The sequence below is a fragment of the Ranitomeya variabilis genome, chromosome 2 (genome assembly GCF_051348905.1).
Source record: "Ranitomeya variabilis isolate aRanVar5 chromosome 2, aRanVar5.hap1, whole genome shotgun sequence".
Taxonomy (NCBI): Eukaryota; Metazoa; Chordata; class Amphibia; order Anura; family Dendrobatidae; genus Ranitomeya; species Ranitomeya variabilis.
Genome location: NC_135233.1, coordinates 471,494,754 through 471,566,842, shown reverse-complemented (window position 1 = coordinate 471,566,842; position 72,089 = coordinate 471,494,754). Strand labels below are relative to the sequence as shown.

General features: G+C 41.9%; 2 protein-coding genes across 3 annotated transcripts; both read left to right on the top strand.

The window, feature by feature from the left end:
• Positions 1–17,911: 17,911 nt before the first annotated feature.
• BATF2 (basic leucine zipper ATF-like transcription factor 2) lies at positions 17,912–31,795 on the top strand. The gene is made up of 3 exons (XM_077287751.1): positions 17,912–18,325; positions 23,348–23,455; positions 30,846–31,795. Exons 1-3 carry the CDS (start codon positions 18,257–18,259, stop codon positions 31,044–31,046), a joined length of 378 nt encoding a protein of 125 aa, XP_077143866.1. The 5' UTR covers positions 17,912–18,256; the 3' UTR covers positions 31,047–31,795.
• Positions 31,796–43,245: 11,450 nt separating this feature from the next.
• Positions 43,246–67,113, top strand: MAJIN (membrane anchored junction protein). Of its 2 annotated transcripts, XM_077292661.1 has the most exons (11): positions 43,254–43,580; positions 51,353–51,477; positions 52,303–52,416; positions 53,167–53,212; positions 53,432–53,507; positions 54,622–54,735; positions 55,313–55,353; positions 62,013–62,042; positions 63,320–63,365; positions 63,462–63,573; positions 66,931–67,113. In XM_077292661.1, the coding sequence occupies exons 1-11, from the start codon at positions 43,281–43,283 to the stop codon at positions 66,974–66,976; spliced, it is 1,050 nt and encodes a 349-aa protein (XP_077148776.1). In that variant the 5' UTR covers positions 43,254–43,280; the 3' UTR covers positions 66,977–67,113. The 2 variants fall into 2 exon arrangements, with proteins under 2 accessions (XP_077148777.1, XP_077148776.1); XM_077292662.1 differs by lacking the exon at positions 51,353–51,477 and having other exon boundaries at positions 43,246–43,580.
• The last annotated feature ends 4,976 nt before the right edge of the window (positions 67,114–72,089 follow it).

Here is a 72,089-nt window from a genome sequence, read left to right as displayed (position 1 = left end):
CATTAACTAGTTAAATGCCGCCGTCAAACGCTGACAGCGGCATTTAACTAGTGCTCCAGGCCGCGCGGCCGGTAGTGCTCGCACCGCTGACCCCCGTCACATGATCGGGGGTCATCGGTGCATTGCCATAACAACAAGAGGTCTCCTTGAGACCTCTGGTTGTTGATGGCCGATTGCTTTGAGCACCACCCTGTGGTCGGCGTGCAAAGCACACCTGCATTTCTGCTAAATAGAGGTGATCTGTGCTCACCTCTATGTAGCAGAGCCGATCATGCAGTGCATGCTTCTAGCCTCCTATGGAGGCTATTGAAGCATGCCAAAAAATTTTAAAAAAAAGTGTTTAAAAATATAAAAAAAAAAAAAAATTATATAAAAGTTCAAATCACCCCCCTTTCGCCCCAATCAAAATAAAACAAAAAAAATCAAACCTACACATATTTGATATTGCCGCATTCAGAATTGCTAAATGGCGTAGCGAGAAAAAAATCAAAACGCGAAAATTACGTTTTTTTTGGTCGCCGCGACATTGCATTAATATGCAATAACGGGCGATCAAAAGAACGTATGCACCAAAATGGTATCATTAAAAACGTCAGCTTGGCACGCGCAAAAAATAAGCCATCACCCGACCCCAGATCACGAAAATTGGAGACGCTACGGGTATCAGAAAATGGCGCTTTTTTTTTTTTTTGCAAAATGTGGAAAAATTTTTTACCACATAGATAAAAGAGAACCTAGACATGTTTGGTGTCTATGAACTCGTAATGACCTGGAGAATCATAGTGGCAGGTCAGTTTCAGCATTTAGTGAACCTAGCAAAAAAGCCAAACAAAAAAAAAGTGTGAGATTGCACTTTTTTTGCAATTTCATTGCACTTGGAATTTTTTTCCCGTTTTCTGTTACACGCCATGGTAAAACCAATGGTATTGTTCAAAAGTACAACTCGTCCCGCAAAAATAAGCCCTCACATGGCCATATTGACGGAAAAATAAAAAAGTTATGGCTCTTGGAAGGAGGGGAGCGAAAAACGAAAACGAAAAAAGCTCCGGGGGTGAAGGGGTTAAATGAGAAGGTGTGTCCAAACTTTTGGTCTGTACTGTACATCATGCTATTGTCAGATAAGGATGCTTTTCTAAGTGACCTACAGATAAAGCGAGTGAAATAAATATTGAATACTTCACCAATTTTCTAAAAAAATATATATTTCTATAAAGGTGCTGTTAACATGAAATTCTCAACAGATGTTGGTAACAACCCATCCAATCCACACAGGCAAAGAAATCAACCTTAGATGTTCATAAATTATGTGTAATGCTTTTTCCTTGCGTCATTTCTCAGTATTGAACATGCTTACTGAAATATAATTAATACTTCGTACAAAAACCTTTATTGGTGATGACAGCTTCAAGATGCCTCCTGTGTGGCTAAACTAATTGCGGGCATTGCTCAGTTGTGATTTTAGCCCATTCTTCCACACAATCACTATTCACATCCTGAAGGTGCTGTGGTCTCCTTCTACGAACTCTGAGCTTTAGTTCCTTCCATAAATTTTCTATTGGATCAAGGTCAGGTGATTGGCTCGGCCATTCTAGCAGCTTTATTGTCTTTCTCTGGAACCAATTGGGAGTCTCCCTGGACTTGTGTTTGGGATTATTGCCTTTCTGAAATGTCCACCCTCGTTTCATCTTAATCATCTTGGTAAGTTGCAAGGAGCACCTGATCATGGCCGGTTTATGGTGAAATTATTTTCTTTCCACATCCGGATTATAGTCCTCACAGTGCTCACTGGAACCTTCAGTAGTTTAGAAATTCTAATGTAACCAATGCCATCAGTATGTTTTGCAACAATAAGGTTGTGAAGGTCTTGAGACATCTCTCTGGTTTTACGCATCATAAGTTGTTTCTTGTGTGGTACCCTGGTAATGAGACATCTTTTTTACATGCTGTCAGTTGAACCAGCTGATATTATTTTTAGCTAAGTGGCAGGATTGCTTTCTAATTACTGATAGATTTCAGCTGGTGTCATGACTTTCCATGGCTTTATTGCAACTCTCGTCATATGTTCAATATTTTTTCCCTGTGTCACTTCCAATTATTACACATAACTTAATTTATGGACATCTATGGATGATTTCTTTACCTGTGTGGATTGGATGGGTTATTGTCAGAGTCTAGTGAGAAATTCATGTCAATAGCACCTTTAGAAAATTATTTAATTACAAAATTGGTGACGTATTCCATACTTATTTTGCCAGCTGTATATAATGCTAGAGATGATTCCAGCTCAGGCACAGCTGTCCCATAGAGTGTAACTGTGAAATTAATATCTAATATAGTAAAAGGATAAAGAATGAATTTAATGGTGGATCTACACAGGACATAATTTTACAAACCGATGCAATTAATACAGGTAATGAGTGCAGAGTAGGAGGATTCTTAAAGAAAAATGAACAGGTCTGTGTGAGCCAGAATTCTTGCTGATTGGCAGCCATTATATATACACACTGCTCAAAAAATAAAGGGACCACTCAAATAACACATCCTAGATCTGAATGAATGAAATATTCTCATTGAATACTTTGTTCTGTACAAAGTTAAATGTGCTGACAACAAAATTACACAAAAATCTTCAATGGAAATCAAATTTAGTAACCAATGGAGGCCTGGACTTGGAATGATACTCAAAATCAAAGTGGAAATTCAAATTACAAGCTGATCCAACTTAAGTGGAAATGCCTCATGACAAGGAAATTATGCTAAGTAGTGTGTGTGGCCTCCACGTGCCTGTATGACCTCCATACAATGCCTGGGCGTGCTCCTGATGAGGCGGCGGATGGTCTCCTGAGATATCTCCTCCCAGACCTGGACTAATCCGCCAACTCCTGGACAGTCTGTGATATAACGTGATGTTAGTGGATGGTGCGAGACATGATGTCCCAGATGTGTTCAATCGGATTCAGGTCTGGGGAACGGGCGGGCCAGTCCATAGCTTCAATGCCTTCATCTTGCAGGAACTGCTGACACACTCCAGCCACATGAGGTCTGGCATTGTCCTACATTAGGAGGAACCCAGGGCCAACCGCACCAGCATATGGTCTCACACGGGGTCTGAGGATCTCATCTCGGTACCTAATGGCAGTCAGGCTACCTCTGGCGAGCACATGGAGGGCTGTGTGGTCCTCCAAAGAAATGCCACCCCACACCATTACTGACCCACTGCCAAACCCGTCATGCTGAAGGATGTTGCAGGCAGCAGATCGCTCTCCACGGCGTCTCCAGACTTTGTCACGTCTGTCATGTGCTCAGTGTGAACCTGCTCTCATCTGTTAAGAGCACAGGGCGCCAGTGGTGAATTTGCCAATCCTGGTGTTCTGTGGCACATGCCAAGCGTCCTGCACGGTGTTGGGCTGTGAGCACAACCCCCATCTGTCGGGCACAGACAGCAAACCTTCTTGCCACAGCTCGCATTGATGTGCCATCCTGGATGAGCTGCACTACCTGAGCCACTTGTGTGGGTTGTAGAGTCCGTCTCATGCTACCACGAGTGTGAAAGCACAACCAACATTCAAAAGTGACCAAACCATCAGCCAGAAAAGCATTGGTACTGAGATGTGGTCAGTGGTCCCCACCTGCAGATCCACTCCTTTATTGAGTGTGTCTTGATAATTTCCATCTGTTGTCTATTCCATTTGCACCACAGCATGTGAAATTGGTTGTCAATCAGTGTTGCTTCCTAAGTGGACAGTTTGATTTCACAGAAGCTTGTTTTACTTGGAGTTATATTCTGCTGTTTAAGTGCTCCCTTTATTTTTTTGAGCAGTGTATATGTGTGTATATATATATATATATATATATATATATATATATATATATATATATATATATATGCGTGTATGTATATATATATATATATATATATATATATATAATTTCTGTCCACATAGTCGTATGAGGGCTTGTTTTTCACGGAATGAGTTGTGCTTTTGAATGACACCATTCATTTTAGCACACACTATTAAAAAATTTCCAAGTGTGGTGAAATTGCGAAAAAAACAAAACGCAATTCTGATTTTGTATTTTTGGGCATTGCTTTTACATCTTCCATTATGTGGTAAAAATAACATGGCAGTTTCTCTGTGTCAGTACATTTACGGTGATAGGAAACTTGTCAAATTTTTACATTATTTTAGTAATGACAAAAATAAATATATATTTACTTTTTTTGTGTCGCCATTTTCCTAGATCCATATACGGTAATTTTCGGTTAATGGAGCTGTGTTAGGGCTTTTTTTTTGTGGGACAAGACAGTTTTTAGTGATATCACTTTGGCATAACTATCAGGAGAATGTAGTCGATTCACAGTGGTTTTATTCAACGCGTTTCAGGGGTCTCATGCCCCCTTCATCAGGAAATACCGCACAGTATATACAGGCATATATAGTTTTGAAAGGACGCTAAGTTACAAAAAATGAGCGCCAACAGATCAGATGACCCAGTGTCAAAGTTCAATGACATCACACAATTAACAATATCAAAAAGTTATATTACAGAGATATGTATAGTGAAAACTTATTGACTTCTTTTATATTTCTAGGTAACGATTACAGATTGCAGCATTTAAGAAGAAATAAAAAGAAAAAAAAGGAAAGAAACCGGATCTCTACTCAAATGGACAAGAACCTGTAGAAAAAAAGTTAGTCTAGTTCAAGAGGGAATGCTTTACAGATACACTGCCATGTGCAATCAGCAAGCTACGTTTTCTCAGAGAAAATCCGTTGGAATCTTTACAATGAATGTGAAATAACATCATTTTTATTATTATTTTCTATTAAAAATATATAGAATGATTTGTGGTGGTTAGTGGTGATTTAAAAAGAATTATTATGAATATAATAGGTGGGTTTAATATCATGTTATAAAGAGATCTTATGTACAGCAATAAAAAAAAAAACATTTTAGCTGCAAGCTGGCGCTCAAGTAAGCGCAAAACAGCAGGACAACGCGAATATACCGCTACACATTTTCAAGGAAAAAAGATAGATCTCATAGGCAACAAGAGACATTTTAGCCTTACCATTTTTGCGCTTACTTGAGCGCCAGCTTGCTGCTAAAATGTTTTTTTATCTGTTGGCGCTCATTTTTTGTAACTTAGCGTCCTTTCAAGACTATATATGCCTGTGATGCCTGTATATACTGTGCGGTATATCCTGATGAAGGGGGCATGAGACCCCTGAAACGTGTTGAATAAAACCAATGTGAATCGACTACATTCTCCTGAAATTCATCCCAGCAGCAGCGCGGAATTTTGATTACGAATTCCCTTTGAATACAGTACTTCTGGTCGTTGAAGACCTGTGGATCTGCAGCAGCCGCTATCTATATGTTCTTTTCTCGTCCTAGCCAGGTGAGCATATTTGGTGTTTATTCTCTCCTGTGTAACGTGGATAAGACCCTATTGCGCTCTTTGTCTTTCCATTTTTTTTTTAATATTTGGCATAAATATGATCTTTGGATCGCTTTTTACAACAGCATCTTTTAGTAGAGTTATGGCGACCAAAAAAATAGAAATTTAGCATTTTTAATTTTTTTCTGTTTATGGTGTTTTTTGATCGAGTTAATTATCTTTATATTCTGATCGATCAGAGTTTTTCAGATGGGGCGATACCACATAAGTGTATTTTTTATATCTATATTTTTAATGGGGAGAAAAGGGAGTTGATTTCTTTTTAAACCTTTAATTTTACTTTTTACTGTACTTGCCGGTTTCCAAGGAGGACTTGAACCTGTGCCGTCTGATAGCTTGTACTATACACAGCAACACCACTGTGAGGTAATTGCTATACACTTCTGTGCTGTGTAATATATCTTCAGTGCTCATTTAGGCTGAACATTCCTGCTGGCAGAACCTGTTGACTCCGATCATGTGACCGGATGATATCACAAGTCCTTCTGCACTTCTATGTTGCTGCCTGCTTAGGATTGGTCAGCATCATACAGGAGGAAGAAGAACACGCCCTCAGTGAAAGCTATCTAACACCAACTTGGACAAAAGTAAAGTTAATTCATTAAGTAAAAAATATTTGATTGTTAATATCTCTGGAACGGAGAGGCAAAACTAAAAACAAATGAAAACGTATTATTCCACTCTGCAGCCACTTTTACATAGTGTGTCCAGTTCTACATGAAAAATGTAATGAAAGGTAATTGCAGAGGGTAGAAGATATACAGTACATATGTTGTGACAGGTAAAATTGGAAATGAACAAAAAGCAGTACCTAATATGTGTACTTTTATTGTTTGTTTTTTACATAAAAAAAAGTATTTATTGGAGTAATATATATATATTTGGGCATTGCCGCATGGTGTCAGCTGTCACATAGAGCTGACACCCGCACGTGATTGCAGCGGCGCTCAGCATGAGCCCCTGCGATTGCGGCGCCGTATACGGTGCTTTGTGGGAACTCAGCTACCTGAAGGGGTTAAGGGCATAAAAATTAAAGGTTTAAAAATTGTGAGATTTTCAAAAAATTTCCTCAAAATTCCAATATTTTCTCAAACACCAAAAATATCGGCCTAAATTTACCACTACCATGAAATACAATGTGCTGAGAAAAAAAACAATCTTACAATCAGTGAGAATCGTTGAAGCGTTCCAGAGTTATCACCCCATAAAGTGACACTGGTCAGAATTGCAAACTTTGGCCTGGTCAGGAAGATGAAAACAGGCTAAGGGGGGGGGAAGGAATTAAAAAAAACTAAATGTAATTTTTTTATTTTTTTTTTACATGCATTTTTTCTTCCCACAGAAGACCAAGGCTGTGTGCACACGTTCTGGATTTTTCCAGAAGCATCCTATTTAAAAGAATGCAATCCGCATTTTGTATGCACATGCTGCGTTTTTTTCCTGAGCGGAAACGCATTCCGGAAAAAAACGCAGCATGTTCATTAATTTGCGGAATTGCGGGGATTCCGCACACCTAGGAATGCAATGATCCACTTACTTCCCACATGGGGCTGTGCCCACCATGCAGGAAGTAAGCGGCGGATCATGTGTGGATGGTACCCAGGGTGGAGGAGAGGAGACTCTCCTCCACAGACTGGGCACCATATAATTGTTAAAAAAAAAAAAGAATTAAAATAAAAAATCGTGATATACTCACCTTCTGATGGCCCCCGGAGTCTTCCCGCCTCTCAGCAGTGCAAGCTACCGCTTCCGTTCCTATAGATGGTGTGTGCGAAGGACCTGCGATGATGTCGTGGTCACGTGACCGCATCCTTCATCCCAGGTCCTTTGCACACAGCATCCATGGGAACGGAAGGCGCCGCGTGCACCGCTGAGGAGATCAGGTGACGTCGGATGGTGAGAATAACTATTTTTTTATTATTTTTAACAGATCTTTTTACTATTGATGCTGCATAGGTAGCATCAATAGTAAAAAGTTGGTCACACTTGTCAAACACTATGTTTGACAAGCGTGACCAACCTGTCAATCAGTTTTCCCAGCGATGCTACAGATCACTTGGAAAACGCTAGCATTCTGCAAGCTAATTACGCTTGCAAAACGCTAGTGTTTAGTGGGAATACGCATGCCAATTCCGCATGCGATTTACCCACGGCAGGAGTTGTGGAATTGCCGCGGAAGTTCCGCAATGTGTGCACTTAGCCTAAAGGGAAAAAAACTAAATTCAACAGCATCTGTAAAGAGAGCATGTAATGTAAAACAACACTATTAACCTGCAGATATAGGGTTAATTAGTAGGTTAATACTGTTCTGAAGCTGCCCAGCTCCCGCACTGAGAGCTCCACTGCCAAGAGGAAATTAACTTTTTGCCTTGCGCAGGCGTGTACTACAGAGGACACAGCATGAACTTCAATCCAATATTGCGGCCAGCATGCAGCCAGCGGGTAAGGAAAGGATGAATCAAACAGCCGAAAACCCCGCCCATATGACCCAAAACTGGTCCCGCCAAATTCAGGTGACAGGTTCCCTTTAAACTGTTAATCACAGCAGACATTCTGCACAAAAAAAAAACAGGAAAAGACAGCCTTTAGGGTATGTCAGGATTTCTTCAGGATTTTTTGTGGTTTTTTTTTTGCGGATTTCCCTGATAAAAACGCTATAATTCTGCATAAAAAACGCATACATTATGCATCCTATCTTTTAGAATGCATTCCGCATTTTTTGTGCAAATGTTGCGTTTTTTTCCGCAAAAAAAACGCAATCCGGAAAAAGAATCAACATAGTTACATAGTTATTAAGGTTGAAGGAAGACTTTAAGTCCATCTAGTTCAACCCATTTTTGCGGATTTCCCATGAAATTGGAGTGTCTGGAAAAAAATTCCGCACAAAAAACGCGCAAAGAACGCAAAAAAAAAAAACGCATGTGGATTTCTGGCAGAAATGTCCGGATTTTGTCAGGAAAATTTCTGCAAGAAATCCTGACGTGTGCACATACCCTTAAGGTACCTTCACACGAAGCGACGCTGCAGCGATAGCGACAACGATGCCGATCGCTGCAGCGTCGCTGTTTGATCGCTGGAGAGCTGTCACACAGACCGCTCTCCAGCTACCAACGATGCCGAGGTCCCCGGGTAACCAGGGTAAACATTGGGTTGCTAAGCGCAGGGCCGCGCTTAGTAACCCGATGTTTACCCTGGTTACCAGCGTAAAAGTAAAAAAAACAAACAGTACATGCTCACCTGCGCGTCCCCCAGCGTCTGCTTCCTGACACTGACTGAGCTCCGGCCCTAACAGCACAGCGGTGACGTCACCGCTGTGCTTTCACTTTCACTTTAGGGCCGGCGCTCAGTAAGTGTCAGGAAGCAGACGCTGGGGGACGCGCAGAGGTGAGCATGTACTGTTTGTTTTTTTTACTTTTACGCTGGTAACCAGGGTAAACATCGGGTTACTAAGCGCGGCCCTGCACTTGGTAACCCGATGTTTACCCTGGTTACCAGTGTAAAACATCGCTGGTATCGTTGCTTTTGCTTTCAAACACAACGATACACAGCGATCGGACGACCAAATAAAGTTCTGGACTTTATTCAGCGACCAGCGACATCACAGCAGGATCCTGATCGCTGCTGCGTGTCAAACTAAACGATATCGCTAGCCAGGACGCTGCAACGTCACGGATCGCTAGCGATGTCGTTTCGTGTGAAGGTACCTTTACACTACTTGGGACCATGACCTTGGGGGTTATTCACAGTGTTTTGAGTTTACATCAGACACAAACTCGGATCAGCCATAACATTAAAATAGCTTTGGCTTTAAGGCACGGTGTAAACGAGACCTCTCATAGTGTCCTGTGGCATCCAGAATCATTGAGGGGTGTGCTTGGCCCCCAACTATGTTTAGGCAGCTGATCCATGTCACAGAAACATCCACATGAATACCGTGACCGAATGTTCCTAGCATCACAGTGTCCAGCATATCACCCTGTCTTCTTCCCATACACCAATCCTGTCTCTAACTTTTCCCCACATATGTCCCTTGTTCACACTGCGTTTATGCCACATATCCAGGGATTCCTTCAGCTTCACTGGAAAACATGTTTCAGACGGATCCCTTGACAGAACCGTGGGCTGCAATGACACAAATGTTCTCTATTCGGCCTTTTTTCCCCAGACAGGCAAAAGAACATTATTTAGTGAGTTTTTCTTCTCCTGGTCATCTTCTTCTTATCTTCCAGGCATAGTTTCCTCTTCAAAATTAGAATTGAGTATTTGCTTAATGTATCTGTAATCTGTAGAGAATGCAGAGGTAACCATCATCTTTAGCCCCTGGTACCTGAGCTAGCCCAGATGCCACACTGCCACATAATAGGACTGCAATGAATCTGTCACTAGGATCAACCTTCCTAAGCCATCTATATGGGCAGTTAATTCAAAGTTTTATAAAACGATACTTTGATATCTGTGATCTGATGTCTTATTCCTGAGAAAGCAAGTTTTTTAAATTATGTAAATGAGCTGTTCAGATCTATGGGCCAGACATAGATCTCCCCAAGAATCTGCCTCCAGAGCTTATATTAAATGAAAGGGAGAGTTACCAGTGTGAGACATAGTGACTGACAGTCTGCTCTGTATTGATGTACATGTCTCACACAAGTAACTCCGCCTTTCATATAAAGAAAATTCCTTGGAGGTAGATTCTCGGGGAGATCTATGTACCGCCCATAGATTTTAACAGCTAATTTACATATTAAGAAAAAATATGGATTTCTCTGGAATAAGACATCGGATCACAGATATCAAGGTATCATTTTATTCAGCTTCCTAAGACCTACATGCCCATATAGACGGCTTAGGAGGGTTGATCTTGCTGTTAGATTCCCTTTAACTGGCACATGTTCCTGTTACAGATTTGGACCCAGTAACTTTAAGGTATATTTCTTCAATAGAACGCATAATCAATGTATAATAAAAAATAACTTTATTGTATCACTATTCCATACTACTTTAATGGGGAAACTCCTTATAATGGATTTCTTAGAATTATTAAATCAACTGAATATCAGCATGAAGCATTGTGTTAGACAATTGTATTACTTGTTTCGTGCCTCTCACCTGTCACACTTGTGTCATTTATGTGTAAATATTCTACTAGTGTTATAATAAGGCTTTACATTTCCCACACAGAGCAATCAGTGGAGACAATTCCTGTAAAAGGCTATAAAGATGAATGTGCCGCCCAGGTTATCACACCTGATCAATCTTGTATTATTGCCTTCTTTATGGTCTTATGTCCTAACATGATCTGTTCCATCTGAGGCACACTGGATCACCGCCAGTATGATCGAATGGTCTCTATTCCGAAGAGAGGAAGGAGAACAAGTAAAGGGCTCCCAATGGTAAAGCTTGGGATAAGAGATCATGCACAATGTCTTAGGAAGGTGAAAAAGGAAATCACCAACTCCCCTATGTTTATAACTAGATTTTGGAGAGCTGGAGCAAAACCCATTGCAATGCAGTGATCAATTAAGAAAAAGGAGTTGGGTTTGTGCAGCTCAATCTATGTAGGGTAAACTCCATAGAAGAGTGGTCAGTGGAGACTGATCATCAATGCGTTTTGAACGCTAGATGTGTTCTTAATCATACCGAAAAAAAAACACGTCATGATTAAGAACACACATTCAGAAATTGAACTCCACTTGTGTCATTGTCGTCTATGGCCCCTTTGGGGGATCCTGTTTGTAGGAGAATTCAGACAAAATCACCCAAATGCACTGTAGAAATGCAATGTGAACATAAGGGGTGATTCAAAAATGTTTGCTAGATTTCTGGCAAAAAAAAAAGGCTTGCACAATATTCTTGCCTCAGCGCCAACGAAGTGTACAGGGTGTAGCGACCCCCACTTATCAAAGTCATGACTTCATGATGGACGTGCGGCAGCGTCCGCTATGCCATAGATCATACTCAAGCAGAGACTGGAGTAAGTACAGTATTCTGATAGCGGCATGCACCTTTTAATTAGGAGTCTTCCAAAACGCCCTCTCATCAAGACCAAAGAGAGAATCACTGCTTTTGATGAGTTGCCTCCAATTTCTTAGCGTTTGTCTTCTTTGAACATCTGTGTTGAGGTCTCCAGACACATTAGATGAAATTGGGCCAATGAATGATCAAGTAGTACAGTATGCATGTAAATGATTGTCCGTTTATTGACCCAAATACATCACAGACTGTATCAGCCAGCCTTTGCCCGGTGATGCATCCAGTCCTAATCCACCGGAAAAATCCAATGTGCCAGACCAGTGTTTTAGATGATTATGAATGTTTGGTCGTTGGTCAAACAGCTTGTTCACCTCACTGAGGCATACGATGATCATTCGTTATGGTTGAAATTGGCCATTTCATTCCAGTTTTATCTAATGCTTATGGGCTTCGTTATACACCACCCCCTCAGGGGTCACACTAAACAAAGCACTGTGTAGCACACTGGCACAGATAATGGAACCATTTACACATTTGTTTCTTATGGATCCATGTCTCCGTTTCATTAAACTCAAGCCCTTTTCAAATTCATTTTTTGTTTTCCGGGAAGACGTCCATTTCCAACTGATCCTAAGTGTCAATGGAAAAAACTTCACACATTTTACCTCCTTCAGTTTTTAAAATTCGATGTCAGATGGGAAAAAAATGGATGACACATTGGGGAAGTATAGTTCTTTTTTGAATAGATGTGAAATCTAATATATAAAGCTGAATGTATGTGTGTATGTGTGTGTGTATGTCCGGGATTGGCATCTGCACTGTCGCAGCTACAGCCACAAAATTTTGCACAGTCACACGTCTGGGCCCCGAGAGCGTCACAGGCTATGTTGTGAGGCGAAATTTTAACCCCGCGCTTTCCAATTCACCAAACAATTTTGCCCCTATCTACATAATTGGGAAAAAGTGAAAGGAAAAGTGTTGGAGGCAAATTGACAGCTGCCAAATGTGAACAAGGGGGACTTAAAGAATGAGAGCGATGGCGCCAAAGAGTATATACTGTACAGTTGCTAAGGTGGGGCCCCGACATGGGATAATCACCACACCACCACGGGGATATGAACACACACACAAAATGTGCCACACACTACCACGTGCTTGAACACATATATCACCCTCAGCACACATTTCACCACACATACACCAACCTCGCCACATAAAAGTCAAAACACAAAAGTCGCCTCTCTTAACTCGCCACGCGCAAAACTAGGCTCGCGCAAAACTCGCCACACGTGCAAAACTCATCTCATGGAAAACTCACCACACGCAAAACTTGCACATGCGGAAAAATTGCCACATGCACAAAAGTTGCAACACATGCAAAAGTTGCCTCACACAAAACTTGCACATACTCAAAACGCACCACACATAAAACTCGCCACGCGCAAAACTCGCCATGCTCAAAACTTGCTGCACACAACTTGCTACACTAACCTGTCACATGCAACTCGACACACAAAAAGTTGCTACACGCATGTCGCCACACAACACTCATCTCACAAAAGTCGCTACATGCATGTCGTCACACGCAACTCAACACACACAACTTGACACATGAAACTCGCCCTAAAACACACACAAATCTGGTATTATCCTTCAAAAATAAAAATCTGATTAATAAGCAGACAAACTACAAGAGAAACAAATGTACCATATAGGAAATACGGCAGCTGTCAGTCACATGACCTGTCTATTATGTGTATGTGTGAGCTAATATATACTGCCAGGGGGGAGGGCTTCCTGTAGGCTGGGGATTTATCAGGCTGCCAATTTAGCTTACAAATACTGAGGTAAAAATACTGAACAAATAAAGTGTGAATGAGGTCTAATACAGGAGGACATGACATACAGGTACATACTATATACAGGGGAGATGACACACAGGTATATACTATATACAGGAGCAGATGACAGACAGGTATACACTATATACAGGAGGAGATGACTTACAGGTATATACTATATACAGGAGAAGATGACATACAGGTATATATATGCAGGAGCAGATGACATACAGGTATATACTATATACAGGAGGAGATGACACACATATATACTATATACAGGAGGAGATAACATACAGGTATATGCTATATAAAAGGAGATGACACATAGGTATATAGAGGAGGAGATGACATACAGCAGGTATATACTATATACAGAGGAGATGACATACAGGTATATACTATATACAGGAGATTACATACAGGTATATACTATATATAGGAGGAGATGACATACAGGTATATACTATATACAGGAGGAGATGACACATAGGTATATACAATATACAGGAGGAGATGACATACAGCAGGTATATACTATTTACAGGGGAGATGACATACAGGTATATACTATATACAGGGGAGATAACATACAGGTATATACTATATACAGGACATCACATACAGGTGTATACTATATATAAGGGAGATGACAAACATGTATATACTGAGGGGGAAAATGAGAGGTGTGAGGTGAAAATGAGAGGTGTGAGGTGAAAATGAAAAGGTGTGAGTGCAAAATGAGAGGAGTGAGGGAAAATAGTGGAGTGATCGGAAAATGACAGATGTGAGGTCGAAATGACAAGTGTTAGGGGGGAATGAGAGGAGTGAGGGGGGAATGAGAGGAGTGGGGGAAAATAAGAGGAGTGAGGGGGAAAATGAAAGATGTGAGGGGGAAAATGAGAGGCGTGATGGGAAAATAAGAGAAGTGAGGTGCTATAACTACAGATATTTACTATGCCCAGGCAACGCCAGGCTCTTCAGCTAGTATACAGGTCCTTCTCAAAAAATTAGCATATAGTGTTAAATTTCATTATTTACCATAATGTAATGATTACAATTAAACTTTCATATATTATAGATTCATTATCCACCAACTGAAATTTGTCAGGTCTTTTATTGTTTTAATACTGATGATTTTGGCCTACAACTCCTGATAACCCAAAAAACCTGTCTCAATAAATTAGCATATCAAGAAAAGGTTCTCTAAACGACCTATTACCCTAATCTTCTGAATCAACTAATTAACTCTAAACACATGCAAAAGATACCTGAGGCTTTTAAGAACTCCCTGCCTGGTTCATTACTCAAAACCCCCATCATGGGTAAGACTAGCGACCTGACAGATGTCAAGAAGGCCATCATTGACACCCTCAAGCAAGAGGGTAAGACCCAGAAAGAAATTTCTCAACAAATAGGCTGTTCCCAGAGTGCTGTATCAAGGCACCTCAATGGTAAGTCTGTTGGAAGGAAACAATGTGGCAGAAAACGCTGTACAACGAGAAGAGGTGACCGGACCCTGAGGAAGATTGTGGAGAAGGACCGATTCCAGACCTTGGGGAACCTGAGGAAGCAGTGGACTGAGTCTGGCGTGTGCAGGAAATGGGCTACAGGTGCCTCATTCCCCAGGTAAAGCCACTTTTGAACCATAAACAGCGGCAGAAGCGCCTGACCTGGGCTACAGAGAAGCAGCACTGGACTGTTGCTAAGTGGTCCCAAGTACTTTTTTCTGATGAAAGCAAATTTTGCATGTCATTCGGAAATCAAGGTGCCAGAGTCTGGAGGAAGACTGGGGAGAAGGAAATGCCAAAATGCCTGAAGTCCAGTGTCAAGTACCCACAGTCAGTGATGGTGTGGGGTGCCATGTCAGCTGCTGGTGTTGGTCCACTGTGTTTCATCAAGGGCAGGGTCAATGCAGCTAGCTATCAGGAGATTTTGGAGCACTTCATGCTTCCATCGGCTGAAATGCTTTATGGAGATGAAGATTTCATTTTTCAGCACGACCTGGCACCTGCTCACAGTGCCAAAACCACTGGTAAATGGTTTACTGACCATGGTATTACTGTGCTCAATTGGCCTGCCAACTCTCCTGACCTGAACCCCATAGAGAATCTGTGGGATATTGTGAAGAGAAAGTTGAGAGACGCAAGACCCAACACTCTGGATGAGCTTAAGGCCGCTATTGAAGCATCCTGGGCCTCCATAACATCTCAGCAGTGTCACAGGCTGATTGCCTCCATGCCACGCCGCATTGAAGCAGTCATTTCTGCCAAAGGATTCCCGACCAAGTATTGAGTGCATAACTGAACATTATTATTTGATGGTTTTTTTGTTTGGTATTAAAAAACACTTTTATTTGATTGGTCGGGTGAAATATGCTAATTTATTGAGACAGGTTTTTTGGGTTATCAGGAGTTGTAGGCCAAAATCATCAGTATTAAAACAATAAAAGACCTGACAAATTTCAGTTGGTGGATAATGAATCTATAATATATGAAAGTTTAATTGTAATCATTACATTATGGTAAATAATGAAATTTAACACTATATGCTAATTTTTTGAGAAGGATCTGTAAACTACAGGGTGGGCCATTTATATGGATAGACCTGGGTGGGCCATGTATATGGATACACCTAAATAAAATGGGAATGGTTGTTGATATCAGCTTCCTGTTTGTGGCACATTAATATATGGGAGGGGAAAACTTTTCAAGATGGGTGGTGACCATGGAGGCCATTTTGAAGTCGGCAATTTTGGATCCAACTTTATAAATGGCCCACCCAGGTGTATCCATAGAAATGGCCCACCCTGGAAGTTGACTCCACACTGGACTAGATGAAGGCTGATCCAGGGTGGAGGAACCCAGGACCCCAGTGCTGCAAGGCTGCAGTGTTAACCACTGAACCACTGTGCTGCCCTAGAAGATAATAGGTTCAAGTCCTCTTGGTGAAATGTATAACACAAAATAAATGTTAAGGTATAAATAATTTCACCTCCCCATTCTTCCCCATGTAAAAATAAAAAAAATAGAAAATAAACTTATTATTGCTTTCTCTGTATACTAAATGCCATAACACCAAAGCTGCTGTTTTTCAGTCTCTACAGCTCCCTGAAAAATGCAGTAAAGGTGACCAAAATATCACGAGTGCCCCAAGATGTTTCCAATAAAAACTACAGCTGGACATGCAAAAAATGATAAGAAAACAACACCAATCTTTCTCCATTAGCAGAGAAATAAAAACACTATGGGTCTTGAAAATGGTGATTAAAAAACAAACTTTTATTTATGGATTTTTTTATTTTTTTTTAAACTTCCAATTTTTTTTAAAGCCACTAAAATAATGCAAACAATACAAGTTTGGTACTGCCAAAATTGTACTGACCTGAATCATGTTGCTGGGTCACTTTTACCATACAGCGATCTGAGCACCCACTGATTGCTGCCGTTTATAGACATATGCTGTCAGTGATGAGCGAACGTGCTCGGACAAGGCGTTATTTATCCGACCATGCTCGGGTGCTAACCGAGTGTCTTCTGCATGCTCGAAAAATTTGTTCGAGTCCCCGTGGCTGTTCGACAGCCGCCACACATGTAGAGATTGCCTGCTTGGCCAGCTTCAGTCCCCTTGTGCTTTTCCCATGCTGCAGAGATAAATCTACCTCTGCTTACGGCCTCGGAGAGAGCACATTTCAGATCAGCGGCACAACTATACGGCTTGTCAGCACGGTATCTTCAGGAGCGCACCAACCCCAGCACAGCAGAAAGCCAGGAGCACTGCACTCCTGATGCTGCATCTTGAGGCCAACCCTTTAAAACATTAAAATAGGTCCTCTGTGAGGACTGAAATTGCTTAAAGGGAACCTGTCATGTCCCCAAATGTAAATATAGGGTTAATCTGCCTGTGAATAGCATTTCAATGCTGTCCGGCTGCCTTACTGAAAGTTCGGCTACCAGGAAAATATTAACTTTATATCTGCCAAGTGCTGCCGGCTTTCAGTCATGGAGGCGTTCTCCAGCTACAGTCACCGTTCACAGCACTGTGATCGGCGGCTGTAAACACAACCTAGCACTTTGATTGACAGCTTGCTCTGCAGCACATCTGCACAGATCAAGATGTCAATCAAATTGGCGGAGCGTGATTACAGCCGCTACTCACAATGCTGTGAATGGTGACTGAAAGCCGGCGGCTCCCGGGAAGAATAAAGGTCTAATCATGCTTTCAGTGCAGCCTGTGTAACGCGATTAACCCTGTATCTTCTTGTTAATAGCATTTTGGGAAATTACAGGTTCCCTTTAAATAGGGATGAATAAACCAGTTTTTTTCTGAGTACTGCAGTCTGTGCATTAATGGCTATGTTTACTATACACATAAATGTAAGATTCTTTATATTTAAAATTTTGATCAATTTGTGTGAGCCCATTTGTGCCAACAGTGCACCTAAGTGAGAGCTCAGTGACCGCCATAATCTGAGCATATCACAAATTCCTTCTACAGACACGTCCTGGGTTATTAGTTGACACGTGCTTTAGCGAGCATTCTTAGGAACTTGGCTCCTGATTTTCAGCTTTCGCTTTCACTGTAGATGTCCATTCTTCCAGCCGTGGAATGCTCGGGGGGAGTGGGAATACACATGTGATTTCCTCCAGTCACTAGTGGATTAACGTAAAGCGAAACTATCACCGGTTACACAAGAAGCAGTTACCTGCAGGCTCATCACCTGGATTGACAGGATTTTCTGGCACCTCTCTTAGCTTCTTATATCAGATATTGAGAATTACAATTCTTCTCTGTACAGATTAATTTTTCATTATGAAATACATTTTTTTTAGAATAATGCACATTTTTTATGTTAGATTTGTCTTTTAACCCTTGGTATGAAATACCTCTTATTTATTGGCATCGCCATATATTCGTTACTAATATCAGCCAATGTGCAGATTGAATTCATTTTTGTTTTTTCACAATTTTTAATTGAAATATGAAAATTGAAGAAGAAGACATCCATGGAAAGGCAGAAACTGCGACAGCTTGTGGGACACGGGACTGTGTAAGTGTGAAATTATTCTTTGTTGTGTTAGATTATAAAAGCTTAAAATACCTAAGAGCTTTATAACCAGGGTTTATTGTTGTTACTATTTGTGTTATTAGTTATCCATTATTAGTTGAATATCTGCTTTGATCTTTTATTTCTTCTCCTATGGGCATGTGCAGACGAGCGTATTTTGGTCTGACAAATCATCGGATTGCACCCGGGCCAATGTTAAGTCTATGGAACCGAGCACGTTTCCTCGGGCAGGACAAAAACGCTGCATGCCCACATTTGATCCAATAATCGGATCGCACTTGGCCATGCAAGGCTATGGGTGTGTGGGAAATATTGGACTGCACTCAGATGACATCTGAGTGCAGCCCGATTTCTGCTGCCTCACAGAATGGAGGAGATGGGGATTTTTCTTTCTCCATTTTGTCCTCACTCTGATCAGAGTGTCATTTGCATAATCGACCTATTTTTCTCGGATGAGAGAATACACGCTCGTTTGCACCTCTCCTAACGTTCTCCAATATTATATAGTTGAAGGGGTTGTCTCATATTGATGTCTATTTTATATAAAAAAAAAATGCAATCAGCTAATTGCTGTGTGTCTGGCTTCTGTAGCCATTGTTAATCATCTATTATCTCCAAGAGAAGCTTTCTATAGCCAAATATTTTCCCGCAATGGCTGTTCCATAGAGAATGAAGTATTATTTGGTGGCCATTTAAATGAGCAATGTAATAGATGGAGGGACTGAGCGCACAAGGGCAACTGTTTGGGAATGAGGTGCCATATGGTATCTATATTCTGCAACATGGATAGGGGTCTCCTATCTGGGTCCATAAAAAAACAATTGAGGCGACCATGATTTTATTTTATGATGAAGAAACTTATACAGATTATTATGGTTACAGTGAATGCAGCTGATGTCTACATATCAGAATTCTGGGCTGTAGACATGGATCACTTATGATGATTTATTATGGTTTTTCCAATGTGTCCGTATAAAATATTGTCTATCCGTGATTTTTTGATAAACTGTGCGGAGAAAATAAAAAGTCAAGTTGGCAACTCTGTCTCCTATGCTACCGTAACTGGGCATCCGCATAAACTGACAATCTGTAAGAACAGGGGCTTGCAATAAAAGTATACGTTCACAAACAACAGCTTGACATACCTGCAATACCAGATTTACTTACTGCATTCACATCACAGCATTCTTGTAGCCAAGTACTTATAGTTGTGCCCAAAAATACTGCAAACTGTCACTTGATGCACTGACCACTTTTAAAGGGAATCGGCAGCAGGTTTTTGCTATTTAATCTGAGCATACAGCATAATGTAGGGGCAGAGAGCCTGATTCCAGGGATGTGTCACTTGCTCTGCTGATTGCTGTAGCTTCAATACAGTTCTTTATCAGCAGGAGATTATCACTAGAGGACTAGGTGGTGCCTGCAAGACAGTCAGGCTAATCTGTGTAACCCCGCCCCCCCAACTGATTGGCAGCTTGCTGCAGCCTATTAGGAATCTGCCTATCAGTGGTGTGGGCGGAGTTATACAGAGCTCAGCAACCAGAGCACTGCTAGATCTTCAGCAATGAAAACAGGGATTCTATCAAAACTGCACCAAGCAGTCCAGTAAGTGATACATTGCTGGAATCAGAGTCTCTGTCCCTACATCATACGGATCTCAGATTCCATAGCAAAAAAAACTGCCAACAGTCCCTTTAAGGGTGGTGGCCTTTACCCCACCATGCACTTTAGATAGCTGTTCAGCCAGCAGCTATCTTAGCTGACTCTCCCATACACAATAGCGCTCTCTCAAACTTATATCTTTTAGAGAACCCAAATATTGGCAGTCTGAAATCGGACAGGCTGCATCCATTGCTCCTCCGACATGATCTGTTGGGTGCCCCCTTATAAATTAGACTGCTGGCCGAACCTGTCGTTACGATCAGGAACGTTGGGGCCAATAAAAATGGTAATACAGGTTGTGTAGACAGCCATGGTTCACTAGTTAATAGGTGCGCTGTATTTCAGTTCTATATGGCTATTACTGTTCATGTTCCAGTCCTCTCCAGCTTCTCCTAATCAGCTGCTCCCTACCATGGAACAATAGAGCGAGTCTGTGCTGTGTGTTCTGTTCTGTTAATCTTCTAAAAGCTGCTGCAGAGTAATCAGAGATAACCTGGGAGGAGGCCCAGAGTAGTGGGGCAATTACCATGCTTGGTGAATATTGCTTTTTTATTTTCTTCCCCTTCATAAAAAAAGTCTTAGACATGGCCAACCGTTCAGGTGCTGTGCGCTCTGGTCAGAGGCCATGTATGTATCTCAGGAGCTCTGGAAATGAAACATTCCTAAAAAAATTGCTTAAAAAGTTACATGGCCTCCTGTGCTCCCTGAAACCCAGCACCCTCCAAAACAGCAGTGTACAACCAGCCATACTATTCTTATCACCCATTGGGAACATGCCATTAGCTTTATGTACTTATTGGAATAAATGTCTTCTCCAGATGGCGATTAGCGGCACGTACCGCACTCAAAACACTTAAGAAGAATTCCTCGTTTTTCCTTGTTTTGGATTTTAGCCCATGAAAAGTAAAGTTGCTGCACTTTTTATCCACACAAGAGCCTTACTTCACTTTCTCCTTCCCTATTGAACCCTGTATAACTATACTATTAAAGGGAATCTGTTGCCAGGTTTTTGATACCCCACCTGAGAGTGGCATGACGTATGGGCAGAGACCCTGATTCCAACGATGTGTCACTTTTTGGGCTGCTTGTTGCAGTTTTTATAAAATCCCTGTTTTCTCAGCCATAGATCTAGCAGTTCTATGAATGCTGAGCTCTGAATAACCCCACCCACATCCCTGATTGGCAGCTTTCTGTGTACATTGTCAGCAAGCGGCCAATCAGTGGCGGGGGCGGGCTTACCGCTCATGGCTATGGAGGACTACATGGCAGCAAGTTTACTAGTCCTCTAATGATAATCTCCTGCTAATAAAACAGTGATTTTTATCAAAACTATAACAAGCAGCCCAAGTAAGTAACACATCTCCAGAATCAGGGTATCTGTCTTTACATTATGCTGCTCTCAGATTAGGTGGCAAATAGCTGGTGCCAAATTCCCTTTAAAAATAGAAAAACTGTTAAAGTTGTGGGTTTTTTTGTTTGTTTTTTTATTGTTTAATGTCTTTGTGGGTTTAAAACAAGAAACAGATTTAGTAGACCATAGACATCAGATAACTGACAGGTAGGCGCTCGTTCAGCTGGTAGGTAGCCCTTTCCACAACACACCCTCTTTCCATCTCTCGAGGTTTTTTATTTTGTTTTGTTTTGTCGTCACCAATAAAATGTATATTTTGATTATTTGGTCCTTTTTGAATTTTTGTAGGCATAAAAGCTGTGGTTTGGTCCAGTGGCTTCTATAATTATTGCACATAGTTGCATACTACGCTCTGTTTAGGTGTTCATATTATACTAGATGGTGGCCCGATTCTAACGCATCGGGTATTCTAGAATATGTATGTATAAATGTACGTCGCGCTGTGAGTGGGGGTTAAATTCTGCGACAATATCGCTGATTGGTCGCGCCCGGCTGGCCGATCAGCGAAGCATGGTTCAAATCTGGCGCCAATTCGCAGCCGGACTGCACCTGTTGCTGATTGGTCGCGACCGGCCGGGCACGACCAATGACCGAAGCGGTGTTTAAATACTGCGCTAATATCGCTGATTGGTCTTGGCCGGCCGTGCGCTGCCAATCACTGAAGCGGTGTTTAAATCCCGTGCCAATATCGCTGATTGGTTGCGGCCGGGCGCGACCAATCAGCGAAGCGTGGTTTAAATCCCGCGTCAATTCGTGGCTGGACTGCGTCTGTCGCTGACTGGTCGGGGGTTCGGGGCGCTGGATGACGGGGGTTCGGGGTGCAGGATATAGTACAGCCACGTAGTATAGAACACAGCCACGTAGTATATAGCACAGCAACGTCGTATGTAGTATATAGCACAGCCACGTAGTATATAGCAGTCACGTAGTATATAGCACAGCCACGTAGTATATAGCACAGCCACATAGTATATAGCAGCCACGTAGTATATAGCACAGCCATGTAGTATATAGCACAGCCCGTAGTATATAGCAGAGCCCGCTAAGTCATCTGGGTAATTTTGCAATGCATCTCTGGGAACGGAAGCTGGCGGCAGTGGACGACGGAAGGTGAGAATAGCACCATTTTTTATTTTTTTAATTATTTTTAACATTAGATCTTTTTACTATTGATGCTGCATAGGCAGCATCAATAGTAAAAAGTTGGTCACACAGTGTTAATAGCAACGTTAACAGACTGCATTACACCGCGTTATGCCACAGTGTAACGCAGTTGGTTTAACGGACTGCTAAAACGCTATGTGGGCGGCGGGCGCCTGACTGGGGAGAGTATGGAGGGGGCACTGACTGCAGGGGAGTAGGGAGCGGCCATTTCGCAGCTGGACTGTGCCTGTCGCTGGCCGCGACCAATCAGCGACTTGGGATTTCCGTGACAGACAGACAGACAGACAAACAGACGGAAGTGCCCCTTAGACGTTTATATATATAGATGATTAGTAGTGATGAGCAAACATGCTGGGATAAGGTGTTATCTGAGCATGCTCGGGTGCTAACTTAGTGTCTTCGGTGTGCTCGAATAATATGTTCGAGTCCACGCAGTTGCATGTCTCGCGGCTGTTAGACAACCACAACACATGCAGGGATTACCTAACAAACAGGAAATCCCTACATGTGTTGCGGCTGTTTAACATCAATGAGACATGCACTCAAACATATTATTCGAGAACGCCAAAGACACTTGGCTAGCACCCGAGCATGCTCAGATAACACCTTATCCCAGCACGTTCGCTCATCACTAATGGTTAGGTCTGCTCTGCTTCTGTGTATGGAAGATTCTAGAGTCTATCTGAATACTTACATTAGGGTGTGATAACAGGAAAAAGAACATAAACGTAGACAAAATTATATATTTTTAATGATCTGCTTTACAGCTGGAGGAAAAAACAGAACCTGGAAAACTGAAAAAAAGGTTGAGAAACCGAGCAGCTTCCTGCAAGAGCCGGCAAAAGCAGACGGAGCGAGCCGACACTCTTCACCAGGTATAGATATTGGACCAAGAACACTTGCTATAGCCTAAGAACATTGTCCCAAGTGTGCATTTCCTTAGCTAGCTGGCACTTTTTATTGATAATATGTTGGGGTACATAAGATGGTTTGATCATTGCAGTTTTGGCTTTTAGATTTTTTTGTGCTCACAATTACCGTACGTGTTAAATAAACTAATATTTCAATAAATCAGCCATTATTTTGAACATGGCATTACCAAATATGTTTTTTTCATGTCTTATTTTTAATAGGGGACAAGAAGATGATTCCATTTTTTTAAGTCATCTATTGTACAGACAATAAAGACATTACAGAGTAACACATAGTTCAACAGATACCAAAAGGAGTGACGGCTCTGCTGCTCGCAAGCTGCAACTTAATCTATGAGAATAATCATAATGAGAAAAATTAGCTAAAATAACAATCTCCTATCAGGGCCAGACTTACATAGCGATATAGAATGATAGTAGATAAATCGAATAGATTGACAGATGTAAGTGATATATGTAATCTGTGCGTTGTGTAGTTTTCTATACTTGTTTTAGCTAATAAATAAAAGAAATAAATGGCGTAGGGCTCTCCTTATTTTTAACAACCAGCTAAGAGAAAGCAGAGAGCTGTGAACTGCTCTTAATAGTATGGGACAGGTCCAACATCCATGCATCTTCGCACCCTATTACTATCAGCCCGCAGCTGTCTACTGAGCCTTTACTGGTTATTAAAAAGGGAGAACCCCCCTACAACATGACGTGGGGTCCCCCCAACTTTTAATAACCAGCAGAAGCTAAGCTGACCACAGTGGGCTGATATTAATAGGCTGGGAAGGGGCCATTCCAGACTAATAACCCAAGCCCTGAGCCACCCCGGAAATGGTACATCCATTTGGGCACACGTGGTCAAAATTACTGTTATTGTGAAGAGTTAAGCAAGTTGAAGATGAAATGATCTCTAAAAAGCCTAGGGTTAAAGATGACACCTTTCCATTGTATTTTAGGCAAACAAAATATATTGTAATTTTTTACATTTTAAAAATTACAAAAAGGAAAATGGGCTGATGTAAAAGTTTGGTCACTCTTGGAGATTTGGGTTATCAGATAACTTTGACCAAGGCTTCAGACCTTAATTAGCATGTCAGGTTTATGGCTTGCTGACTGTCATCGTTAGGAAAGGCCAGGTGATGCAGATTTCCCAGCTTTATAAAAACGGAGTCTCTTCTAACCTTGTGTCAGAAAACAGCAGCCATGGGTCTTCTAAGCAGCTTCCTAGCACACTGAAAATGAAATGGTGGAGGCCCACAAAGGAGGAGAAGGCTATAAGAAGATAACAAAGCGTCTTCAAGTTGTCCTTTCCTCAGTTTGAAATGTAATAAAAAATGGCAGATAACAGAACAGTGAAGGTCAAGATAATGTCTGGAAGACCAAGCTAGATTTCAGTGAGATCTGCAGGTAGGATTGCTAGAGAGGCAAATCAGAACCCCCGCTTGACTGCAAAAGACCTTTATAAATATTTAGCAGACTCTGTAATTGTGGTACATTGTTCTACTGTTCAGAGACACCTGCACAAATATGCCCTTCATGGAAGAGTCATCAGAAGAAAATCTCTCCTGCGTCCTCACTATAAAATTCAGCATAAGGAGTATGCAAAAGAACATCTAAATAAGCCTGATGTATGTTGGAAAAAAGTCCTGTGGACCGATGAGGTTAAAATACAACTCGCTGGCCACAATGATCAAAGGTATGTGTGAAGATAAAAGGGCATATAATTTCAGGAAAAGAACATCTCGCCAACCATTGAGCATAGGGGTGGATCAATCATGCTTTGGGGTTGTGCTGCAGCCAATGGCACGGGGAACATTTCACGGGTAGAGGGAAGAATGGATTTGATGAAATTTCAACAAATTATGTAAAAAAGCAGAAGTTGAGAAGAGGATGGCTTCTACAAATGAATAATGATCCTAAGCACAGGTCAAAATCCACAATATACTACCTCAAAGGCTCAAGCTGAAGGTTTTACAATGGCCCTCACAGTCCCCTGATCTGAACATCATTGAAAATCTGAGGCTAGACCTAAAAATAGCAGAGGATGCAAGACGACCCAGGAACCTCACAGAACTGAAATAATTTTCCAAGGAAGATTGGATGAAAATCCCTCAAACAAGAATTGAGACTCTTGGCTGGCTACAAAAAGAGTTACAAGATGTGATATTTGCAAAAGGGGGTGCTACTAGGTACTAACCATGCAGGGTGCCCAAAGTTTTGCACATCCCATTTACCTTTTTGTAATTTTTAAAATTTAAAAAATGACTATTTTTTTTTGCCTGAAATGCAAAGGAAATGTGCCATCTGTAACTTTAGCTCTTGTAGAGATCATTTCATCGTCAACTTGCCTAACAATTCACAATAACAGTAATTTTGATCAGGGGTGCTCAAACTTTTAGATTCCACTGTACGTACAGATCATATTTGACCTCAAAAGCAGAGCACAAAAGACTCACGGGTAAGAAGATAGACAGCGTAAGTGATAATTACCAGAGCTGCATATGGATCATAGTCTCCCACGTATCTATGCATTTACGTTCTTAGCATCTTATATGATTTTTAATAATTTTCATGCTTGCATTTATACTCTACTTATATAACACATGTACCAGTAAGGAAGCTCTTAACTATATCAACATTCCCCAGCATGATAGTCATCAATGGAGCCCTCGGCATAGGAGCTTTGTTATCATAGATGAGCAGTAATGATGTATTCTTCCCCTTTGATTCGTGGTGGTAACATGACGATCCTCTGTATTTTTAATTGGATTTAATCATGTAATCATTTAATTATAATACTATGATAAAGACTGATTATTTGTGTTACATTTTACTCATGGTTGCCATTTTAATATTTTTTATTTTTATATAGCACTTGGTGAGTGCAAAGCACGAGATCTTGTGCTTGGTGGCATCAGTGGTGCCATGGAAAAATACAGGTCCAAATAGCTCTGGTCCTGAACGGGTTAAAATAAAATGCATCCTCAGTATATTTCTGTTTGGTTGGTAGAACTATTTTTACATTAACCACTAGATGTCAGTCGGACTCGTGTCTTTACACAAGAGCAGGAGGGGGACAGTGTATATTGAGCCTTGTGGTTGAATGAATGGTAGAATAGCAATATATATGGGCCAAATAATGATGAAATTATAGCTCTTTCAACTGCAGCTTGCTGATTGTGACCATCTATGACTGACCGCAAACACCCATGATCCAGCAGTGACAGCATTAAAGGGGTTGTTTGGCCTTAAGCTACAAGTCAGCAGTCACTCTATGTGTCCTGCATGCTGTGAGGATTCTCCGTTGCTGGGACCGGCATGCGCCTGTGATTTGCATACATGCGGTCATGTGCCAACTAGACGTGCAACTGTATTGATACAGTCTAGTCGGAATGTGGGCAGAGGTATGCAAATAGCATACTTGCAGTAACATGATCACCCGCTCTCCACTTCAGCGAATCTTCACAGCGCACATTGTGCACATTGTGAAGATTCACAAGTCTGCAGTCACATAGAGTGACTGCAGACTTGGAACTTAAAGCAGAACAACCACTTTAAAGAGGACCTGTTGTCAGGTCAAAAGTGACCAGTTTTTGCTCTTATTTCTCCACTCCACACCCACTTAATTCCTTTTTATATATTGCACTCTATGTAAATTTTTATGGTCTCTACCAAGAGGGCGTTGGTCACAGGATTACGGTAGACTACATCCATCACTGATTGGTAAGAGGGTATGAGAGAGGTCTGGGTTCATGCACTTATCACTATCAGTCTGCTGTATTCTTCCTTTTTGGTTTTTACGCTCATTTTTGTGCCGTTTGGTAAAATAACTAATCGGAACAGTCATGATAAAATGTTGACCTTACAGATCCTTTTATTCATTGTCTTTAAAATGTTTTAAAGTTTCAAAATAGGTCTTTAAAGGAGGCTGTATAGGGTTAGGAAAACATGGTCGCCTTCTTCAAAAAACGGCGTTACACTTGTGTTGATCACAGGTCATATGGTATTGAAGTCCAGGCCCGGTAAAGATTAGCTGGGGTACAACAAACAACCCATGGGACAGGTGTGGCACTGTTTCCGGAAGAAAGTGTACAACCCCTTTAATAGTTTAGTTTCCTGACTGCGTTAATGTTTGTCACTGTTGGAAACATCCAGTCTAAACAATCTGTAGTAAGCTAAATGTGTTTCAGTATTTCAGTGTAAGCAAACTATATGAGCCCCGAGTGCAGATTGCACAGCTCGGAAGGTTGTCTAGACTGGATATACTGTAAGCTTCCCGATGCATCAGGTCAACTGTTTTTTCTTTGTTATATGAATATAGAAAAGTCTCTTTGCCTCAACATAAAATTGGAGGCATACAGAGATACAGTAAGACCCCGTACTAGTATATAGACCAAGGTGGAATGTTCTACAAATTAATTAGGTGTTATTTTTAAGCTTTTTCTATAAATATATGGTACATTTATTCATGTATTTACAGTTGCAATCAAAATTATTCAGCCCGCATTTCCAATTCGTTTTATTAGCAAAACTTACAAAATGTTGGTTGTTTTTAATAATCCAATCAATCAAGAAGAAGTTAAATTGATCTACACAACTAATATAACAAGTGGTTTCTCCAAATTCATCTCAAAACATCACTTTTACTGACTACTCCATTCTCAGAATTACTCACCCCACATGACAAGCATCTTTAGTACTTTTAGCTGTTATGATCGGCTGCAAACATGCTTAGGGCAGTGTTCCTGGTGAATCTCAGCTCATTCGTCAAGGACAATGATTCCAGTTCACTTATATTCTCGGGTTAAGCGTTCTGCAATCACTTTCCTCAAATTTCACCAAAGATCTACTATGGGTTTAAGTTTGTCAATTATAACGGACACTCCAGAACTTTTCAGGACTTCTTCCGAAACTAATAATTAGTGGACTTTGTGGTTACTTGAGATCACTGTCCTGTTATAAGGTCCATTGGTGCCCAAGCTTTGATTTCCTCACAGAATGCACGGCGCTGTCTGCTTAGATTTCCTGACACTTGAACAGATCTATCTTCCCTAAACACGTTGCAAGTTTCCAGCTCCTGAGGAAGCAAAGAAGCACCAGAGCATCACAAAGCCCCCGACATGCTTCACTGTAGGCATCAACAATCACCCACCATGCATCACTGTAGGCATCACCGAGCCTCCACCATGCTTTTCTGTAGGCATCACTGAGCGCCAGCCATGCTTCACTGTGGGAATCTCCAAGCGCCAGCTATGCTTCACTGTGGGAATCACCAAGCACCAGCCATGCACCACTCTAGGCATTTCCAAGCCACCGCTATGCTTTATTGCAGGCATAATCATACCAACGCAATGCTTCACTGTAGGCATCACTGAGCACACATCATGCAATACTGTAGGCATCACCAAGCCACCACTATGGTTCACTGTAGGCATCACTATAACAACGCCACGCTTTACTGTAGGCAGTGTGTTTTCTTCACCTCTTCACCATATGCTTCATTTTTACTCCTTTTTTATCGCTGATCCATAGACCAGAAAAATTTATGTCGTTTTTAGGATGTTGGATAAAACTTTTCTTCTGCTTTTGGGCCATTAGAGGGGAACATCTTGGAGTTTTGGCACAGAGTCTTTCTGCTTTTAGTATGTACTTTATTGAGCAAACTGAAACTTTAGTGCTGCTGCCACCAAATTTTTCTGCAGCTCTTTTACAGTCTCTTAGGAATCTGGTGGCATGTCCTCTTTCAGCGGCATAAATGTAGCATAGCCAGTGTTCCTGTAACTTTGAATTTGTGTTCTTTGATTTCAACTTTATCTCTATGAACATTTAATGCCATTGTATCTTTTGAATCCTTTTCCTTGGTTGTGCAATTCAATCTGTTTGCTTAACTTTTTGGCCCACTCTTTCACAACCCAAGAACACTAGTGAACTGGAAGCCATTGCTGATGACCAATGGACTAGGATTGCTCAGGAATGCCTTTCTATGACTGTGCATCATGTTTGCTACAGCTCATCACAGCCAAAGGTGCTCTACTTAATACTAAAGACGCTTGCCATGATGGGGTGAATAATTCTGAGACTACAGTAGTCAGTAAAAGTGGCATTTTGTGATGGATTTGGAGAAACCACTTGTTATATTATTTGTGTTGAGTTATTCTAATTATTCTTGTTTAGTTATTGTGAACATCATAAAGTTTGTAAATTTTGCTAATAAGCCTAATTTGCTATGGAAGCAGACGCATTTTCTTTGCAACTGATTGTGATCTGAATTCAGTTCAGTAGATGCCCAGATGGTTTGGAGACCTGAGATGGTTCTTCTGCTATTACTCCTGGTCAATTCAAGCCATATGTTAGTTTCTACCAGCAGAATTGTTATTCTATTGTGCTACATTCTGCGTCCATCACACGTTTCTTCTCACCTATGGAACCTATAGCTGGATTTTGTTCCATAGATTTTGCCATGCTTTTACTTTTCAAGATATTTGGCATCTAATGGAATTCATGTGGTTTGGAATATATTAAGCCACAACAAGGCCGGCAAACATTGTCCCGTGATTTACAAGTAGCACGGATTAGTGGAACTCTATTGAAATATACTATCTCTTAGCAACATGGAGAAACACTGTGGGTGGATATTGCATGAGCCATGTTAGCTGTCTCATCTTGTTCTGATACTTTATAACTATCCAACCATCCACCCCATGGAAAAACCAGGAAAACTGATGTCATGGAAACTTTCTCAGGTTTATTATTTGACGGCTCTTACCATCGTAGTTTCAACCTTGGATAAAGTCATATGATATCTAGTAGTTGTTTGTGTCTCTAAGGAACATCTTATTGTAGGGTATAAAAATTTAAAATATGAGAAGTGCTTATATAGATATCTATTATATCTACAGAAAATTGAAGGAGATTTTCTAGTAGATGAACATTTTTTTAAAATTAATAATAGAAGTGACTCCCAACTTCAAAGATCCCTTGTGGGTCCAATTCCAATGATCATGTAAGTCCCTTCTGGTCCTCAACAAGCCAAAATTAGCCAGAAATTCCCTCTCAATCAATCACTGTCCTCAGTGGTGATCGGTCTCATCCAGTAATTGGTTGAGCAGCCATTTCTGGTGTATTGAAAAAAGGACAAGGAAACCCTAACCAGTAAATCAAGATCTGCGATGGATGACTGAGGGTGAGAATCAATACATTTATTTTTTTCTACTTCTCGAAGCCTTTTTAAGAATGATCTTCATCAGCTGGTAAATCCCTTTGACTTTTTAGAACGTTAAACCAAATTATCTTATTGCTGTGTTTGTAGTGACTGACTTATTTTACTTTCAACTTTTCCTTTCAGGAATTTGAAAAATTAGAGAAGGATAATGCTGCCTTGCGTAAGGAGATCCAGAAGCTGCAAGAGGAACAAACATACTGGACTAAAGTCTTACAACAACATGAAGACACCTGCATTCTTCTGTCACCCGATATCATCCGGGAGTTACTCAAACCAGAAGCCCTGTTCCCTTCAAACGATATAGACCAATTTACTGATTTCTAAATATTATTCAGGGACGCTTATTGTTTTTATTATTAAACACCAAATAAAACACTAGATTTATTGCCTACATAATGCCAATGTGCACCTTCCAAATTTTTTATGCATAATCCCTCCCAATGACTTTTCAATTTGAAGGTCTACGGAAAAGTTTTAAACTGATAGATTTGTGTATTCTTGTGAGAAAGAAATGCGAGTGTAAGGAGACTTATAGGCCATGCAACGCTCCTGAACTCTAGCACCACCTATTAAAAGTAACAATCCTGGAACCAATAAAGTTTGTGTTATAAAAAAAAAACGTAGCAATCCTAAAGGTCAGTATCGACCCTTTAACAAGTCTTGCCACATGACTTGGGGTAAAAGCCAAACCAAAATCTCAATTTGCAGACGTGTTTCGGATTGCTGCTCCTCCTCAGTGCAAAGCATCAGATCAGATTAAAACAGATATCCTTAAAGAGTAACTAAACTTTCATTTTTTCAGCATGGAAAGTTATGCAAATCACTTTATTAGGGAATTAGACTTCCTTGCTGAATAAAACCTTGCATGTAAGTGGCATCCAAACTCCTGCTTTTCACCAGTCTATTTTCCTGCCTTCAGCTGCATTGATATTAGAACGTACTCATTTGGAGTACAGATGGATGGCAGTGATGGGTCAGCTCCTGTGTCCTCCACTGAGTGTTCTGTTATCAGAACCATTTCCAGCAGCATCTTATCCCCAGAGATATTGAGACATTGGTGCTGTTCCTTTCACTGTCACCATCTGTACTGCAAATGAGTACATTCTGATACCAATGCATCTAAAAGCAGGAATATACAGGGGCTTCTCACAAAATTAGAATATCATCAAAAGTTTATTTCAGTTCTTCAATACAAAAGTGAAACTCATATATTATATAGAGTCATTACAAACAGAGTGATCTATTTCAAGTGTTTATTTCTGTTAATGTTGATGATTATGGCTTACAGCCAATGAAAACCCAAAAGTTATTATCTCAGTAAATTAGAATAATTAAGAAAAAACACCTGCAAAGCGTCTTAACTGGGCCAAGGAGGAAAAGAACTGGACTGTTGCTCTAATTTCTTCTAATTTAGTGAGAAGCATTTGTAGACTGTGGAAAAGTAGAGGTTTGAAATTCATGTACATGCAATGAATGATCACAAATCCCCTTAGAATGTAATTTGCAAAGTTTCATAACTTTTCACACTGTACAAAATTATAAAAAAAAAAATTCTGTTTCAATAAATAGAGCAGTGCATGTGCAGCCACTTCTCTACTCGCAGCAACTGCAGCACCAAAACATATTTTACAATTAGTTTAGTATAAAATCTCATAGTAAAGTTTAGTAGAAAATCTCAGATCTGCATTTCTTCACACAGCCATATAGGTGTATTATATATGTTTGTCTGTAGCCACAACTAGGTAGAGTTTAGCAGCTTAGTAAAGATGGATTTATTACAGTATAAACTCACATTTATTTTACTCGCGGATGTTGCGCCATTAATTCCACAGCACTTTACAGACATCATCATCACTATCCTGCTTGAAGGTGAAACTACGCCCCAGTCTCAAGTCTTTTGTGGCCTCTTAACAGGTTTTCCTCTGGGATTCCCCTGTATTTATCTCCAATCATCTTCCCATCAACTCTGACCAGCTCCCTTTTCCTGCCTGAAGGAAGTATCCCCAAAGCATGATGCTGCCACCACTACATTTGACGGTGGGGATGATGTTTTCAGGGCTATGTACAGTGTTAGCATTCTTTTTCGCCACACATAGGGTTTTGCATTTAGCGCAAAAAGTTCTACTTTGGCCTCGTCTGACCAGAGGACCTTTTTCCACATAGAGCTGTGTCCCTTACACGGCTTTTATGCAAACTACAAATGGGGCTTCTTTTGACTTGCTTTCAAAAATGGCTTTCTTCTTGCCACTCTTCAATAAAGGCCAGTCTTATGGAGCATACGACTAATAGTTTTCCTGTGGACAGATTCTCCCACCTGAGCTGTGGATCCCTGCAGCTCCTACAGAGTGACCATAGGCCTGTTGACTGCTTCTCTAATTTGTGTGCTCATTGTTTGGGATGTTCGTTTACGTGGACGGCCATGTCTTGGTAGGTTTGCAGTTGTGCCAACCTACTTCCATGGATGATGGATTCAGCAGTTCCCCGTGAGATGTTCAGCTTTTGGGCTATTTTTTTTAGAACCCAACCCAGCTTTACTCATCTCTGCAACTTTATGCCTGACCTGCCTGGCAAAAACTCTTTGTCAAGGATAGCATTAAACCAAAATCCACCACAATCAAAACATTTTCTGCCAATTGTTTTTTCCAGCTGAAGCTAAAATGTAATGGCTTACAAAAAAGTTGTTGAAATTGTGCACTATGATGTCCAGTGGATGAACTTGACCGAAAAATGTTCAAAATTCCTTAACGCTAAAGGGGCCAATTTATGAAATTATGTCAGAAAAATGACAAAAAAGTTTTGAAAAACTGCAAGACTCGCGTAACGTGACCGTGCTCTACGACAGTCTTGATTAATCGACCCCAATTCATCAAAGCTATTTTGCCAGAATTCTGGCTTAAATTGCTTTTAAAAGTAAGAAAATGTTTGCAGAATTTTTGTGACTTGTTGTTTTCACAGTTTCATAGCCTGGTGTAGGCTTTCTTGGTGTGGCACATGGAGGCGCACGCGACTGGTTAGACGCTCCTGATTCATTAGTAAGGGTGCGCCCCTTAATGAATTAGGGGCGTCTGACTCCTACCCACCCCCCATCATAAATCAGGGCCATAGTCCCTTATGCACTGAAGTTGTTCAATGCGTTATTTCACATTGTCAACCTGACATTAACATTCTGGGGATGTTTACATACTGAAGGTTTACAGGGTGTTCTTTTTCTTGATTGAACTTGAATTCAGAGAATTATATGTTGCTGTGAATTAGGATTTAGAAGTGTTAGTAAGCATTAGCCTCATCTCCTGCATCAGCTTTGTTTTTATATGCTGTTAAATTATATTCCTTTATTGGTGTGAAATTTTGCACTTTACAACATATGGCTTTCCTGAAAACACCTAGTTACAAATAAACAATGCAGCAAAATTTACGAGACAACTGTCTTAGTGCTGCTTTTGATGTGTTTTGATTGTTTTAGTATTACCATTTTACATGTCTTATTTATTGTGGGCTGATATATAATTTAAGGTAATCTATCACAAAAAATATATTGATTAACACCAAGTTATTGTCCAGTTACCTGGTAAAAGAACTACGACGGGACCTTATTTTCAAAGTTTTTGTTTTATAAGAAGTAACACAAAAAAATGTCCAGATGAATAAATATAACTGACAATAACTCATATGGATTACATAGAAACTGAGAATAGCAGAACCAAAAAAAGCTCAAAGAGTATAGTCCTAAAATAGCATTTTTATTAGATTTAAATTGAAATTGATAATAAAATACAGAGACTGCTTGGCAGAATACAGGAAAATGCAGACAGAAAAAGTGCATAGTGCAAACCACCATCCACTAGCCAACGTTGTTATAAGACCTTTACCATTATACTTAGCACCTATGGTTTTTTTTGCATAAATAAAAAGATTGTTTGCTGAATCAAATACTTCAATTGCCAAATAGATATCTAACACTTGCTCTATCAAGCTAATAGCAGCAGGAAAACATTCCTAATGATAAACTTTGCAAAGTGGTGTATAAATAGAATCCTATTGAGGCTTTGAGACTAAAGTGCAAAAATGCAGTCCTGAACGGCTCTAAACATGGGATTACTTACATGTGGTTATCTTTTGTCTGCATAAACATGCTGTCCCAACACATGTTTCGTTATTACTTCTTCAGGAAGTTTCTTTATAAGAAGTGTGTAAGTGTTTATAGGGATTGTCTTTTCCAGGCCTTTCAGGGCTTCCGGACAGTTTTGCTCTGTAAATCGAACTCTTGAAGCCATACGCTACCTGTATCGGGTGTCCAATCACCCGATTGGTAACATAGTTATTAAGGTTGAAGGAAGACTTTAAGTCCATCCAGTTCAACCCATAGCCTAACCTAACATGCCCTAACATGTTGATCCAGAGGAAGGCAAAAAAAAAACATGTGGCAAAGAGTAAGCTCCACATTGGGGAAAAAAATTCCTTCCCGACTCCACATACGGCAATCAGACTAGTTCCCTGGATCAACGCCCTACCAAAGAATCTAGTATATACCCTGTAACATTATACTTTTCAAGAAAGGCATCCAGTCCCCTCTAAAATTTTAGTAGGGAATCACTCATTACAACATCATATGGCAGAGAGTTCCATAGTCTCACTGCTCTTACAGTAAAGAATTTGCGTCTGTATCTCAGGGTAGTTGAAGTCCTCCTTCTCCTTGAGTCGCAGCTTCATCTATTTGCTTTACCAAGCAAAGCCAAGGAAGAATGGGCAAGAATTTCAGTCTCTCGATGTACAAAACTGATAGAGACATACCCCAAGTGACTTGCAGCTGTAATCGCAGAAAAAGGTGGCGCAACAAAGTATTAAGTTAAAGGGGCCGAATAACATTGCACGCCCCACTTTTCAGTTTTTTATTTTCCCCAAAAATATAAAATAACCAATACATTTCGTTCAACTTCACAATTGTGTTCCACTTGTTGTTGATTCTTCACCAAAAATTTACATTTGGTATCTTTATGTTTGAAGCATGATATGTGGGAAAAGGTTGAAAAGTTCCAGGGAGTCGAATACTTTCACAAGGCACTGTATATATATATATATATATATATATATATATATATATATATACACACACACACACAGTATATATATATATATATATATATATATATATATATATATATAATAATAATATTCTTTATTTATATAGCGCCAACATATTCCGCAGCGCTTTACAGTTTAACAGTTTCAAACACAACAGTCATAGGTAACAATGTTAACAATACAGCAATAAAGCAAAATAAGACGACCCTGCTCGTGAGAGCTTACAATCTACAATGAGGTGGGGAGATACAAAGTACAGGTGTGTATTTACAATGATGGTCCAGCCATCTTCAGGGGGTGGGGGGTAGATGAGATAGTGAATGGGCTACACACACACAAACATAAAATGACTGATTAGGGAACGTGATAGGCCGCTCTGAACAAATGAGTTTTGAGCGAGCGCCTAAAACTATGCAAGTTGTGGATGGTCTTAATATCTTGGGGTAGAGCATTCCAGAGGATTGGCGCAGCACGGGAGAAGTCTTGGAGTCGGGAGTGGGAGGTACGGATTAGTGCAGAGGTTAGTCGAAAGTCGTTTGCAGAGCGCAGCGGTCGGCTAGGCCGATAGACAGAAATGAGGGAGGAGATGTAAGGGGGTGCCGCACTGTGGAGAGCTTTGTGGGTGAGAACAAGTACTTTGAATTGTATCCTGTAATGAATGGGTGGCCAGTGTAATGACTGGCGAAGAGCGGACACGTCCGAGTAACGATTAGCCAGATGGACGACCCTGGCTGCTGCATTAAGGATAGACTGGAGAGGGGAAAGTCGCGTGAGGGGATATATATATATATATATATACTAGATGGTGGCCCTATTCTAACGCATCGGGTATTCTAGAATATGCATATCCACGTAGTATATTGCCCAGTCACGTAGAATATTGCCCAGTCATGTAGTATATTGCCCAGTCATGTAGTATTTTGCCCAGTCACGTAGTATATTGCCCAGTCACGTAGTATTTTGCCCAGTCACGTAGTATAATGCTCCATGCAGTTATGGCCCCATAGATGCCCCATATAATGCTCCATGCACTTATGGCCCCATAGATGCCCCATATAATGCTCCATGCACTTATGGCCCCATATATGCTCCATATAATGCTCCATGCAGTTCATTACGGCCCCATAGATGTCCCATATAATGCTCCATGCAGTTATGGCCCCATAGATGCTCCATATAATGCTAAATGCAGTTATGGCCCCATAGATGCCCCATATAATGCTCCATGCAGTTATGGCCCCATAGATGCTCCATATAATGCTCCATGCAGTTATGGCCCCATAGATGCCCCATATAATGCTCCATGCAGTTCTTTATGGCCCCATAGACGCTCCATGCAGCATTGTGCCACATGTAATGCTGCTGCTGCTGCAATAAAAAAAAAAAAATCACCTACTCACCTCTTGTCGCTGCTCCTCAGCGTCCCGTCTCTCCGCACTGACTGTTCAGGAAGAGGGCGGCGCGCACACTAATACGTCATCTCGCCCTCTGACCTGCACAGTCACTGCAAGAGGACGGGAAGACGGAGCGGCGCCCGGCGGATGGAACGCGGACAGGTGAATATTAAATACTCACCTGCTCCTGGCGCTCCTGATGCTGTCCCTGGCTGTCCTTCGCGCCTGCACGAGAAGGACCTGCCATAACGTAACGGTCACATGACCGTGACGTCATGGCAGGTCCTCGCGCAGGGCCTGTGATGATGTCGCGGTCATATGACCGTGACGTCATGGCAGGTCCTTCGCGCAAACCATCCTTGCCACCGAAACCTGCCGGCGGAAGGTGAGTATATAATGATTTTTTATTTTTTGTATTATTTTTAGCATTAGATTTATTTACTATTGACGCTGCATAGGGAGCATCAATAGTAAAAACTTGGTCACACAGGGTTAATAGCGGCGGTAACGGAGTGAGTTACCTGCGGCATAACGCGGTCCGTTACCGTGGGCATTAACCCTGTGTGAGCGGTGACTGTGGGGAGTAGGGAGCGGGCGCCGGCCACTGACTGCAGGGGAGTAGGGAGGGACTAATCGGACTGTGGCCGTCGCTGATTGGTCGCGGCAGCTATGACAGGCAGCTGGCGAGACCAATCAGCGACTTGGATTCCATGACAGACAGAGTCCGCGACCAATGAATATCCGTGACAGACAGACGGAAGTGACCCTTAGACAATTATATAGTAGATATATATACTGTATATGTATTCCATGCATTGGAACTGGAGGTGTATTTATCATACATTCACTGTGAGTTCCCCAATAACCCTCCTGGTAGTGGAACAGCCGCAGCCTCGTCCATACCTCGTCAGTCAATTGTGTAATTCTGACAATGGCTTTCTCGTAGAGAACACAGGAGCTCTCAGCCGAGCAGGGAAAGGGAAAGCTAGGTGAAATAGCTGCTGGCTACGTGATCGGCTGAACTATTATTGGTCCGACATCTATCTAAAGTGTATGGGGGGCTTGAGAGGAACATAAAAGCTCAAAGTAAATATTATCTTCAATTTTAAACCATTCAAAGTCCCTGCACTGAATTAGTGCTAATTCCTTTGCCAGCATACAGTTATATAATTTTTCTATTTTACTATTAGTCTAATTTACCTCTTTTACAACAAAACTCAAGTCAATACTTCCGATATTCTGTTCTATCCAACATCTCCACGTGATCTGATGATTTTTATGAAACCTCCCTCTCTTCCCCCTTTCCTTTTTCATTATATATTTTTGGAACATTCTTAATCTTTTTGGAAGTTCCATAATCTAAATAATCCCCTCTCTAGGTTTTTCCATGAGTGCATACTTTCCATGAGTCCAAGGACTAAGACACAAAGCCTACTCCAAAACCACAGCATGTCGCAAACATCATCCACCTGCCACTTACACACCCAGCACCATGATCAGATATTTCCAGCTCCTTAGACCATCAATAAAATAATCTTTGGGCAAAAAATAAGTTGCACAGTTGTGTAATTGCCAGTAATTTTAGGCAAAAATTTTAGACTTCTTGTGTAAATTGCTAAAATGAGCATATCTACATACAAGCAAACCTGGTGCTAAGATCACAAGGATGACCATCTCCATTCTCAATGTTTTAACATGGTGACTCCTTATATTATCATATTTAAAGCCTTTCATGTAGGAACACTTTCATATGGGAAATTCAACACTGCCTAGCAATGAGCAATTTAGAATTGAGAGTCCTCAGTGGTTGATACCTTTTAATGCAGGTGGCGCCATCTTGGTGGAGGACATTTTTTTTCTTCTCCAGCAAGATGGAGGCGCCTGCGCAACAGCAGCTATCGGATCTCTATACAAACCAATAGCTGCTACTGCGCAGGCGCCATTTTCAAACAGATTTTTTTTTAATTTCCTTGCTCAAGTAAATCTGCAAAAGGGAATAAGTGCACAGTAACCATGCGATTATGCTGCAGCGGAGGGGCCATGGCCGACACCTGCCTGCAGAAGGGTTTTTTTTTATTCAGTATGTGATGGTATTCATTGTGCAAACTAGGGGGCGAGTCAGTGAGGGATCAGTGACCAGTCAGCAGTCTGCATTATGAATATCTAATCAGATCACACATACTTCAGCCCCGCCTTAGGGCACGAGCATATCATTAACAAAAAACTGAAAATAAAGATTAAAAAACAGCCACAAGACGGATTTCATCAACCAAGGTATCACTGTAAGGCCGGAGTCACACTACCGTATAGTACGGACGAGTGCTATGTAGTGATGAGCGAGTATTCTCGTTTCTCGGGTTTTCCCGAGCACGCTCAGGTGGTCTCCGAGTATTTGTTAGTGTTCGGAGATTTAGTTTTCATCGCTGCAGCTGAATGATTTACAGCTATTACCCAGCCTACCCAGAGTACCTGTGGGGGTTGCCTGGTTGCTGGCTGGGGAATCCCCACATGTGTTCAAGCTGTCTAGTAGCCGCAAATCATGCTGCTGAGGCAATGAAAACAATCTCCGAGCAGTTACAAATACTCGGGGACCACCCGAGCATGCTCGAGAAAACCCGAGCAACGAGTACACTCGCTTATCACTAGTGCTATGCGATAAAACATCACATAGCACTCAGACCAATGTTAATCCATGGGGCAGCTCCTATCATCCGTTGTTTTCTCAGCCGTATTATAAGTGCGAGAGAAATCGCAGCATGCTGCAATTTGACCTGTATATCAGCCGAGAATTGCCAATGCAAGTCTATGGGTGCGAGAAAAACTTGCACCCCACACGGACCATCAGTGTGACTTGCGAGAAATACGCACTGGTGTCCTTTAGAAAAGCCGGCAATTCAGTGTGGTGTACAGTAAAATGACACTGACAGGTTAGACTAGGATAAAATTAATGTCTACACATAGTATAGGTATATATATACATATATATATATAGATATATATAGATATATATATATATATATATTTTTTTTAATACAATACAGACCAAAAGTTTGGACACACCTTCTCATTTAAATATTTTTCTGTATTTTCACGACTATGAAAATTGTACATTCACACTGAAGGCATCAAAACTATGAATTAACTCATTAAAGGGAACCCGTTACCTGAATTTGGCGGTACAGGTTTGCGGTCATATGGGCGGGGTTTTCGGGTGTTTGATTCACCCTTTCCTTACCCGCTGGCTGCATGCTGGCCGCAATATTGGATTGAAGTTCATGCTGTGTCCTCCGTAGTACACGCCTGCGCAAGGCAAGATTGCCTTGAGTAGGCGTGTACTACGGAGGACACAGCATGAACTTCAATCCAATATTGCGGCCAGCATACAGCCAGCAGGTAAGGAAAGGGTGAATCAAACACCCAAAAACCCCGCCCATATGACCGCAAACCTGTCCCGCCAAATTCAGGTGACAGGTTCCCTTTAACATAAACTCATATGAACTCTAGCGTGGTAATTTTTCTGAATATTTTCCCACGCTAGAGTTCATATGAGTTTATGCCAGCAGGGGGCGCATCACCGCAAGTCTAGGTAGCTACTGTATGTTCCCCTGCATTCCATTCATTCCCCAGTTTTTACAACCAGGAGCAATAGCTGCATCAGCAGGCTCCTGGTTGTAAATTTATTTAACCCCTTCAGAGGGATTTACAGCATGGGACATGACTGTACGGCAGACAGGTATGGGATATTGTTGCTTTTTTATTTTTATTTTTTTTACAGAACGAGGGTCTTCATGTGGATTAAGTGTACAATAAAGTTTTTAAAACCCCATGTGTGTATTTATTTCATTAAAATACTTTATTCATAATATGTGTGTGTGTATTATTAACCCTTTACTACTATTGCATTAATAATGAATAGGTCTCTTATTGACATCTCTCCATTATTAACCAGGCTTAATGCCACCTTACATTAGCAAGGTGACATTAACCCTTTATTACCCCATATCCCACCGCTACTCGGGAGTGGGAAGAGAGAGGCTAAATGCCAGAATAGGCACATCTTAGAGATGAGCCTTTTCTGGGGTGGCTGGGGGCAGATGTTTTTAGCCAGGAGGGGGCCAATAACCATGGTCCCTCTCTAAGCTATTAATATCTGCCCTCAGTCACTGGCTTTCCCACTCTGGCGGAGAAAATTGCACGGGAGGCCACGCCAGTTTTTTCAGTGATTTAACCCTTTATTTTAACACCTAGAGCTCCAAAATTTGCACACAGACACTTTTAACATTAGTAGTGACTTTTAACATTAGTAGTGAGGAATATGTAAAAATATAACGGATATGAAATGGTTTACTGTATGTAAACCATGTCTCTTATCCTGTCGGGTTTGATGAGGAGATAGCAAAAGCCGGCAATTGAATTACCGGCTTTTAAGCTATCTAGCGCTGTATGAAATATAAATATATATATACAGTATATATATATATGTGTGTCTCAATGACACATATATATATATATATATATGTATATATACCTATACTAAGTGTATGCATTTATTTTATCTATTCTATTCTAACCTGTTGGTGTGATTTTACTGTACACAGCACTGAATTGCCGGCTTTTCTATAGAACACCGCTGCGTATTTCTCGCAAGTCACACGCATGGTCCATGTGTAATCCGTATTTTTCTCTCCCCCATAGACTTTCATTGGTGGATTTTTTGCGCAATACGCTGACAATCGCAGCATGCTTTGATTTTCTCAGCCTGTAAAATAGGGCTGCGAAATATACGGCAGATAGGAGCTGCCCCATAGAGAATCATTGGTCAATGTGCAATGCTTTTTTTTTGCGCCTCTCTTACGTCCGTAAAACTCTCTAGTGTGATGCCAGCCTAAGCAGTAAGCACCCTATTCTGACACCATTATACCAAGGCATTTACATTCCATTTCTATTATTCCCCCTGAGGGCAAGACCCACAGTGGGCCTTGCATGTTCCATGTGGTTGTGTAGTGGCATTTGTCTCAGGGTATGTGCTCACCAGGGGTGGACATATATCCGGCGCAGCTGCACTGGGGCCCAGAGGGCTGGGGGCCCATACATGGGCTCTTTGCTCTCAGAGTTCGCCCCTGGTGCGTATAACGTCTTTTTCAGGCGGGTGAAACCGACGAGTTTCAGTAAATATAAGTGTCTTTTTCCTGAACCGTCTTTTTTTTGCATTTTTGGGGGATTGTTTCCTGTGTGCTTTTTCAATGGTTTTGCCCTGCAGTGGGTTTTTCTGTAAAGTATTTATGGCTTATTTTATTGGCATTTTCCGGGCATTTTTTTTAAAAAACTATGCTCAGCATTGAAGAAACTGTAAGGGTATGTGTCCACGGTAAGTAAACGCTGCGTGTTTGACGCTGCAGCGTCAAACACGCAGCGTCCAGATGTTCCAGCATAGTGGAGGGGATTTTTTTAAATCCCGTGTCCACTATGCGTGGAAACACGCACGCGGCGGCCCTGTGACTCCGGACATGCTGCGCGTCTTTTCAGATCGCAGCATGTCCGTGTTCCTTGCGGCGACGCTGCGCTGCCGCAAGGAATATCACAGGGCCCTATGGGAGGGGGGCGATGATCCCGGATGTGTACAGTTAACACATCCGGCATCATCGCGTCCCAGAAGGGGGCGGGGCTTAGCGCCGAGCGGGTTTGCCGCTCCGACGATACCGCCGGCCATCCTGAACGTGGACACGCACCCTTAGCGTTTTTTCAAGGAAAACACTGGCAAAGCGCGTCTTTTGAGCCTTCCCACTGACTGGTATTGTAACATATAGAGCATCTTCAAAGTGGAAAATGCCTGAAGAATGGGCGGCTAACTAATTTTAATCACTAGGCATCTTTGGAAATCTGAAGGGGTTAAAAGACGTTGAAAACACTGAGCATATGAACAGCAAGTCGAGGTGTTGCCGGCAAAATGGCTCCAGCTGCTCTAATATTGCAACCACAGCTGCCCTGACAACTATAGACTGTCGGGGCATGTTGGGGGTTGTAGTTATGCAACTGAAACATATTAGAGATCCACTAAATCTGCTATAGACCCTCACACACAATGAGCTTAAAAGCTGAATGGTTGCTGTGGGCAAGATTTTTTATAAATGAAGTCCCTAGTAACTGGTCACATGACTGTGTTGAGCCAATGGTAATGAACGTCTTCTGGCTAGCTGTTCTCTGCCACGTTACTAGCTGCATTGAATGTACTTTGTGCCGTAGTAGTTTTGGTATCCGTGCCTTCTTCATCCCCTCACTTAAAACACCACAACCAGTCCCTCTGTGTAAAACCCTGGATGTCACCGTCACCCATAACAACCACTCATCCTATCACTCAGGTCTCTTCTCAGAAAAACCTGAGGTAAAAAGTAAATAATATTTTCCTGGTTCTTAATGAAAAGTAGATTTCTGACCTCAAAATTTACTTTTAACCCCATTCTGACCAAGCCATCTTTCATTTTTGCACTTTAAATTTTTTTGTTCTCCACTTTTTATAAGACATCTGTGTAAATCGGACCGACATCAGACTGCAGTGGACGGACTGGCCGCAGGTCTCCTGACAGGAGCATGACAGCTGCATGGAAATACATGGAGTCCCGCTGGCATGTCTGTGCATCGCGGTCCGATCTATATAGATGTCTGAATGCGATCTAAAGCCACATTCACACGTTCAGTATTTGGTCAGTATTTTACATCAGTATTTGTAAGCCAAATCCAAGCGTGGGTTAAAAATACAGAAGTGGTGACGTGTTTCTATTATACGTTTCCTCTGATTGTTCCTTTCCTGGTTTTGGTTTACAAATACTGAGGTAAAATACTGACCAAATACTGAACATGTGAACGTGGTCTAAGAGACATACATTTTTTCCATGAACAGCCACTAAGGCTTTTATTTTGCATCATGAGTTGTAGTTTTGAATGATGCTTTCCATCATATACTGTTCTGAAAAAGGGAAAAGAAGTGTGGTAAAATGATGAAAAAAAACACACTTTTGCTATTGTTTTTTTTTTTTCTAGTGTTTTGTATTTTACGACATTCATCGTACAGTAAAAATGGCCTGGTGTCTTTATTGTTCAGGTCAGCCTGATTATGGCGATACAAAACCTGTATATATATTTATATTTTACTGCATTTACAAAATGTAGAGCCTTATTCTTCATTATGCCAGTTCTTATTTATTTATTTTTTTTGCACAACGAGCTGTCATTTTTATTATTACCTTTTTGGGGTTTGTTTTTGAACGCTTTTTTGCTCTTTTTTTGTTTTGTTTTGTAAGGAAGGATGATGAGGTGACTAAAATAAGGAGATTCTATTTTTTTATGGTGTTTATGGAGCGCCCCCACTGCCGCAGGGCCGAGGGGTACCCGGTACCGGGCCTCTCTGTCTCGGTTCTGGGAGTGTCACGGTGGCTAGACCCGGTCCGTGACCCTGCTGAGGGCCGTCCAGTGAAAGTTGAGAGTGATGATGTGTAGTGCAGGGTGCGAGGAATAACGAGGACACAGGGTTGCAGTCTCTTTACCTTTTTACTGAAGGTTTCGAGGTACTCAATCCAGAGCACTGTTAACAGGGCTGGCTGAGACCGGCCAGTCCAAAGGCACATCCGGAGTTCCCTTAGCAGGTGGGAATCAGTGTCTACCTTCTAGCGCCTGTGTGTTGTAGTCCTTCCCTGCTGAGCACCCCGGGATAGTCCTCACAACTGATTCTGTCTGTCTCTGATGTTCGTTCTCTACGTCCCCCAGATGATATGGCTAGGACCAGTGGCGTAACTACAAAGCTATGGGCCCCGGTGCGAACTTCCAAATGGCCCCCCCCCCCCCACATTCCCCTAGATACGCCTCGGACTGTTGCAGGAACCTCCTGCACTGCAACATGGTGTTGGGTGCCAGCACAGCCCGCACAGTGGTATATCCAGCACAGCCCGCACAGTGGTATATCCAGGACAGCCCGCACAGTGGTATATCCAGCACAGCCCGCACAGTGGTATATCCAGCACAGCCCGCACAGTGGTATATAGAGCACAGCCCGCACAGTGGTATATCCAGGACAGCCCGCACAGTGGTATATCCAGGACAGCCCGCACAGTGGTATATCCAGGACAGCCCGCACAGTGGTATATCCAGCACAGCCCGCACAGTGGTATATCCAGCACAGCCCGCACAGGGGTATATACAGCAGAGCCCGCACAGTGGTATATACAGCACAGTCCGCACAGTGGTATATCCAGCACAGCCCTCACAGTGGTATATCCAGCACAGCCCGCACAGTGGTATATCCAGCACAGCCCGCACAGTGGTATATCCAGCACAGCCTGCACAGTGGTATATAGAGCACAGCCCGCACAGTGGTATATCCAGGACAGCCCGCACAGTGGTATATCCAGGACAGCCCGCACAGTGGTATATCCAGCACAGCCTGCACAGTGGTATATCCAGCACAGCCCGCACAGTGGTATATAGAGCACAGCCCGCACAGGGATGTATACAGCACAGCCCGCCCAGTGGTATATCCAGCACAGCCCGCACAGGGGTATATAGAGCACAGCCCACATCTCATCCTACCACCCCCGATAATGGCCCCACAGTCCGGTTAAAAAGAAAAAAATACAAACACTCTCCTCACCTTTCCTTTTGCCCGCGCTGCTCGTCCCTGCTCCTGTCTCGGTGGCTGCAGTCTGCGCAGGACACAGCAGGTGCGCGATGATATGACGTCATCGCGCACCCGCAGTGTACTGTCAGAGGCAGAGCGGGGAATGATGGGAGAGGGAGCGTCAGGTGACGCTCTCTCCGACATCATTGCATTGAACTATACCGGTGTCATAGACGCCGGTATAGTTAAATGCGGCGGCGGCACTGGCGGGGGGCGGGGGGAAGAGTACAGCGGGCGGCCCACTACTGGCACCGGCTCTTCTGGCATTTGCCAGAAGTGCTCGATGGCCAGTCCGGCCCCGCAGGTCAGGGGCCGACCCTGGGCTAGGACGCACCCGTATGACGGGGTAGGCCTGGAGTTCTTCCGGGACCCTAGAGTCGCCCCTCTCCCACAGCTGCCTCCGTTATCTGCTTAGGTGTTTAAGTGAGACAGCCAACCTATAATTGGCTGTCCTGCCGTGGTTTGAAGTAATGCTTAAAGTCTCTTACTTTCTCGGCGTTCCGGCCACCGACTTTGCGCTTCAGAAGGATGTTGCCTCGATCTTACAGCACGACTCCTTCTGGTCCTATCACCTCTGCGCTGTATTCCTGTTTCTCACTCCTTCACAATACCCCTCGCTTCTTGTCCTTTTCTAGGAGACTGCCGCTGTAAGGCTACGTTCACATTTGCGTTGTGCGCCACAGCGTCGGCGACGCAACGCACAACGCAAACAAAAACGCAGCAAAACGCATGCAAAACGCTGCGTTTTGCGACGCATGCGTCCTTTTTTTGGTTGATTTTGGACGCAGCAAAAATGCAACTTGCTGCGTCCTCTGCGCCCGGACGCGTGCGCCGCAGTGACGCATGCGTCGCAAAACGCAAGTGCAACTCATGTCCATGCGCCCCCATGTTAAATATAGGGGCGCATGACGCATGCGGCGACGCTGCGGCGCCCGACGCTGCGGCGCAGACCGCAAATGTGAACGTAGCCTAAGCACAGGCACGGCTCCGTAACGTTCTTTCTTGTTCACTAGGGCTCTGCCAGGATCCCACCTCTGACAGGTCCTCTCTCGAGCTCTTCCCAGCTCCTTTCTCTCCGACTTCCTGTCCAACCCCCCAGTTTTACCCAAGTGTGAGGAGTGGTCTAATAGATAGAACCACCACCCCCCGGTGGCCGGAGTGTGAAGTGTATTGTGGGTGTGTGTTACCTGGTCAGGTGAACTCCTTTAGTGCAATCAGACGTACCATCACTCCCCTTAGTGGCAGAGCAACAGTACTGCAACGACCAGGACTCTGGGGCGCTGCATTTACTGTACGGATTGAATAATCTTATGTTTTTTAAGAGATATGACTTGATTGATTGGAGAAATTTTTGACAGCGGCATCTGAATGGTTAAACAGAAGCATTTGGAGGTAGCTAACAATATAGCTATCATGCCATGTATGCTCCCTACATGCGCACCGACATCAGAAGGCTAAGGCTACGGTTACACGTTCAGTATTTGGTCAGTTTTTTACCTCAGTATTTGTAAGCCAAAACCAGGAGAGGAACAATCAGAGGAAAAGTATAAAAGAAACCTGTCACCGCTTCTGTATTTATCACCCACTCCTGGTTTTGACTAAAAAATACTGACCAACTACTGAAAGTGTGACCGTAGCCTTAGCCTTCGGATGTCGGGTGCGCATGTAGGGAGCATTCATGGCATGATAGCTATATTGTTAGCTACCTCCAAATGCATCTGTTTAACCATTTAGATGCCACTGTCAATCATTTCTCCAATCAATCAAGTCAGATCTCTAAAAAAAAATAAAATTATTCAACCCGTACTGTAAACATCATAAAAAAATAGAATTACAATGTTGTAGTCACCTGATCACCTTTCCTTCTAGAAAAAAAAAAAGAAGTAAAAAAGCTATTGAAAACTTGTATGTACCACAAAAAGGTAAAAATAAAAATGACGGGTCGATGTGCCACAAAACAACAAGAACTTACATAATTCAGAACAAGGCTCTATATTTTGTAAATGCAGAAAAATATATACAAATATATAGGTTTTGTACCGCCGTAATCAGGCTGACCTGAAGAATAAAGACACCAGGCCATTTTTCCTGTACAGTACGATGAATGCCGTAAAATACAAAACACAAGAGAAAATAAACAATAGCAGAAGCACGGTATGTTTTTTTTATCATTTCACCCCACTTCTTTTCCCTTTTTCAGAACATTATATGGTAAAAAGCATCATTCAAAACAACAACTCATGCCGCAAAATACAAGCCATCATGGCTGTTCATGGAAAAAATGTACAGTGGGGCAAAAAAGTATTTAGTCATTCAGCAATAGTGCAAGTTCCACCACTTAAAAAGATGAGAGGCGTCTGTAATTTACATCATAGGTAGACCTCAACTATGGGAGACAAACTGCGAAAAAAAAATCCAGAAAATCACATTGTTTTTTTATCATTTTATTTGCATATTATGGTGGAAAATAAGTATTTGGTCAGAAACAAAATTTCATCTCAATACTTTGTAATATATCCTTTGTTGGCAATGACAGAGGTCAAACGTTTTCTGTAAGTCTTCACAAGGTTGCCACACACTGTTGTTGGTATGTTGGCTCATTCCTCCATGCAGATCTCTTCTAGAGCAGTGATGTTTTTGGCTTTTCGCTTGGCAACACGGACTTTCAACTCCCTCCAAAGGTTTTCTATAGGGTTGAGATCTGGAGACTGGCTAGGCCACTCCAGGACCTTGAAATGCTTCTTACGAAGCCACTCCTTCGTTGCCCTGGCGGTGTGCTTTGGATCATTGTCATGTTGAAAGACCCAGCCACGTTTCATCTTCAATGCCCTTGCTGATGGAAGGAGGTTTGCACTCAAAATCTCACGATACATGGCCCCATTCATTCTTTCATGTACCCGGATCAGTCGTCCTGGCCCCTTTGCAGAGAAACAGCCCCAAAGCATGATGTTTCCACCACCATGCTTTACAGTAGGTATGGTGTTTGATGGATGCAACTCAGTATTCTTTTTCCTCCAAACACGACAAGTTGTGTTTCTACCAAACAGTCCAGTTTGGTTTCATCAGACCATAGGACATTCTCCCAAAACTCCTCTGGATCATCCAAATGCTCTCTAGCAAACTTCAGACGGGCCCGGACATGTACTGGCTTAAGCAGTGGGACACGTCTGGCACTGCAGGATCTGAGTCCATGGTGGCGTAGTGTGTTACTTATGGTAGGCCTTGTTACATTGGTCCCAGCTCTCTGCAGTTCATTCACTAGGTCCCCCCGCGTGGTTCTGGGATTTTTGCTCACCGTTCTTGTGATCATTCTGACCCCACGGGGTGGGATGTTGCGTGGAGCCCCAGATCGAGGGAGATTATCAGTGGTCTTGAATGTCTTCCATTTTCTAATTATTGCTCCCACTGTTGATTTCTTCACTCCAAGCTGGTTGGCTATTGCAGATTCAGTCTTCCCAGCCTGGTGCAGGGCTACAATTTTGTTTCTGGTGTCCTTTGACAGCTCTTTGGTCTTCACCATAGTGGAGTTTGGAGTCAGACTGTTTGAGGGTGTGCACAGGTGTCTTTTTATACTGATAACAAGTTTAAACAGGTGCCATTACTACAGGTAATGAGTGGAGGAAAGAGGAGACTCTTAAAGAAGAAGTTACAGGTCTGTGAGAGCCAGAAATCTTGATTGTTTGTTTCTGACCAAATACTTATTTTCCACCATAATATGCAAATAAAATGATAAAAAAACAGACAATGTGATTTTCTGGATTTTTTTTTCTCAGTTTGTCTCCCATAGTTGAGGTCTACCTATGATGTAAATTACAGACGCCTCTCATCTTTTTAAGTGGTGGAACTTGCACTATTGCTGAATGACTAAATACTTTTTTGCCCCACTGTATGTCTCTTAGACCACGTTCACACGTTCAGTATTTTACCTCAGTATTTGTAAGCCAAAACCAGAAGTGGAACAATTAGAGGAAAAGTATAATAGAAACTCGTCACCACTTCTGTATTTATCACCCACTCCTGGTTTTGGCTTACAAATACTGGAGGGAAATACTGACCAAATACTCAATCTGTGAACATAGCCTAAAGGTTTTCAGGCCCATAAAAGCATCATGTGGTTTTTACATTCATTTTTGGTCTTTTTCTTACACACAAATGCATTTTTTATGCATTTTTTTTAATAGATAATCCAATCGAAGAGACATGTAAAAAAAAACCCAACACCTAGATCATGTTCACCATGGAAAAAAAGCCTAAGGGCCCAAATAATACACCAAAAAGTGTAATGATAAAAAAACTGTGCACAAAAATAATCTCTGAAGTGTTTAATATTGTTTAAGTTAGAGACAACATTTGAAAACACTATTTTAGGTATCTTCACGCACACAGTTTTTTTTTAGTTTTTAAGCTTTTTATTCTTGTTGTTATCATACAAAACTGTAACGTTCAATGGTTGGGAAGATTTTTGGGCGGTTTGTGGCTTTTCTCTACCATAGATATGCATTTTACATTTTTACATGTCTTTGTGTTTTTTTGGGGGGTGGGGTCATTCCTGATATTACAAATGTGATTCTGGAAGGGATCTATGAATCACCACTTGTAATGGTAAAAGACCCCCCAAAAAAGGCAACAAAAAACACCAAGTACTAATGAGGAAAGAAATTAGTGATATGTGGCTAATAAGCACTTGAAACCAGTTTTTATTCAGACATCAGAGATTTTTTTTTCATAAGAGCACAGCAGAAAAACAAAAAGCCAATTCACGGTTTTGGGCTGCGCTAACCAAATTGATGATCCTTGATCCAATATGTAAAGAAGCGGTTTTGATTCCACGACGCATCTCCATGCTGGACTGGTGTCTTTCTCAAGTGTAAAAGCCAACTGTGAAAATTGGCCTTACAGAGAGCATAATATGTGTTCCTCTTCCCTGCCATGGACGCACATCCATATAGACCTAGGACTCCAATTGCTGAGAGCCCCAGACGGACCTACTGGTCAATTGACTTTCACCCCAGAAAAGTTTAATGGTTCTTAGTGATGAGGGAGTATACTCGTTGCTCGGGTTTTCCCGAGCACTCTCGGGTGGTCTCCGAGTATTTGTAACTGCTCGGAGATTAAGTTTTCATCGCCTCAGCTGCATGATTTGCGGCTACTAGACAGCTTTGTTACATGTGGGGATTCCCTAGAAACCAGGCAACACCCACATGTACTCAGGCTGGCTAATAATTGTAAATCATTCAGCTGCAGAGATGAAACCTAAATCTCCGAACACTAGCAAATACTCGGAGAACACCCGAGCGTGCTCGGGAAAACCCGAGCAACGAGTATACTCGCTCATCACTAATGGTTCTGTAACTTGTTTATGGGGTTTCGCCTTTGTAATGCTATTTCACTCAATCTTTGCTTCTTATTCAAACATGATAGAGTAATATCCTGCCATAAAAACCTAATCTAACGTAGCCACTAACTGTGCTTCATTGTTCTCCTAGAGACCAAACATCTCCAATTGTTGTCTGAATGCTGTAAAATGGGGTGAAGTCAAGCTGGATATTCATACTACCTTGATAAGATTTTATAACTGTTTTGCCTGTAATTTACAGGGCAAGGGAAGCCGGTGAGTTATGACCCATTTAAAGAAGTCAATAATTGGGAAACAAGCTTTCGTATCTGTGCTCACTCTCCACTATCAGCCCATCTAAACAGACCGGCAATCGTTTTGCTCACATGTAGCAGCGGTTGTTTTCTGACCTGGATCTGTACGAGTAAAAGAGGCCTTAGTAAACCGTTTCTTGAACTAATGATTTGTCTAATTTCTAGTTCCAAACTGCTACAAAGGCAGTCTGCCATGTTCTTCAGAAGCAAATGATATTGAAGCAAAGACACAATATGGAATGGGCTATAGCCTGCAAGCGTAATCCTTTCAGGTCTCTATCATTGTCCAAAACTGCCGATATGGGTGGGCTCAGCCAATGGTCTAACCTGGTCTAACCTGGTCTCCCGACATCATCTATCGGGAAAGATAAGAATCCAACATATCCTATTTCAGACTCTTAGTCCCTTTGTTGTCGGCGACATAACCTGGTACCCTACTGGAAGAATCTGGCAGTGGCTCTCTCATAGAGAACACAGGATTTCTCCGTAGAACGAATGGCCCTGTCTATGGAGAGATAGCTGCTGGATGAACAATTGGTGGAACCATCATTCTGCTGACAGATGTCTGTTGTGTATGGTGCCCCTAAGACAGTTGACCTTAGTCTTAGTCTGCATTCGTTGTGGTTGTGAGGTTATCATTTACAAATCCTAAAGATAAGTAGGAAGGGTCTAGGAGAAGCTATCAAGTGTAAACAGTGTTTATGGGTGTCCCTTTACATGTCATCTTGCAGTGTAAATTTCAGTTTTTATACATAGAAATATGTACATTTGCATGTTTCATTTACAGGATTACTGGCAAAATGCCCTTAAAGCCATTCTCCTTTCCTCTCCCGGAAACACGATTTTTCCATACCGCAAAATATGTGTACAAGTTCAAAATCAGATATGGTGTCCATTTTACGTAAGTTTTAGGATTTTATAAATTATACCAAATCTTCTGACATTGGAACAGATTATACGAAGGCACTGGTGGGCATAAATGAGCCGGGATCCCAACAAGCTGTCCGAAATAAAGAAGTTAATGATGCTTAAGAAAGCCAAAAGGGTTGTCTCAACTTCAATAGTGATTAAAATTGACAACTGCTTGTAAAAACAAGCAAGTTTACAATTTTAGGCTATATTCGCACATCCCTGTGACAGGTTTGTGTGCTGTTTGCTTTATTGGGCAGCACATGGACCCATAGAGTTAAGCTGATCCATATACTACACACATCCATTTTGGATGGACTTAACATTTTCTACAGAGTGCTATGATGCCTCTGTGGTTATCTATAGCAGATACATATCAACGTAATAAAAATCTTGAAACATTTCCGTTCTCACAATAAACATTATTCACGATTAGGCACTTGTCAGCTTTACTGTGTAGACTTAGGCATCATGTGCAAAGTCATCTCATAATTAGAGTTTTTTTTATTTATTGGAATTATATATATATATATATATATATATATATATATATATATATATATATATAACTCATGGGAAATCTGTGGATAGCTAATTTGTAAAAGAATATTTATACCTTACTGTCAAGAAATTTGGGGGTTCATTAAAAGAGGTAAACTTGGAATATTTTCAGGAGCAAGTATTTTCACTTTGTACATTATATAGGATATTAGTCTTATAACTTTTTTTTTTACCTCTGTAGCACAGAAGACACTGAAAACAACGAGCAAGTTATGGCCGAATTATTGGTAAGTAAAAAAAAACCTCCTAAAATTTGAATGTGTGTTGAAATGATATTGTCCTTTCTTTTCTAATTCCAGCCTTGAGTTTTTAGGGTTAGCGGATTCAGCTCCTTCACTAAGGAAGGCCTGGTTGATTTCAGCATGGGAGCAGATGAGGAACCACTCCAGAAGACACACCTATCGTAATATTTGCAGTTTTCAATATTTACTTTTTTTTTTCTATAGGATTCTATTAAGGCCATACTTGCCAACCATGATCATTTACAACCTTTTTCAACGAAGCATTTCACAATCTTTCCTTGTATCCTTTGAATGATAATATTATTGTACGTACTTTAATATTTAGACCAACTGAATATCTGCCATCAGACTCGTAAAAGGAAACTCTAACCACTTTGTATTGTCACTGATAGGACCACCTCCAATTTTATGTGGGTCCTTTTTCCTCCTCACCTTCCAATAACTATAACTACGGTATTTTATTTTTCTGTCTTCATAGCTGTATGGGGGCTTATTTTCTGCAGGATAAGTTGAAGTTTTTTTGACGGACACCATTCATTTGACCATATAATATAATGCAAAATATGAAAAAAAAAATGTTTTTTTGGATTTGTTTTTACAAATGTCACTTTACGGTAAGAATGACAAGTTAATCTAGTACTATCGTTCACTATGGTTATGGTGATACCAAATTTCTTTAGCTTTTTGTGTAATACTGCTTATCATATGGGATAATAATTTTGTCATTTTAAAAGATTAGACAATGATACACTCAATGATACCCAATATGTAATTAAAAAAAAATTTTTTTTTTTATTTTATTTACGTTTCTGGAAATAAATGGGGTACTTCTGAACACAAATATCTGTTTTATGTATAGATATATAATATTTTTCAGCTAAAAATTTGGCTTCACAGGTATATACACATGGCAGCCATGGAGCCCCCAGCTGCTATGAAAATTCCATTGTGACCCAACTGTGGGGTCGGGGAGGAGGGAGACGGGCATCAGAAGGGACACAGCCTTCATTTCCAACCTCTTAAATACTGCTGTCAAGATTAACTGTAGCATCTAGTCGTTGCAATCAGAGCTAATGAATCTCAAAAGCCTGTTATATTACACAGCCGGCACCCACACTACAGGGAGCAGGCTCAGGTACTGAGCCTGCTTCACATATGCAGTGTGCACATCCGCTATACATCTATGGGAGATGTCGCTAATGGAAATCTCGGGTGAGTAGCAAATGTATATTTATATAAACTACCAGCATGTGTCGCCTTGGGTTCCAGGGATGGGAACACAGTGACCTGGACCCAGCACTGGATGATTTTGTTTTATCTTTAATTTCTTAATACTGCTGTTGTGGAGGGGATTTTTCCTCGAAGGAGATTTTTCCTTGACTAATAAACTCCAGATAAGAGTAAATGGGACAGTGCTTCTCAGCTTAGGTTTAAACATAGGCAAAAATTCCTCCAACCATTTCCATATGTCTTCACTATATATGTGGAGCCTTACGTGTTAGTTTATGGTAAGAGTTCTTTGTTTCATCCAAATGTAGTATTGTACAATACATATTGTTATACAGTATACATAACTAAACATTAATATGCCCTGGATGGACTGGCCTACAGGAGAACAGGAGAATCCTCCGGTGGGCCACCACCCTCTAATAATGAGCAGCACTTGGCACTATATACTGTACTTGGATCACTATGTACAGACAAAGGCGGCATCTTATTCATGTAACAATTTAACTGATCATTGTTATATACATTTGTGATTGAGGATAATGTCACATTTGCAGGTAGCTGAAAAGTGGGGCCCTGGAGTTGTTACTGGTGGGCTCTTCGCACTCCAGTCCGACACTGTATATGCCTCAACGTACATTTACAAGCAACAGCCTTAGTCACTTTTCCATGACAGACTACTATTATGTCAATGTGCTCAACAATAGAGACATAATACCTTTAATATATCGGAACAATTATTTTATATATTTTTTAACACTATAGGCAAAAATGTTACCCATTTCTTTACTTAAATACAAATATAGCATTTATTATATTATTTGTATTGTTTTATTTCACCTATGTTTACTATTGCAGACTCCAGGGTTGAAACCAGCAGTGAGAAGCAGAGTAGTCAGGTAACACCCAGACCACTTAATACATTTGGTAGAAGCCATTTTCTCCATTAACTAAAGGTACCTTCACACTAAGCGACGCTGCAGCGATACAGATAACGATGCCGATCGCTGCAGCGTCGCTGTTTGGTCGCTGGAGAGCTGTCACACAGACAGCTCTCCAGCGACCAACGATGCCGAGGTAACCAGGATAAACATCGGGTTACTAAGCGCAGGGCCGCGCTTAGTAACCCGATGTTTACCCTGGTTACCAGTGTAAAATGTAAAAAAACAAACACTACATACTCACCTTCGCGTCCCCCGGCGTCCGCTTCCTGCACTGACTGAGCGCCGGCCCTAACAGCAGAGCGGTGACGTCACCGCTGTGATCTGCTTTCACTTTATGGTGGCACTCAGTCAGAGTAGACGGCAAGGGACCTGACGGACACCGGAATGTGAGTATGTACTGTTTGTTTTTTTTAACTTTTACGATGGTAACCAGGGTAAACATCGGGTTACTAAGCGCGGCCCTGCGCTTAGTAACCCGATATTTACCCTGGTTACCATTGTAAAACATCGCTGGTATTGTTGCTTTTGCTGTCAAACACAACGATACACGGCGATCTGACGACCAAATAAAGTTCTGAACTTTAACCAACGACCAGCGATATCACAGCGGGATCCTGATCGCTGCTGCGTGTCAAACACAACGATATCGCTATCCAGGACGCTGCAATGTCACGGATCGCTAGCCATATCGTTTAGTGTGAAGGTACCTTAAGAGTAATTTGTATTCAAAAGTTGTCTCACTGCAATAAATCCTATTAAAACTTTTTTATGGCTCATTCAGACGTCCAGTTTTAAAGTAAATGTTCTATCCATGTAATAGACAGATCACATGCACATCATAGTCTATGGGGCTGTCATATGTGCTGTACATATTTTTTTTGCAAAGGGAGATGTGTGTTTTTGATCCAAGCCAAGGATCAAATTTTCCCATTCAAATCAACAGGTTCATAAACTAGCAGACAGTACATGGATGCCATACAGGAGTCATCCAAGCGCTGTCTGTTTTTTACTGTCTAACCCTTTCGAACTAGAGCATGTTTTCAGCTTCCTGACCAATTTTTCTATTCTAAAAGTGGATAGGATCAGGCTCAACCACTGTTGGGTGCTCAGGGGTAAAACGGTAAGACAATTACAAAAGATCTAACCCCAGCACACTCCAAAAACGTGAAGATAGAACTGTTGCTTTCAAAGTTTTTTAAATATATCTTGCGCAAAAGAGAATAGTTTCCAACGTTTCAGCTGAGGCACGAACCTTTGTCAGGAAGACAATCTTATGGTAGTTTTATTGTATGTCCATTCCATTCTGCTGGCCAATCAAGACCACTTTTGACAGACTTCCATAGGGCAATCTGAAAGCCCAGGACCTACATACGATAAAACTACCATAAGATTGTCTTCCTGACGAAGGTGCAGTGCCCCAGAGTCCTGGTTGTTGCAGTACTGTTGCTCTGCCACTAAGGGGAGTGATGGTACATCTGATGGCACTTAAGGAGTTCACCTGATCAGGTATCACAGTCACACTTTACACTTCACATTCTGGCCACCAGGGGGAGCAAAGGGTTCTATGTATTAGGCCACTCCTCACAATCTGGTAAAACTGGGGGCTGGATAGGAAGTTAGTCAGAAGCTGACTGGGTTGGATCCAGGCAACATCCTGTGGCAGAGGGTGTTGCAGGGGAAGATTCAGGGGGGTCTCTGTCAGGGGTGGGATCCTGACAGTGGCCTAGCGAACAGAACAGAACGTTACGGAGCCGCGTCTGCACTCGAATGCGGTGGCATCCTAAGAAAGGAAAAGAAGCAAGGTTTATTGTGGAGAAGTGAGAAACGAGATCGCAGCAAAAAGGAGATAAAGCCAGTAGGAGTCGTGCCGTAAGATCGAGGCAACATCCTACTGAGGCGCGTAGCCGGTGGCCGGAACGCCGAGGAAGTATTAGGCTCCAAGCAATACTTCAAACAGCGGCAGGACAGTTAATTTTAGGTTGGCTGACTCACCTAAATCACCTAAGCAGACATAGGGGGCAATTGTGGGAGAGGGGCGACGCTAGGGTCCCGGAAGAACTCCAGGCCTACCCGTCATACGGGTGTGTCCTATCCATATCATCTGGGGGACGGAGAAAGAACATCAGAACAGATACGAGTTGTGAGAGAAGAACATCAGAAACAGACACAACAGTTGTGAGGACTATCCCGTAAGCACAGCAGGGAGGTACTACAACACACAGGCGCTAGAAGGTAGGCACTGATTTCCACCTGTAAAGGGAACTCTGGATGTGCCTTCGGACCGGCCGGTCTCAGCCAGCCCGGTTAGCAGTGCTCTGGATTGAGGATCCTGAAGCCTTCAGTAAAGAGGTAAAGAGACTGCAACCCTGTGTCCTCGTTATTCATCGCGACCTGCACCACGCACCATCATCACACCTATCATTGGACGCCCCTTAGCAGGGTCACGGACCGGGTCTAGCCACCGTGACAACCCCAGAACTGAGACCGAGAGGCCCGGTACCGAGTACCCCGCGGCCCTGCTTCTGGGGGCGCTCCAAAGGCTCACGTCTGAGCCGAAACATTGGAAACCATTCTCTTTTGCGCAAGATATATTAAAAAAAATTTGAAAGCAACAGTTCTGTCTTCACGTTTTTGGAGTGTGCCGGGGTTAGATCTTTTGTACAATTTTTCTATTCTGACCAGTGTCACTTTATGTGGTAATAACTTTGGAATGTTTCAGTGCATCCCAGTGATTAAGAAACGTTTTTTTTTCGTGACTCATTATACTTCATGTTAGTGGTAAATTTAGTCCGACATTTTTTGTGTTTTTTCGTGAAAATTTGGGTGAAAATTTTGCAAATTTCAAACTTTTACTTTTTACGTCTTTAAACTAGACAGTTATATCACACAACATAGCTAATAAATAACATTTACCACATGCCCACTTTACATCAGCATCATTTTTGAAACATAAGTTTTGTCTTTGGAAGTTAAAAAGCTTAAAACTTAATTAGCAATTTCTAATTTTTCCAACAAAATTTACAAAACCAATTTTTTTAAGGACCACATCGCATTTGAAGTGACTTTGAGTGGCCTATCTGACAAAAATACCCGAAAGGGACATCATATTAAAAAATACACCCTTCTAAGTGCTCAAAACTATTTGAGAAGTTTATTAACCCTTCATGTGCTTCACAGGAATTAAAGTAATATGTAAGGAAAAAAATACAATTTTTCTTTTTTTCCCACAATAATGTTACTTTAGCCCCAAATTTTGCATTTCACAAGAGTAACAGGAGAAATGGACTAAACAATTTGTGTTGTAATTTCTCCTGAGTACATCATCACCCTATATGTGGTGGAAAACTACTGTTTTGGTGCACAGCAAGGCTCGGAAGGGAAGGAGCGCCATTTGACTTTTGGAATGCAAAATTAGGTGGAACAGAAATCGAACACCATGTCATCTTTGGAGAGCCCCCGTTGTGCCTAAACATTGGAAACCCCCCAAAAAATTAACCCTAGTTTGGAAACTACACCCCTCAGGGAATTTATCTAGCTATGTGGTGAGCACCTTGAGCCCCCAGGTGCTTCACAAAATTTTATAACATTGAGCCATGAAAAAAATAGATCACATTTTTTCCTACAAAAATGTTGCTGTAGCCCCAAATTTTTTATTTTCACAAAGGTAACAGGAGAAAATAGACTGTACAATTTGTTGTGCAATTTCTCCTGACTACGCCGATATCACATATGTGGTAAAAAACTACTGTTTGGGCGCATAGCAGGGTTCAGATGGTAAGGGACCTCATTCTGGCTGGAATAAATTGCCTAGGCCTTGTCACATTTACAGACCCCTGACAGAATTGAATAACACTGAGCTGAGTAAATAAAATATTACTATTTTTCCACTAAAATGTTGGTTCGGCCCCAAGTTTGAAATTTTCAAAAGGGGTAACAGGAGAAAACAAACAGTACTATTTGTTACGCAATTTCTTTTGAGAACGCCAATACCCCATGTGTGGTCGAAAACTATTTTTGAAGCACATTGCAAAGCTCAGAAGGAAAGAAGTGCCATATTGGAGTTCGGATTTTGCTGGACTGGTTTGAGGGTGCCATGTCACATTCGTAGAGTCTACATAGATTTTTAGCGGGTGCCATGTCACATTCGTAGAGTCTACGTAGATTCATAGAGGGTGCCATGTCACATTCGTGGACTCTGTCTGGTCTCTGTTCAGCGGTGTCCTTCTTTTTAGAGGAGCACAAAACTGTGGGCGACCAGCTTGACAACGCTGGTTCACAGGTCAGACAGCGTCTCCAGTGCCTCCATCTGCCTCATTTTAGGGAAATGGAAAAACATGGGCGCTGCACAAAGACCAGCAAGCGCCAATGTTTATTAACCATCTGGGGTCGTGAAGAGGTTAATTGGTAAAAGATGGGATTTTTTTTTCATATGAGAAAAACATGTGAGACTTACATGACCAATCACTGATGAAAGTTGGTCCATGCAAGAAAAAAACGAACATCTGGATGAGGCCTTAAAAGGTAATATGTCACTAAGTTTTTGCTCCCCAATCTGAGAGCAGCATGATGTAGAGTCAGAATCACTGATTCCAGCGTTGTTACTTTGCTAGTTGCTGCAGTTTTGATTAAAACAGTTTTATCTGCTGCTGTTCCAGCAGTTCTCTGGAAGCTGAGCTGTGCATAATCTCCTGCTGATGAAATAGTGATTTTATCAATACTACAGCAAGAAGCCTAGTAAGTGACACATCGGTGGAATCAGGGTCTCTGTCTCTATGCTCTCTATGGTATGCTGCTTTCAAATCAGGAGGCAAAATCCAGGTGTCAGATTCCCTTTAAGGTGTCTTTTAACACTACATTTATACATATTTTTAAAATGTGTTTTTTTATATATATTTCATAGCACTTAAAAAAAATACTGCTTTAACGTGTAGAGTAAACTATACTACAGTCTACATACATGTAAAGTGCGCAAGCGAGGTAGTCGTGGACGAGTTGCTGATCCCCCTCACGCTGGCACTCTACAGACAATACGTATCCTCATCCCGGTGGGCTCCTGTGTGTGGGGTGCATCATACTTCTGGCTTGCAGGCCTCCTTTGGCTCCAGGTATTCCTCTTCTGGAACCTTGGCAGCAATCAATCCAGGGGACGCAGGTTTTGTAAACCAATCAAATTTTATTGGACATTTGACAGTCTTTACAATCAGTCATATAGGGTAAGGCCCAACAGGTTGTCATCTTTCCCAAAAGTACCGTATACAACTTCAGCCCTGGTTCTTGGTATGGGTAGAGTGCCCCTTTTTCTATCTTCACTAGCACTAGGAAGTCTTCTCCACCATTAGAAGTGCACCCAGATTGCAATACCTTCCAACCCATGTAGTCTGAGTCCACTTTTCCCTGTAGTCTCACAAGCTGAGTGCTCCCAAAGGCACTGATGTCCATCTCGAGGTTCCCCAGGCCGGTAGACGGAATCACATGGAAGGGTATTTTTGGCAATGCACTGCCCCAAGTATTAGGCCCACCTTGTTCTTATTAGCCTATTACATAAGACTGCTGCTGTCACTTTGCACTACTGTCCTGCACTGAACTGTCACTTTATGATCTTAGCACTGACTCTCAGTTCCAAGTATAAACTTTTCACTGAATGATAACTTGTTGAGAATTATGTAGCGAGTACACAGCTAGATGAACGTTTCCTTCACAATATGGAACATTTTCACACACGGTCTTAGTTCCTTTCTCTTAACTCGGTCTTGGTTTCCACTTGTTCACTTGCCTTCACCACAACCCAGCTCAATACTACAGTCCAGTTAGTGAGAGTCCCATCCTCTTCCCTGTCAAGGGATGTAGTTTGCCAATATGGCCGGTACTTAACTTCTCTGCTACTGACGCCTTGGAACTCTCGCCCAGGGCACTTTTTTGTCTTATGTTCTCTGTTCTGTCCTGGCCCATTACCTCTCTGACTTGTGAACTCAGGACTGTACTTCTAGGCGTCCTCTACCCGGGCCCCTCTCCAGTTGACCACTCTGTCCTTCTGTCAGTTTTCCTTCCTTTTTACTCTGGATCACGCTATCCATTGTCTCGGTCTCTTCTCACGTTGAAACACCCATGTCATTCGGCACTGTTTACTGTCCAGACCTTAGGTCTGTTTTCACGCACACTGGGCCCTATCTCTTGTTCTGACAGGACACTGTCTCTATCCCTTCATGCTAGACCATCCCACTCTGGGCTAGTCCCAAATATTAACCCTAACTCTCCCTACAGTTTGGCAGAACACAACCAATAACGCATATCTCAATTCACATTATCCACCATATCAATACATGTGTTTTTAAGGGGAAACTTGGGCAGTATGTCCATCTCCTTACAATATCATTGCAGCCAATCACTGAACTCAGTGGCCTGTGCTGTCTACATTGGTAAAGCCGCTGAGACCAGTGATTAACTGCAGTGATGGCAACGTGACGCCACCACTGTAACCAAATAATGGAGACAGGGCATTTTCTTGCACAATGAACTATGCATATAGAGAAGTTTTTTGAGATAGGACAACTCCTTTAAGCCAAGCTACAGCTTTCCCACAATTGTAATGTATTTTATTATATTTTTATATTCAGATCAGTGAAAATCCAGCAGAGGAGACTCAGGTGAGTGACTACTTCTTTATTCATGCCACAGACTGATCTTATTGGTCTCAGAATTTGGCATCCGTGGCCAGATCCAAATGACTTAATGAATAATGCAAAATCTTCTTTCTTTATATTTACCAATGAATTAAAATCTAACAGTAATGATGTTCATAGAACAATTACTGACCATTAACTCATCCGCTAATCAGATTATTACACTTAATTACATAACAGACTACACGGAGTTGCGCACATTACCTGCAGCACGTACACAGTTTATGAATTAACAAATTGTGATTTGTTTTCTCATAAAGACAAAGCACAAGCAGTGTCTGTTGTTTAGGTCTATTCTGCCGTGCATAGTTAAAGTAAAAGCTGCTTTACAGAAAAACTATGAGGGTGAATCATCAAAGCTTTTTTTTAAAAAAAAAAAGCTTTAGAAAGTCGCAGCTTTTTTGAACAATGAGAGGTTGCACAAAAAAAAGACTTCTGGTGTTTTCACGCAATTCTTGCCATGGTGCCGATAGATTGGCAAAGCTTTGACTGGACAGCGGCATGAGAGGGCATGGTGACCCAAACTCATCAAATTCATGACGAGCAGCGACATTGACTATTCCTCAAAACTAGCGGCAGGACTAATATTTGTGGTGAGGCGCCCTTAGCGACGCTCACCACTATGCTCCTCGCCTGATTCATCAAGAGGCGTGCTCCTCCTATTGAATCAGAAGCATTCGATCAAAAAAAGGCCCCTCTTCGGGAGAATCGCCGATCTCGATTAATCGCCCTCAACATCTTTTGTGAGCTCTAAAACCTGGTTCTTGATGAACTTGGGTGAAAAATAAAATGGCAGGATTTTAATAAGTTCTGTTCTGATATTCTCTTGTGAGTTTTTTTGGTGCAAGGTATTGTAGTATGAAAGATTTTAGCCAGGTTCACACAGACAAGGGTTAGTTATATAATTGACAATATAAAGGGGATGGAGCGGTCACTTATTTTAGCTGCTTTCGAAGCCCGAAACAGTTAAACTAAGTTACTAAAGACAAAACGTGCACAACGAGTTGTTCAAAAGGCGTTGCGTGCAGATACCCTTAGAAACCCCACAGTTATTTAGCGTTTTTAGTAACAAGGACGCTGTTTTTCCATAAAACTGGCGGCGCCCAAACTTGCCCGAATGACCACATTTAAAGCTATGATAAATTTTAGGGTATACTACTTCATAGTTGTGCTTATACTGTGATTATTTGTAGAAGTCCATGGAATGTTAACCTTGATTTATTTTTGTATAATGAAAAAAGAGAAAGGATGAAGAAACACATGACAGAGAAAAGTGCATGAATACTGGTGAGGCTTTACTGTCAGTTTCTCATACACTTCTTTGCCTTGATGAAAATGCATAGTAAGCTGTTTTTTTCACAAAATCTAAAATTTTAATTGCAGATAACAAAGAATGTCATATAACTAATGATTCACATGAGCTGCACAGTGTTTCATGCCCAACTCTGGGTCATAACACTCAACAAGCTGGGGGCTTTGTGGATTTCTTAATGAGGTAAGTAGTTTTAGTATGAGTCTGTGTAAACCTTTTAAACAAAGTTCACACAAGCATATATTTGGTTTGGTTAGTTGCCACGGTCAACACACAGACCAATAATAGTTATGGGTTAGTGACCACGGACTATTTTCCACTTGACCTCGGATCCGCATGAAAAAAAATTCAGCATGCACTAGCGTGGCTCCATTTCTGAACCAGACTAGTGCATGTAAATAGTAGCCATATGCTATGAAATTTATATTGAGTATTTTTTTAATCTGGTAGCAAGTAATTTCCTGTGAGTCACAGGAAAATTAAGCACGTCTGGACGGTCCCTTTACCCCAACATGCGTTTCACTAATGTGGCTTCTTCCTCTGGGCGTCAGGGTTACATGTATTCTTTCAAGTGCTATATATTATTGGGACATATATTGATTTAGTGTATCATGTCTATGTAACTTTTAAAGGGGGCCCTTTCAGCTCCCCTGACATGCCTGGCACGTATTTCCCATGAAATAACAATTCTGATGGATATTTTCTCAGGACTGTTTTTATGTCTCAAAATGTGTAATGAATTGTTGGTGTCACACCAGCACCTCTGAATGGACTTTGTCATAGTGTTTACAACGTAAAAAAAGGGTTAAACCTCCTAACAAAGTAAAATAAATTGTCAGGTCTAATGTCTCGCAACGTGTAGGAAAGGCTAAGTGCAATATGAAGGGATAAGAGAAAAGGAACCAAACACTAGAGAAGGGGGGAGTGGAGACCCCCTAGACAGAGCTAACGTCACCCTGTCTGCCCTATCATCCCTATATAGGTTCTGCACCTATCGCCGAGCAGGATACCTAATCCTTGCCTGACCCTGGCAATAAGCCCTGCATCGGGAGGACAGGATGAGCACTAGTCAATCCTCACTACCGCTAAAGACAGCTAGGATACACAAAACAAGAGGAAACTTAGCTTGAGTAGACTCAGAGAAACACCGTCGTCCTTCAACCTCCAAAGAGGATGCTAGCCAACTGCAGCAACTCCAAGCCTCAACAGGGAAGTGCAAATAGAAAATATCACTCCCAACAGCAAGTTGGGAGTTATAAACACCCAGATCCAGGTGTTACCATTAGAGCCAGGGAAGGTGGCCACTGGATCCTAGCGTCAGAAAGACCAGGCAGAAGTCTGCAAAGTAAACTGCTTAGACCAGAGGTGCATTCCTCGAGGGCCGCCAACAGGTCATGCTTTCAGGATTTCCTTGTATTGCACAGGTGATAATTTAATCACCTGCACAGAATGATTCCAGCACCTTGTGGAATGCTAAGGAAATCCTGAAAACATGACCTGTTGGCGGCCCTCGAGGAATGCAGTTTGACACCTCTGGCTTAGACCTTCTGCAGACAGATGCAGTGCAACGGTCTGCAGTCTCTGACACATCCGTGACACCTAAATCTGCTGTGACTACAAACACAAAAGTATAACAGCATTCTGTGTGCGCTACATGATATTTTTTTTTACTTTTTATTGAATTTCAGCTGTATTTACTATAAATTTGAGGCACATCGAATTAAAATGTGTGAGTTCACCTGCCAGAACAAGGTGGTCTCAAAGTAAGGTCATGATTAGGGTTGAGCGAAACGGGTCGTTCATTTTCATAAGTCGCCGACTTTTGGCAAAGTCGGCATCTCATGAAACCCGACCCGATCCCTGTGTGGGGTCGGCCATGCGGTACGCGATCTTGGCGCCAAAGTCGCGTTTCGTATGACGCGATTAGCGCCATTTTTTCAGCCAATGAATGAGCGTGGGCAGAGTGATGACATAGGTGTTAGGGGAGTGAACGGCTATCGTCATGTTAACGCTTGTGCGCAGTAGCGATTTGGAATGTGCAATACGAAATGTTCTGTTCTGGGACGGAGAGAGAGAGAGAGAGAGAGAGAGAGAGAGAGAGAGAGAGAGAGAGAGACACTCGACTCGACTTTTAAGACAGTCGGGTTTCACAAAACCCGACTCGACCCTAAAAAACTAAAGGTCGCTCAACCCTAGTCATGATTAAGAGCTAATGTAGCTCGAAACGCGTTGACAATTATTCTACCATGGTTTTTAAATTTTTCTTTGTCATGTTTTTACTCTTTTACCAATAAATGTGACGTTTTATTGCTTTTGCGGTTGCTGGATTTTCCAAATTTTTTTCACTCAGGAACCCAGTCTGAAGTCTCTGTACATCGCATCCTTATTCCAGGAATCTGTCAACCCGGCAAGCTGGTGCTTGCTACATTGTGTTTTTTCGGTCTCAAACTAAACAGTGTACCAGTTATACAGCAGACTTGCCTCTTTCTTTTGCGCCCATTCTTAACAAAAGTAAGAATAGGTAGGAAATAGATTATTTAAAAAAAAAGAAAAGCTTTTGACAGATGGGAGGAGAGGATGACTAAGATCAGGGCAATCACCGCCCCCGTTTCAAAATATGAAGTCAACAACCCCCAACAAAATGAAATACATAGGCAGGTGTAAAACTGCTCTGAGTGGACTGCAAAAGCAAACCAACATGGTACAGCATCCGGTATACACTATATGCAAACATCAAATATTTCTATTACTATATTTTACATTGTATTGTATGACTGCTTCTTAAGCTGTACTTCAGGTACTACATGTGTAGAGACCCCATAATGGAATTGATAGCACCCAGTTGTCAATTTATTCATACATTTAAAGGAAGAAAACAGAGAAATTGCACAACAATGGTTTCCAAGGAAAGATACTCCACCATTGTAATTTTATGGACAAAACAACTGTTTTCTAAATCGACCATGTCACAAGTTCTCTTTAACCCCTTCACGACGGGGCCAATTTCCATTTTTTCATTTTCTCTTTTTCCTCCTCCCCTTTTTCCTCCCCAGAAGATCAGACTTTTCTGAACACTGCGATACCACATACGTGGTTAATATCTTTATTTTTAATGGGGAAACTGGAATTTAAACTTATTTTTTTATTTTTTTCATATTTTTTTTAATCTTTTTTTTTTTTTACTTTTCACAGTATTTGTTAGTCTCTTTAGGAGACATTAAGCTGCAATCATCTGATGGTTTGTGTTATATACAGCAATGTCACAGCATTGCTGCATATAGCAAAAATCAAGGTCTCCTTTGAAGTCCGGCCCCAAGCTGGGTTTCAAATGAGCTCCGTAATGACAAGCATGAGGGTCTTGAACAGACCCCCCTTGGCTTTTGTAGCAACCCAGTAGCAACCCATCGGTGACCCACGATCACATCACCGGTGTGCCGATGAGTGCTTGTAATGATGCTCCCGACTTGCTCCTTACATGTCGTGAAGGAATTATTGACCTTACAGACAGGGCTTATTGCCAATAATGCTCTTTGTTTTCAGCTTTACTCTATTCAGGTACCTGTTCGGGAAAAGACAATCTGCATAAAACAGAACCTTCAAGACGAAAAGTGAACCTTGGAAGAGCCAATAATTCTATATTCTTGTTAAACTATTATTTTGTTTGTGATTAAATGCACTTATTCTACGTACAAACTTAACCAAATAAAATCTACTTGTTCAGAACCTTTTACATAGTCAAAGAATCTATTAGGAGTGTACTAACCTCAGTCATAAAAAAATTGTACGATAATAGCTCATTACCGGTAGCTTGTAATCAATACGTATTGTACGTAACATATAGACTGCAGGAAATTCCAATGTTTCTTACTTCCGGGAGAAGTTAGAGAAGATGATACTAAAGAGTTTGTCCGGCCATAGATATCAATGACATATAGACAAGATAGATCATCAATAGCAGATTTGTGGGGGTCCGATCCTCTGCACCACATCAATCAGCTGCTATTTGCTCTGGCAGCTTTTGAATAGAAGCTGAGCTGCCATTGTAAATAACAGCTGATCTGTGTATGTGCCGGTTTTGGACCCCTACCAATCTGCTATTGATGACAGGTCATTAATACCTATGCCCAGACAACCTCTTTAATAATGACCCAATGCAATCAATATAATATTTGAAAAATAAAAATAAAAAAGAAACACACAATTGCTTTGGCGGTCGGGGCAGGAGTGGCCAAAGCCTTTATATGCACAGATTTAGGACACACCATGATGGCATACACATTCACCCTCCACTGCTCTTTACTTAAAGGGGACCCTCCATATCTTCTGACATGTTTGATTTAGTAAATCTTTGTTTTCCCCATGATAAAATTATGCCGGCTCATACTTTCCATATCTCCGTGTATGGTGTCATTCCTCTGTTATTCATTCAGGAAATTTATGAATAATTGACAACTTGGTGTTACCAGTTGGAGGCGTGTCTCTACACACTTTCCAACTGCACAACCAAAGCTGAGAGGATCACTTTGCGTCAGGACAAGGGAGAATAGTAACGCCCATTTGTCAATGTATTCACAATTATTCAGGAGAGAAAGCAAAGGAATAGCACAAGACAAAGCTATAAAAATTGCTCCACAATTGTCATTTCATGAGGAATGCAAGTAATTAATAAAACGGGCATGTCAAGACTAATGATAAAACCCTCTTTGACCCCATTAGATGTTGAGTTCTAGGCCCATATAGTTTGTTGTGACTTACACCCATGTTTATACTAGATCAGGACTTCTGTTCCATAAATGCTGCATCACATACAGGAGCAATATCGCGCATGAGATTTAAAGGGGTTGTCCACTACTAGGACAACCCCTTCTTGAACTAAATGTTTGGCCCTGATAAAATGAAAAAAGCCTATACTCAGCTCTCGTGCTGGCGCTGTTTTCCACAGTGTTGGCACTCGCTCTCCCAGTGGCTCTTGTGCAGTGTTTTGACATGTGACCCCAGCGCCCAATCAGCACTGCTGTCACTGTCCCCGCCTATGTATAGATTGCACATGAAGAGGAAGTGAGGGATCAGCTGTAACCTGGACTTCCTTTTCATGTACAATCCGTACGAAGGTGGCAACAGTGGGCACCAAGTGTCACAACACCGCATGAGAGCCCCGGGGAAAGAGAGAGAGAGCTGACACTGTGGGAACAGCAAGAGAATTAAAATGACAAACAGTATTCCTCACTTTTCCTCTGAGAAGATAATAATCCATTTGTCCCATGACGGGTCTATCTCTGCTACATCTAGATAGCAGGCTGCATGGTTGCATGATGCGACCATACAGCCTGACATCCAGCTGAGACACTAAGCAGCTTCGGCTACTGCTGCCCAGTGTCTCGCTCCTCTAATCTGTCTGATGTCTTACTCTCGCGGTGCCGTCAGAAAGTTCCTGGGAGTTCACAGCCAGTGAACTCACTTCACCTAACTGACCACAGCATGAGCGCCGTGGGAACATTTCTAACAGCACTAGCACTGACGTCAGTTAGGTGAAGTGAGTTCATTGACTGTGATCTCCCATGACCTTTGCGACTTCAGAGAGGTTATAGAAGTTCATCGTGAGACACTGGGCAGCGGTAGCAGACACTTCTCAGTGTCTCTGCTGGATGAAAGAATATGTCTATTCTATCTATTCTTTCATGTCGGGTCCTGCTGTGATTTTACTGTACACGGCTGCTGAATTGCCAGATTTTCAAAGGATATCTGTGTGTAAAATATCAGACAGCACTCGCATGGTCCGACTGCTGTGCAATTTTTTTCTCGCATACATAGGCTTGTATTGGCGAGTCTTGGACGATATACATGTTTTTTGGAAGTGCATTTGAACAGCAAGGTGGATTGCTGTTGAGGGGAAATAGAGAAAAAAAAAATCTATAAATCTTCAGCATAGCGAGTGTGACCTGAGCGTTAGGCCATGTGCACACGTTCAGGATTTTTCGCGGTTTTTTCGCGTTTTTTCGCTATAAAATCGCGAAAAAAACGGTTACATATGCCTCCTATTATTTACAGGGTATTCCGCATTTTTTGTGCAAATGTTGCATTTTTTTCCGCGAAAAAATCGCATTGCGGAAAAAAAAGCAACATGTTCATTAAAAATGCGGAATTGCGGGGATTCCGCACACCTAGGAGTGCATTGATCTGCTTACTTCCCGCACCGGGCTATGCCCACCATGCGGGAAGTAAGCAGATTATGTGCGGTTGGTACCCAGGGTGGAGGAGAGGAGACTCTCCTCCACGGACTGGGCACCATATAATTGGTAAAAAAAAAAAGAATTAAAATAAAAAATAGTGATATACTCACCCTCTGATGGCCCGCGAAGTGTTCCCGCCTCTCCGGTGCATGCTCTCTCTTCCGTTCCTATAGATGGTGTGGTTCAGGACCTGTGAGGACGTCGCTGTCTTGTGATTGGTCGCGTGACCGCTCATGTGACTCACGCGACCAATCACAAGCCGCGACATCATCGAAGGTCCTGAACCACACCGGCATCTATAGGAACGGACGCCGCTGAGGATATCGGCTGTCTGCAGAGGGTGAGTATAACCATTTTTTTATTTTTTTCATTATTTTTAAACATTCTATCTTTTACTATAGATGCTGCATAAGCAGCATCTATAGTAAAAAGTTGGTCACACTTGTCAAACAGTATGTTTGACAAGTGTGACCAACTTGTCAGTCAGTTTTCCAAGCGATGCTACAGATCGCTTGGAAAACTTTAGCATTCTGCAAGCTAATTACGCTTGCAGAATGCTAAAAAAAACGCGAAAAAACCAGAAAAAAAACGCAAAAAAAAAATGCAGATTTCTTGCCGAAAATTTCCGGTTTTCTTCAGGAAATTTCTGCAAGAAATCCGGACGTGTGCACATACCCTAAGTGTGAACGGCGGTAAGTGTGACTTGTGATTCAGTGAAGAGGTATTTGGAAAGCCTTTAACAAATACCTGTGTGAATTGGTGTGAGTTGCTGAATTGGGAGTAGCTATATTCACAAGGGGTTAACTTAGGGTGGGGGCTCATAATAAAGGGTTTATAAGGGGCAGCTGTTTGGGGCTCAAGTCCGTTTTGGAAGTGCATTTTAACAGCAAGGTGGATTGCTGTTGAGGGGAAATAGAGAAAAAAAAATCTATAAATCTTCAGCACAGCGAGTGTGAGCGAGCTGAGTGTGATCTGAGTGTAAGTGTGAACGGCGGTAAGTGTGACTTGTCATTCAGTGACTTTGGAATCAGGGAGTTCCCAAGGGAGGAATCACTGAATTGCTGTCTGTTTTTTATTAATACTTTGTATTTATTTTTTATTTAACGTTTATGTGTGGTGCAATCCCCATTAGGAAATGTGCTCCACTATTGTTAATGCCATCCAGTGCACATCTTGCCACATGTATGCAATCCTTGATCAGCCGGTCGAGGGTGCATACTGCTGTGCGAGATGTGAGCACGTTGTGCATTTGGAAGCCCAGATTCTGGATCTAAATGTGCAGCTGGCAACACTGAGATCCATAGACAATATGGAGAGGAGTCTTCTGCTCACAGAGCAGACGCTCAATGGGATAGATGAGGGGGGGATGGTAGGATGGAGCTGCAGGACAGTGAAGTAGCAAGCTGGGTGACAGTTAGAAAGTGGGGTAGAGGGAAGAGTGCCAGGGAGGCTAGTCCTGATCTGGCACACCCCAATAAGTTTGCTAAGTTGGCAGATGAGGGGGGTGCCAGTACACGGGTCGCACTGCTGCAGCCAGGCATGTCCTCTGAAAGCCGGAGGAGTGTCTGCTCCAGTAAGGAGGGAAATAGGAGAGCAGGGCAGGCAAGACAGATGCTGGTAGTGGGGGACTCAATTATTAGGGGAACAGATAGGGCAATCTGTCACAAAGACAGGGATCGTCGGACGGTGTGCTGCCTACCTGGCGCTCGAGTCCGACACATCGCTGATCGAGTTGACAGATTACTGGGAGGGGCTGGTGAGGACCCAGCGGTCATGGTGCACATTGACACAAATGACAAAGTTAGAGTTAGGTGGAAGGTCCTTAAAGATGATTTCAGGGAATTAGGCTGCAAGCTGAAAGCAAGGACCTCCAACGTGGTATTTTCAGAAATACTGCCTGTACCACGTGCCACGCCAGAGAGGCAACGGGAGATTAGGGAGGTTAATAAGTGGCTCAAGAATTGGTGTAGGAAGGAGGGGTTTGGGTTCCTGCAGAACTGGGCCGACTTCTCAGTTGGCTACAGGCTCTACGCTAGGGACGGGCTGCACCTCAATGGGGAAGGTGCAGCTGTGCTGGGGGAGAAAATAGCTAGAAGGTTGGAGGAGTGTTTAAACTAGGGATTGGGGGGAGGGTATTCAATTTATAGGAGGGGAAGATAGTGCAGATAGAGACCTGGGCACAAATAAGGAAGTTGGGGGTGGCGGTGGCATGGGGGGTGGGGTTAGAACAGTTAATAATTTAAGAAAGATTAGAGGTACGGAGAGATACATAAAGTGCATGTATACTAATGCCAGAAGCCTTGCCAACAAAATGGATGAATTAGAACTAATGTTGTTGGAGCATAGTTATGACATGGTGGGGATATCTGAAACATGGCTGGATGAGAGCCATGACTGGGCTGTTAACTTGCAGGGCTATAGCCTTTTCAGAAATGACCGTACAGATAAGCGTGGGGGTGGGGTGTGTCT

What these genes read in the sequence shown, in the direction of transcription:
- BATF2 (XM_077287751.1), top strand. Translation starts at nt 18,257, where the DNA reads ATGAAAATTGAAGAAGAAGACATCCATGGAAAGGCAGAAACTGCGACA. An exon ending in CTTGTGGGACACGGGACTGT is followed by an intron (nt 18,326 to 23,347) that starts GTAAGTGTGAAA and finishes TCTGCTTTACAG; the next exon opens with CTGGAGGAAAAAACAGAACC. An exon ending in GAGCCGACACTCTTCACCAG is followed by an intron (nt 23,456 to 30,845) that starts GTATAGATATTG and finishes TTTTCCTTTCAG; the next exon opens with GAATTTGAAAAATTAGAGAA.
- MAJIN (XM_077292661.1), top strand. Translation starts at nt 43,281, where the DNA reads ATGAGCTTAAAAGCTGAATGGTTGCTGTGGGCAAGATTTTTTATAAAT. An exon ending in TCTTCTCAGAAAAACCTGAG is followed by an intron (nt 43,581 to 51,352) that starts GTAAAAAGTAAA and finishes TTGTTCTCCTAG; the next exon opens with AGACCAAACATCTCCAATTG. An exon ending in TTTGTGGATTTCTTAATGAG is followed by an intron (nt 63,574 to 66,930) that starts GTAAGTAGTTTT and finishes CTTTGTTTTCAG; the next exon opens with CTTTACTCTATTCAGGTACC.